The following is a 70,823-nucleotide window of genomic DNA, read 5'->3' as shown; positions in this document are numbered from 1 at the left end:
GGGCAGGGGGCCATGGATGAGCAGGCTGGGGCCAGACTAGGAGGAAGTTGGTGACTTGGACCTCACGCAGGTCCAGAGAGCCCTAAAAGCTTCTATTTTGTTGGAAGAACCCACTTTTGTTCCCACGATTTAGGTATCCCAGTTAGTCCTCATCCACCCTGGAAGTCTGCCAGGGCTTATGTCAAGCCCTCCGGTTTAGGCCCTCTGGTATCGTTTCCCCTCGTTTCATGTGAAACCACATTTGCCTGCCTTTAGCATCTGGCTTCAGTCCCATTCTCTTAAGTTTCCTCAAAGATGATGGCAGTGGTTCTGACACCCTGGCTCGCCAGCCACGGCTGGTCTGCAGAAATAGCATCAGCCTTCCTGGACTAGGGGAGGGGGGTGGGAAAGAGGGAGGTGATACCAGCTAAAGTCTTCTTTAAAATTAAACTTTTCATTTTCAGGTAATTGTAGATTCACACGCAGTTTTTAAGAAACAGTGCAGAGATCCCATGTGCCCTTTACCTAGTACCCCCCGATGAGAACATCTTGCAAAACTGTAGGACGACATCACAATCAGGATGTTAACATGCATACAGTCAAGATAATGAACATTTCCATCCCTACAGAGATCCCCCCTGTTGCCCTTTTACGGCCACACCCACTTCCCGCTAATCCCTATCCTTCCTTAAACCCTGGCAAGCATGCAATTTTGTAATTTCAAGAATGTTATATAAATGGAATCATACAGTATGTAACCTTTCGGGGTCGGCTTTTCTAACTTGGCGTGATTCTCCGGGGAGTCATCCAGGTTGTTGTGGACATGAACGGTTCCCTTATTGTCATCGAGTAGTTTTCCACAGTGTGGCTGTCCCCCAGCCTGTTTAACCATTCATTCACTGGAGGACATCTGGGTTGTTCCCAGTTTGGGCTATTATGAATAAAGTTGCCATAGACATCCCAGTACAGGTTTGTTTGTGAACATGTTTTCGTTTCTCTGGGGTAAATGCCCAGGAGTGCAATTACTGGATCATATAGAGTTGCATGTTTAATTTTTAAAGAAATTGCCACACTATTTTCTAGAGGGGCTATTTTACGTTCCCACCAGCAATATAAAGAGATGGGAACACCAGACCACCTAATCTGCCTCCTGAGAAATCTGTATGCAGGTCAAGAAGCAACAGTTAGAACTGGACATGGAACAACAGACTGGTTCCAAATTGGGAAAGGAGTACATCAAGGCTGTATAGTGTCACCCTGCTTATTTAACTTATATGCAGAGTACATCATGAGAAACGCTGGGCTGGATAAAGCACAAGCTGGAATCAAGATTGCTGGGAGAAATATCAATAACCTCAGATATGCAGATGACACCACCCTTATGGCAGGACGTGAAGAGCTAAAGTGCCTCTTTATGAAAGTAAGAGAGAAGAGTGAAAAAGTTGGCTTAAAACTCAACATTCAGAAGACAAAGATCATGGCATCTGGTCCCATCACTTCATGGCAAGTAGATGGGGAATCAATGGAAACAGTGACAGACTTCAATTTCTTGGGCTCCAAAGTCACTGCAGATGGTGACTGCAGCCATGAAATTAAAAGAAGCTTGCTCCTTGGAAGAAAAGCTATGACCAACCTAGATAGCATATTAAAAAGCAGAGACATTACTTTGTCAATAAAGGTCCGTCTAGTCAAAGCTATGGTTTCTCCAGTAGTCATGTATGGATGTAAGAGTTGGGCTATAAAGAAAGCTGATTGCCAAAGAATTGATGCTTCTGAAGTGTGGTGTTGGAGAAGACTCTTGAGAGTCCCTTGGACTGCAAGGAGGTCCAACCAGTCCATCCTGAAGGAAATCAGTCCTGAATATTCACTGGAAGGACTGATGCTGAAGCTAAAACTCTGAAACTTTGGCCACCTGATGCAAAGAATTGACTCATTGGAAAAGACCCTGATGTTGGGAAAGACTGAAGGCAGGAGGAAAAGGGGACAACAGAGGATGAGATGGTTGGATGGCATCACCGACTTGATGGACATGAATTTGAGTAAGCTCCAGGAGTTGGTGATGGACAGGGAAGCCTGGCATGCTGCAGTCCATGGGGTCTCAAATAGTCGGATATGACTCAGCAACTGAACTGAACTGAGTTTCTCTGCATCCTCACCAACACTTGATGCTGCCACTATTTTTTATTTTAGCCATTCTGAGAGGTATGTAATGATAGCTCAGTGTGGTTTAATTTGCATTTCACTCACAGTTAATGACGTTGAACATATTTTCACATACTTACCTGCCATTTGAATACCCTCTTTGGTGAAGTGTCTCTTTATGTGTTTTCTAATTAGATATTTCCTTCTTTTGCTGTTGACTTTTGAGAGTTCTTTATGTGTCCTAGATACGGGTGTTTTGTCAGATAGTGTTAGTTGCTTGGTTGTGTCCATTTCTTTGTGGCCCCATGGACTGTAGCCCTCCAGGCTTCTCTGTCCATGGAATTCTCCAGGCAAGAATACTGGAGTGGGTAGCCATTTCCTTCTCCAGGGAATCACCCAGGTCTCCTACATAGCAGGATCATTCTTCACAGTCTGAGCCACCTGGGAATCCCTTCTTTGTGAGATGAGTGGTTTACAAATTTTTTTTCAATTCTGTAGTTTGTCTTTTCATCTTCTTAACAGATTCTTTCACAAAGAAAAAGTTCTAAATTCTGATGGTGTCCAATTTATCAATCTTTCCTTTTATGGATTACGTTTTGGTGTCAAGTGTGAAAATTATTCACCTAGCCTTAGATCCCAAAGTTTTTCTCCTGCATTTTTAGAAAGTTTTATAGTTTTACGTTTTGCATTTAAGCCTATGGTCCATTTTGAATTAATTTTTTGTAAAAGATATGAGACTTAGGTTGAGGGGTTTTTGGTTTTATTTTGGGGGCTTTTTTTTCTCTATGGATATTCAGCTGCTCTGACTCCACTTATTAAGAGTCTGTCTTTCCTCCATTGAATTGCTTTTGTGTTCTTATAAAAAAAATCCATCAGGAATATTTGTGTGGTTTGTTCCACTGATCTGTGTGTTACTTGTGCAGCCAATACAACAGTCTTGATTGCAGTAGGTGTATAATAAATCCTTTATGCCTTATAAAAGTTTATACTAAATCAAGGAGACCAATTCCTCTCATTTTGTTCTTTTTTTTTCCCCAGAGTTGTTAAATGACTGAATCACTTTGCTATGCACCTGAAACATTGTAAGTCAACTATATTTCAATGAATTATATATATTAAGAAAAAAGCAAGTTGTTTAAATGATTCATGTGCCTTTACTTCTTCATATAAATTTTAGAATAATCTTGTCTATAGCTACAAAAAATCTTGCTGGAGTGTTTAAAGGAATTGTGTTAAATCTGCATGTCAACTGGGGAGAACTGACATCTTTACTGTGTTGAGTCTTTCAATTAATGAACATGATATATCACTCCATTTATTTATCTTTGCTTTATATGATCAGCATATAGTTTCAGCATGTGAATCCTGTATATATATTTTGTTAGATTTACATCTAAGCATTTTATTTATTTTGAGAGATTATAAATGGTATTTAAAATTTGGTGCCCGTATGCTTGTTTCTATGATATAGAAATACTATTGATTTTTGAACATACATCTTGTATCCTGCTACCTTGCTGAATTCACTTATTAATTCTAGGAGTTTTTTGGTAGATTCTTTGGGATTTTCTATATAAACAATGATATCATCTGTGAAGAGGGACAGTTTTATTTCTTCTTTTCTGATCTGTATGTTATTTATTTTTCTTGCCTTCTTACATAGGCCAGAACTTCCAGCACTTTGTTGAATAAAAGTGTGAGAGTAGATATACTTGTTTTGTTTCTGATCTTGGGGGAAAGGCATTTTTAAGTATAATGTTATCTGTAGGAGTTTTGTAGATACTTTATCAAAGTTAAGGACATTCCCCCTCTATGCCTATTTTTTCTGAGTGTTTTTATCATGAATTATCATGTCAAATGTTTTTTCTACATCAACTGACATGATCATGTGATTTTTTTTTCCCTTTAGCCTGTCAGTAGAGTGGATTGCATTGATAGCTTTTCAAATATCAAACTACTCTTGCATCCCTGGAATAAATCCCACTTGATCATGATGTATAAATATTTTTATATGCTGTTTAATTATATTTGCTGGTATTTTGCTAAGGTTCTTTGCACCTCCATTCATGAAGGAAATTGGTTCCTTGCTCTGTACTGTCTTTGTCTGGTTTTGCTATTGAGATAATACTAGCTTTATAAAATGAATTGGGTAGTGTTTTCTTCTCTTCCATTCCCTGGAAGAGGGGTCATGTAAAGTTGGCGTTAAAACATATGGTAGAATTCTCTGTGAAACTATCTGGGCCTGGAGACTTTTGGTAGGAGGGTGAGTTTTAAAAATTCCAAATTCAATTTCTTTGACAGTTACAGAATTTTTCAAATTATTGGTTTTATATTGAGTGAGTTGCGGTAGTTTGTATTTTTCTAGAAATGGGTATATTTCATCTAAGTTGTCAAATTTATGTGTGTAAAGTTGTTCATAGCATTTCCTTATAATCATTTTGGTGTCTGTGGTGTCTGTAGTAAAATCTCCTGTCTTGTTCCTAATATTGATAATTTGTATTCTTTCTTTTTCCCCTCTTTCTTTGTCAGTCTTGCTGGAGACTTCTCAGTTTTATTGATCTTTTCAAAGAACCAGCTCTCTTGTTTCATTGATTTTTCTCTATTATTTTTGTTTTCAATTTCACTGATTTCTACTTTTGTCTCTATTATTTCTTTCCTTTGCTTGTTTTGGGATTATTATGTTCTTCTTTTCCTAGATTCTCGAGATGAGATACTTTCCCTCTTTTCTAATATGTATGCTTAGTGCTATAATTTTCCTTTTCCGTAATACTTTAGGTGTGGCCCATATTTTGGTATGTTGTATTTTCATTTTCACTCAGTTCAGTATATTTTTGGAATTCCTTTGAGACTTCCTCTTTGTTCTGTGGATTATTTAGAAGTGTTTTATCTAATTTCTAAGTGTTTGGAGATTTTCCTATTATACTTCTGTTACTGATTTCTAGTTTGATTCCATTGTAGTCAGAGAACAATTTTGCATTATTTCATTTATTTTAAATTTACTGAGTTTAGAAAAAATGGTATATCTTGGTACATGTTCTAAAGTTGTTATTGTTGCTCAGTTGCTAAGTTGTGTCCAGCTCTTTGTGACCCCATGGACTGCAGCACATCAGGCTCCTCTGTCCCCCACTATATCCTGGAGTTTGCTCACATTCTTGTCCATTGAGTCAGTGATGCTAACCAACTCTCATCCTTTGTCGCCCCCTTCTCCTTTTGGCTTCAATCTTTCCCAGCATCAGGCTCTTTTCCAGTGAGTCGGCTCTCTGCATCAGGTGGCCAAAGTATTGGAACTTCAGCATGAATCCTTCCAGTGAAAATTCAGGGTTGATTTTCTTTACGATTGGCTGGCTTGATCTCCTTGCTGTCCAAGAGACTCCCAAGAACCTTTTCCAGCACCACAGGTCGAAAGCATCAAATCTTCTCCACTCAACCTTCTTTATGGTCCAGCTCTCATATTTGTACGTGTTCTGAAAGTACTTGAATGTGTATTCTGCCATTGTTGGGTGGTATGTTCTACAAATGTTGATCTGTTGGTTGATGGTGTTGTTGAGTTCTTCTGTATCTTTGCTGATTTTCTCTTTGTTCTATCACTTATGAGAAATGATGTTGAAATCTCCAACTGTAATTGGGAATTTGTCTATTTTCTCCTTTTAGTTCTATAAGGTTTTTCTTCACATACCTTGCAGTTTACTGTTTGGTGCATACATGCTTAGGTTTGCTGTGACTTCTGTGTAGATTGACACTTTTATCATCGCAAAATGTTTCTCTCTGCCTCTGGCAATTTTCTCTGCTTTGAAGTCTACTTAATCTGATGTTGATATAGTCACATCTACTTTCTTTTGATTAATGTTTGCATGATACGTCTTTTACAATCCTTTTACTTTCAACCTGCCTCTATCATTATATTTGAAGGGAATTTCTTGTAGATGTCATACAGCTGGATCATGTTTTCTTAATCCACTCTGCCAATCTCTGTCTTTAATAACTGTTCTTAGACCATTAGTTTTAATGTAATTATTAATGTGTTAGGGCTTAATTTTGTTATTGTTTTGTTTTGTCTTCTCTGTGTTCTGTTTTAGATTCTTCTGTTTTCTTTTCCTGCATTCCTGTGGGTTACTTGAATATTCTTAAGAACTCCATTTTGATTTATCTATGGTATTTTTAAGTGTATATCTTTTTAGTAGCTTCTCTGAGTATTATATGTACATAATATATCACAGTATATTGGTGTCATTATTTTACAACTTTCAGTGAAGTATAGAAATCATAAATCCCTTTGCTTTCTCCTATTTATAATATAATTGTCTTAAATATTTTCTCTAGATACATTTAGAGGCATGTCAAATAGTGTTAAAATTTTTTTTGCTTCAACTCTTGAATCCAAGAAGGAAATTCTCATGTGCTTACCCGTATTTTTTGTTTGCTATGTTCTTTTTCCTTCCGTATGTTCCAAGATTACTTTTTAAAAAATCATTTCCTCTGTTTCAAGAACTTTTTTTTAAAGCTATTCCTTTAGATTGGGGTTGATGGTGACAATTCTCTTGGTTTTCCTTCACCCAAGAATGGCTTGATTTCCCCTTGATTTCTAAGGTATATTTTCTCTGGATATAGGATTCTGGGTTGAAAATTCTTTTCTTTCAGCACTTGAAAAATTTTGTGCCACCACCTCCTGAACTCTGTAGTTTCTTGAAAGAAAATCCACTGTCTTTCAAGTTATTCTTTCTCCTATAAGTAACATGTCATTTCTCTCCCGCTGCTTAAAGACTTTTTCTTTGTTTCTAGTTTTCAGAATAAGTTTGACTGTGATATCTTCGTGTGGATTTCTTTGGGTTTTTCCTGTTTGGGATGTACTCAGCCTCTTGAATCTATAGGCCTACATCTGGGGGCAAATTGTCAGCCCTTATTTCTTTGCGTGCCCTTTTAGCCCTGACCTCTTTCTCTTCTCCTTCTGGGACTCCAGGGACATAAATGTTAGATCTTTAGTCCCATAGCTCCCTGAGACTTTGTTCCTTCTGTTCTACTTTCTCTCTCTTGTTCAAGTTAGGTAATTTCTATATTCTGTACATATAGTCTGTAACTTACAATGGTTCAATTTATGACTTTTTGACTTTATGATGGTGCTAAAATAATATTGGTAGAAACCATATTTTGAATTTTGTTGTTTCCCAGGGCTTACGATGTGCAGTACAATGTTCTCTCGTGATGCTGGGCAGTGGTAGCAAACCACAGGGTCCGGTCAGTCATAAGATCACAAGAGTAAACAACTGATATGCTTACAACCCTTCTCTGGATGCAGACCATTCAGTGTTTCACTCTCAGTTCAGTACATTACATGAGATATTCAACGCTTTATTATAAATAGGCTTTGTGTTAGATGGTTTTGCCCAACTGTAGGCTAATGTAAGTGTTCTGAGTACATTTAAGGTAGGCTAGGCTAAGTTATGATATTTGGTAGGTTGTTGCTGCTAAGTTGCTTCAGTCGTGTCCGACTCTGTGCGACCCCATAGACGGCAGCCCACCAGGCTCCCCCATCCCTGGGATTCTCCAGGCAAGAACACTGGAGTGGGTTGCCATTTCCTTCTCCAATGCATGAAAGTGAAAAGTGAATGTTAAGTCACTCAGTCGTGTCCGACTCTTAGCGACCCCATGGACTGCAGCCTACCAGGCTCCTCCGTCCATGGGATTTGCCAGGCAAGAGTACTGGAGTGGGGTGCCATTGCCTTCTCTTTGGTAGGCTAGATGTATTAAATACATTTTGGCTTTTGATATTTTCAACTTGCAATGGGTTTGTTGGGACATAACCCCGTCATAAGTCAAGGAAGATCTGGTTTTCACTAATTCTTTATCTCCTCCATTCTGTGGTTGACATTCTTCTTTAAAAAAAAAAAAAAATTTGACTGTGTGGGGTCTTAGTTGTGGCATGTGGGATCTTTCATTGCACGTGTGGGCTCTTCACTGTGACGTGTGGGCTTAGTTGCCTGGTGGCATGTGGGATCTTAGTTCCCTGACCAGGGATCAAACCCACAACCCTGCATTGGAAGATGGATTCTTAACCACTGGACCACCAGGAAAGTCCTAACATTTTTCCCTATACCTCCTATTTCTTTGCTGAGGTGTTCGACTTTTTCATTTGTTTCTAGCATGTTTGTAACACTTCTATCACCTCAGTCTCGGCGCTTGTTGATTGTCATTTTTTCAGGAAGTTTGAGATCTTCCTGGTTCTTGGCACAATGAGAAATATTCTATTAAAACCTGGACATTTTATGTTTTATGTTATAAGATCCTATCTTCTTAAACCTTCTGCTTTAGCTGGTTTCCTCTAATGCTGCTCCATCAGGGCAAGTGAGGAGGCTGCCGCCTCATTGCTGCTGGATAGGGTTACAAGTCCAAGTTCCCCACTTGACCTCTACTGATACCTGAGGCGATGAGGCTCCTTGTTACAGCCTGGGTGGGAGTGGAAGTCCCAGGTTTCCTACTTGGCCTTCACCCTGGTGGGAAAATTGGAGCACTCACTGTAACCTGTTGAGGGTGGAAGTATACTTTCCAAACTTGCTTTTTGCTGGCATGGTGGGGCTACAGATTTTTCTGAGGTGTTTGGCTGGAACAGAGTAATTAATTCATGTCTAAAATGTTTCCATTTTGCTAGGCTGCCTCTTTTCTGTTTTTCCTTTTTCTGAGTAGAGAGAATAGGCTTTTTTTTTTTTTTTTGAGGAGGGGTTGCTTTTATTGTCTAGGCTTCTTGGCAATTCCAGGTTGATAGCTTCTTCAGCTCTAAGTCTGGGATGCATGAGGCAAATAAATTAAAAGAAAGAAGGAAAACAACAACCAGAAAACTCATCAGTGTGTTTGTTTCTTGGGTTCTTTGATCCCGAGCTAATCTGCCTTCTTCTCTCCTTTTAGAGTCTCTTTGTGCTTGTTTTGTGTATTACGTCTAGGTTTCTGGCTGTACTTAGGGGGAGGAACAGGGAAAGAAGTAAGCCTCCTACATCTTTCCAGAAGATGTAAACATTTAAAATTTAAATTTTATGTTTATCTCAAGGGGGAATTATTGAATTAATTAAAATCCTTTGTTCTTAGTACACTTTCAATGTCCATGCAAGGCTCTCTCCTGTTTTATATAAAGTATGCACTTGTATTTGTATGTGTGTGTATTAAAAAAAATCTCCCCTCATCCATGAACCAACTCCTATTCCCCTCCCTCCAAAGGCTCCATACCTAGAATACTCAATGTATGTCCTTAAGTACGTATGCAGCCCCAGAGGATATAGTTTTGTGTGTCTTTGTATGTGTGTGTGTATGTGTTTACACAAATGGTAACATGTCAGATGATGCTTTCAAATTGTGGTGCTGGAGAAGACTCTTGAGAGTCCCTTGGACTGCAAGGGGATCAAACCAGTCAATCCTAAAAGAAATCAACCCTGACTATTCATTGGAAAGACTGAGGCTGAATCTGAAACTCCAATAATTTGGCCACCTGATGCAAAGAGCTGACTCACTGAAAAAGAGCCTGATGCTGGGAAAGATTGAAGGCAAAAGGAGAAGGTGGGGGGACAGAGGATGAGATGGTTGGTTAGCATCACTGACTCAGTAGACAAGAATTTGAACAAACTCCAGGATATAGTGGAGGACAGAGGAGCCTGATGTGCTGCAGTCCATGGGGTCGCAAAGAGTTGGACATGACGTAGCAACTGAACAACAACATGTCAGACATCCCATTTTATTTATTTCCCTTTTTCCCAAATAGGTCTTTTTGGTTTGACCCATGTTGTTCTACGGGTGAGCTACTTCTAACCACCACATGCATCCACCACCTTTTACTAGTGTGCTAAGTCGTTTCAGTCGTGTCCAACTCTGTGCCACCCTATGGACTGTGGCCCGCCAGGCTCCTCTGTCCATGGGCTTCTCCAGGCAAGAGTACTGGAGTGGGTTGCCATGCTCTCCTCCAGGGGATCTTCCCAACCCAGGGATCGAAACTGTGTCTCTTACATCTCTTGCATTGGCAGGTGGGTTCTTTACCACTAGTGCTGCCTGGGAAGCCCATAACATCTACTTACCTATTCCTTAGTTGGGGAAATCTGGGTTGCCTCTGCTTCACAGCTGCTGCAAGTGTTGCCAGGGATACACGGGGCGTGCCCCCTGTAGACCTGGGTGGAAGGTGCTCCAAGGTTTGCACAGAGGTGAGGGTGGCTAGGTTACAGGCGCATGCTGTCATAATCGCTCCAAGTCCTGGCATATGCTGGGAGGACAGTACCTGTTTATGCTCTGGTCAACAGTGTCTGAGAAGTCCTGTTGGGAAAACTAATTAAAATAGCCTTGAGAATTCTTTGGTGAAGCAGACATTATTTTGGCAAGGTGAGTGCTGCCTCCTAAATCATGTTTGGGCTTGTAAATAACTAGGTGGTGTAACGCAAGTTTCCCCTGGATTTCCCCTGGTGATCAGGGGAGAGTCCTGCCTGGGCAATGGAAGGGCACTGGGGTTTGAGGTGGGGAAACATTTTGAAACAGGGCAAGACTTGAAGCCTCAGAGATCCCAGAAGTTAAAATAACCTCTGGGGATTTGGCGTGAATGGGAGGCAAAGGGGACAGTCCCTATGTCGGGCCTGGCACAATAAATGAGTAAATGAAGGAGCAATTGGCCTGTGTTTCTGCACATTTGCTGGGAGAGGGGGTCTATGCTTCTGGGAACCTCAAATTTTATTTCTTACTTTGGCCATGCCGGCTGGAGGTGCACACTTGAAAAGAGACACCTGTATCCTTGGGGCCACCAAACCTTTATCTATGATCTCCCTGCCTATCTCTTCCAGCTTCCCATCATTCATTCATGAATACTCCCAGACACCTAACAGGCCAACGGTGCCAACCCCAGGACACTCAAAGGTTAACGTTCTTCATCAGTGTAGTGCCCTCAGCTGAGACTCCTCTCAAGTGATCTTGGCCTGGCTTCCCTTTGATATCTCAGCCTCTGCACTGGACACCCTCCCCTGATCATCCAGGGTGAACCAACCCCATCCCACTCTCCCATCCCCTGCATTTTTCTCCACTGCTTGTCTGAACTTCCCTTTGGGGGCATTTATTGCAATTTTTCCATGTCTATTTATTTCTGCATGTATTAAATTAAAAAAAAAATCTAACCTGCTAAATTAGGACTCTTAAATTCACAAGTGTAGGTGCCTGACAGGCTTTCCAGGTGGTGCCAGTGGTAAAGAACTTGCCTGCCGATGCAGGAGACATAAGGGACACGGGTTCAATCCCTGGGTTGGGAAGATCCCCTGGAGGAGGGCATGACACCCCACTCTGGCATTCTTGCCTGGAGAATCCCCATGGACAGAGGAGCCTGGAGGGCTACAGTCCATAGAGTCACATAGAGTTTAACACAACTGAATCGACTTGGCACTCATACACACATGTAGGTGCCTGGCACATTACGAGTGGTTAATAAATCCTTTGAAGTGACTGTCAGATGAGTAAGGAGTTACCTATGGCTTTTTAGAGAAGGGAGAAACCCTCTCTGTCTGGAGCCAGAAAGGAGGGCTTGCTGGTGGTGGTGGTGACCTCAGACAGAATGTTTACCAACTGGAGTCAGGAATTACAGGTGGAGAGAACTACATAGCATGTCCAGGGAACCCCGGCAAAGCTGGTGGGGACCAACACAGAGGAATTTGGGCAATGTAGGTGGAGGATTTTTATTTAAACTTTTTATTGAAGAGCAATATATGTAAAGAAAAGTACTTACATCGTAAGCATTCATCGGGATGAATTTTCACAAGCTAAACACACCTGTGTCACCAGTGCCTAAATCAAGAGACAAGACATTACCAGCACCCCAGAAATCCTCTTCATGTCTCCCCTCATTCCTTTTTCCCCAAAGATATCACTGTCCTGACTTTGGTGTTTTTGAAGCTCACATAAATGGAATCACACAGCATATACTTCTTTGTGACCAGCTTCTTCCCCTCAACACTGTGACATACGTTTAATCTCATTTTATTCTACTGATAATGGACATTCACATTATTTCTGGATTGTGGCTGCACTGAATAAACCCGAAGAAAAACATCTTGTGTGTGTCTTTCCACAAACATATGCATGCATTTCTGTTGGGCCTATGCCCAGGAGTGAAATTGCTGGATTCGGGGTGAGCATCTGTCCAGTTTCAGTGAGACAAGGCCAAACAGTGGTTATGCCAAATACGGTGCCTGCAGCAGCGTGTTCTGAGAGTTCCGGTTGCTCCACGTCCTCACCAACACTTGGTACTTTCTATGATTTTTATTTTAGCCATTTTGGCAGGTGTGTAGTGGTATCTCGTTGAGCTTTTATTTTGCAGTCTCCTGATGACTAATAATGTTTTCATGTGTTTACAAGCCCCTTGGAGAACCTCTTTTGCAACAGACCTGTTCAAAGTCTCTTGCCCATTCTCCACTGGTTGCCTCTCTTTTTCTGATCGATTTGTAGAAGTTCTTTGTATATTCTGGTTATGCATCCTTTGTTGAGTATGTGTTTTGTAAATACTCACTGAAGGACTCAACACCAGGGACTGATGTGGTTGAACTGTGTTTCTCAAAGCTCCCCCTGGCTGTGGATGCAGGGCAGGCTGACTGTGAGACCAGAGGAAGGGGTGCAGCGGTGGAGGTGACCAAGGGCAGCAGCTTGTGGCTTAGATGGCGGGGCCGGAGTCTAGAGCGACTTCAGTGGCAGCAGTAGCAAGCAACATCTGTCATGTCATGTCATGACAAAAACAAGATATGCGTGGTGACAAAGAGAGGGGATGTCAAGGCTGGCTTCCAGGTTTCTCTGGCTGGCCGACAAGCTGACGCATTCTGCCCACCCGCCCGCCGGCAGCCAAAGGCAGCTTTGTCCTCCCAGGCCCCACCCAGGCCTGCTGGTCAGAGATGCTCTGGGGTCACCGTCAGGACATTGGAGAGAGTGCCCAGTGTAGAATCTGGGTCTCCCATGGCAACTGGGGGATAAACACCCCTCAACACACACACACGGCTGGGCTGGTCCAACAAGACCCTGTGCCCTAGAGGGGTTGGCAGCTGCGAGATCTGGGCCCAGTCAGAGTGGACAATGACCCCCTGTCTGCAACCTTCTCACCCCTGGTGAGCCCAGGCTCAGGGGATGAGGGTCCTAGTGCAACCCCTGGGGAAAGAGGAGAAACAGATCCCGCAGTGTCTGGCTTCCGATGAGCAGCGGGGACAGCGCTCTGAATCCCTCCCAGAAAGCCAGGACCCCCACATCTCTTGTCCTAGTGAATTTCTTGACAACACCCCGGCCCCCACTCTGTTTCTCAGGGTTCACTCGGGAGAGCTCCTCCCCCGCCCTCTGCAGCTTGCTGCACTGGGTGCAGCAGATCACAGCATTTCTGCGGTGATATGGTAATTAAACCTGACAAACTCTCCTTCTGTTACATGAGGCATGGAACGTTCGCCATGTGCTGCACTGTGTCAGTGGCTTTGCATATGTGATGTCAATCACTCCTCCCAACGACCTCTCAGGAAAGTATTGGGTACATTTTATAAATGCGGACCCTGACTTGCCCAAGTTCACACAGCCAGAGTGGCAGAGGCTGGATTTGAACTTGGGCCTCTTGGACCCTGCAGCCCCCTTCCTCTCTCTGCCGGGCCTCTGGAATAGTAGGGGTGTAGGGGGATTTGGATGTCCTCCCACCCCGTGGCCTCACCATCACGTGACTCTGTGCGTGGGAATGGGCATGACTAATCTGTGCTATGGGAGGAGGGGAGTCCTGAGAGGGCTCAGGTTCATACTTGGGCTTTGCCCTACCTTGCAAGGTGAGTCACTTTTCTCGGGGCCTCCACCTCCCCATCTGAGCAACATGGTCATCCCTATGCAGCCTTGCTCCCCGGGTTCTTGTAAGGCAGCCCCCTGCAGAGCTGAGCTCAGGTGGAGGGGGCTGTCTGCTTCCGTCATGCACTCCTTGTTTGGCTTTTTCCCAGTGCCTAAGCTGACCTTTTCTGTTCCCTTTTTTGGTGTTAGGGAAGAGTCAGATGGCTTCCCCAACCCCGCATTTTCCAGCCTGCCTTTTTCTCAGCTTAATCAGTCTCCAGCTGCCCAAGTGTCCCAGGCAGACCCTGGGTTCCGGCCAATGGTGGCCGCCTCCATCCCAGGGCTCCAGGCCGGCCGGATGGGCAGCTGGTACTGGAAATGGCCTTGATAGGAGATTCCCCCCCTTTCCGGTGCTCAACCACTTCCTCTCTGACAGAGCACGCAGTCTCTAGAAGGTTCTGCTGCAGGGACCGAGGGACACGGGCTGAGCCCTCGTCTGTTGTTCTCCAGTGTCCTGTAGTAGCAGACACTGCCGGAGGGAGGGGGGCAGGGGGGTCCTCCTTGACACCCTTGAGGCTTCCCTGGTGGCTCAGATGATAAAGAATCTGCCTGCAATGCAGAAGACCCAGGTTCCATCCCTGGGTCAGGAAGATTCCCTGAAGAAGGGAATGGCTACCCACTCCAGTATTCTTGCCTGCTGAATTCCATGGAAAGAGGAGCCTGGCAGACTACAGTCCATGGAGTCGCAAAGAGTCAGAGACACCTGAATGATTAATACTTTCACTTTTCACTTTTTTCTCCTTAGCACCCAGTCCCTTGCCTCCACCCTGACAACACCCCCTGGTTCCCAGCCCATAGCTGGATGGGGTAGACCCCATCCCAGCTCCAAATAGGCCCTGATTGGTTTAAGCCAGTTACTACATCTCATCCTGTGGTTGTTGTGATTGGTTCAGGGATAGACACCTGCCTTAGGCAGGGCCAATCACAGCAACCGCCTCTCCCTGAGGTCTCCAGGAGGTGGACTTTCTCTCCATTGGACCTGAAGAGAAGCAAGTAGACCCAGGCCTGAGTGGAGGACAGCCTGAGATCCCCAGGGGAGAGCCACCCTGGGAAAGGAGCAAATGTGACCGTGTGGAGCCGAGAGATGGAGGCAGAGAAACCGAGTCCTGTCACCCTGTTTGGCTGACTGGATCAAGCTTTGCTTGAAACCTCAAAAACCCCTGTGCTTTGGGTTACTATATAGCCCATAGATTTTAGTCTTTAAAAGCCCCCATTGTTGTTCAGTTGCCAAGTTGTGTCTGCCTCTTTGAGACCCCATGGACTGCAGCACGCCAAGCTTCCCTGTCCCTCACCATCTCCCGGAGTTTGCCCAAGTTCATGTCCATTGAATCGGTGATGCCATCCAACCATTTCATCTTCTGTTTCCCTCTTCTCCTTCTGCCTTCAATCTTTCTCAACATCAGGGTCTTTTCCAATGAGTCAGTTCTTCGCATCAGGTGGCCAAAGTATTAAAGCTTCAGCTTAAATTGCCCCTATATGTTGGGTTTTCTCTTCCTTGGAACCCAGAAATCCTGAATAAGGCCTGTAGAATGATGAGGGTCAGGCCTCGAGTCCTTTCCCTGCATGTCCTACTCACAGGACGGAGCCCAGGATCCAGCCCAGCACCAAAAATGTCTCTGCCCCATCCTTAGTCTCAGAGCCAGAAGAACATTTACAGGCCTTAAGTCCAGGGCCCCCATTTTTCAGATGGAAGCACTGAGGCTCATCACTCCTCACCCCTTTTCCTTTCTACGGACTTCTTGCTGGAGGCCTCAGACAGATGGGAGGAACTGAGGATGCAGCCATGCTGAGTCCCCAGGCCTCGCTACCCCCAACTCCAGGTCCTCTGAGGAGGCGGGCTGTATTCTGTATTGCTACCACCACAGTGGGCCTGGCATGCGCACAGAACATAAACAGCTCTCACTGGGGTACTCTCAGTAGCCTACAGTGCCAGGGGTCAGCGCAAAGGTGTGATCAAGCCTCCTTCCTCATGACCTTTGCCATGGGCGGAGTTCTTCACGCTGGCCCCGGGCACTACAGGGTCAAGGCCAAGACTTTATCCTGACATCTGAGACCCAATCCCTTCTCTCTTTTCTTCTTCATCCTCTCTGCTCCTCCCTTGAGCCAAGGAGGGGAAACTTGTCGCCAATGTGCAGGCCTTGTCCCTGCAAAAATCTGTTGGATATCGCTGAGCCAATGGGTTGCATCACTTTAAAGTCATGATCATGAATCTCTAGGCTTTTGGTATTTCTTCCAACTATTTGCTGCATCATTAAATAAAAGCTTAAGACAACAACATTTTATTGTCTCACAAGGATTCTGTGGGTCATGGATTTGGGACGGTCTCATCTATGTTGCTCAGGGTCTCACTGAGTGGCTGAGGCTGGAACATCTGAGCCCTGACTGGGCATCTCTCTCCTTCCATGGACTTAGAGACTCTCCAGGTTGTCTCTTCATGGGCTAGCTTGGCCTTCCTTACAGTATGGCAGCTCAAGGCTCCAGCATGGGTATCCTACAAGACAGAAGCTCTTCTCATGTAGCTTCAGAAGGGTTGTACTGTTGTTCCACCCATTTCATCAGTAATGAGTAAGTCACAAGCGTGCCCAGGTTCAAGTGGAGGAGAATTAGACTCCATTTCTTAGCAGAGGCATGGAAGGTTCTAGAAGAGCTTGTGGGGTGGGAGATGTTCCCATCTTGGGAAAAATACGATCGGCCAGTGTGGATGGGTGACGCTGTCACATTTTTCTGGTCTGCTTGCTTCCCCTTCATGGGAGAGGGTTCTTTCTCACCTTCTCCTCCTTCTGCAAATATCCAGGGCCCTCTTCCCTTATTTATGACCCATGATCTTGCTACTTTTTCACTGAAATAACAGAAGGAATCATGGGAGAATGCCCACATGCTCCTACAACCTGGCCCCGCACCCGCTCACACTGACATCCCCCTGGTCTTGTGGATGGAGTATCTGAGAGTCTCCCTAAGGCCCACCTAAGACCTGGATTTTATCCCCTTCTTGCAGTTTGCATCCCCTTTTGCACCATCAATTTCCTCTCTTCCAGGAAGACTCTTCAGAAGAGAATGCTAATTCTTCTCTTGTCTTAAAAACAAAAAAGAAAATGAGTCAAACCCTAAAACAACCCTGTCTTCACCCCATCACTCAGGTTCGCTGCTCCCAAGCCTGCCCTCACTTTTGCAATGCCCGGGAGAAGAGCACAGGAGAGAGGCCCATATACCCTAAGCCGAAATATCAAAATGATGTGAACACATGGACTAGCTGTTAAACCTGTCCTCTTTCTACTTGAGAAGCTGATCTTCTTAACGAAGTGTCTGGATTCAGAACTCTCCCACTCCTTGAACATGGTCGCAGGGGACAACCAGCCTTGGCCTTGGCGCTTGCCCTGGTTCCCAGCCCAGCCCCCTTCTTTCTTATCCTGGCTCCACCCACACCTTGAATGGCCCTGAGCACCTGTGTGTGGACACCTAGCTCAGACCAAGCTCTGTCCAATGCCTCCTGCCTCCGCCCCCACCCCTGCAGCAAACAGCTGTCCCCTGGACACTCCTTGGGAAGAGGCCCGTGTAGGGCTCTCTGAGCCTCTTGTCTGGGTTTCAGGTGGCACAGTGGCCCCCCTCTTCAGCAACACACCCGAGAAGCGTTGGCTTCACTTGCCCTTTTGACTTTCTCTGCTCTGTTCTTTTTCAAACCCTCTCTTTCCTAAAAGGTTTGCTGCCATCGCTTGCAGGAACTGTATCTCTTGTGTCCCCATCCACTTGCATGCTGCTAAAGCCTGAGCACCTTGGCTGAGGACCACCCCGACCCCTCCGCCCTGCTTTCCTGGGCCCCCACCTCCCTGGCTATTCCTCTCAGGCTGCTCTGCTGGTCCGTCCTTCCTTCTCTGACTTCTAAATGTTGGGGGAAGCCCAGGGCTCAGTCAGTGGACCTCTTGCCTACACCCATTCTCTAGGCGATCCCATTGTCTCTCATAGGTTAATTACCACCCACAAGCCCATGACACCTAAATGTCATGCCAGCTCCACCGGGAGTGACGGATGACTTGCATTTATCGCTGGGCATCTCAGCCTCAACCTGTCCAACCTCAGCGCCTGCCTCCCTGCTGCCACCCATCCCGACACTGCCCCACCCAGCCAGCCAGCCTCCCACAGCTGGGGTACAAACCTTGGAATTAGCCTTCCCTTTCCTTTACCTGTCTCTGGCTGATGGGGCAAACTGTCAGCTCTGCCTTCAAACACATGTCAGATTCCTCATCTTCCTCACCTCCAGGCTGCCAGCCCAGTCCGGCCCCTGCCTCTCCCCAGTCCCTTGCTGACCCACCCAACCCCAGGCTGCTGCAGGTCCTCACCATGGGCCCCAAGTGGACCTCGCCTCCCCTGCTCTCCCCTCGGGCTCTGCATTTGCCATCCCTCTGCCTCTTCCCCAAGTCCTCCTCCTCCAGATCCCACACCTCATTTCCTTTAGTCTGGGATCAAAATACCATGCTCAGGTGAGACCTTCCCTGACCACCTCATAGCAAATGAACTGCCGCCTCCCATTCAGCCTCATCTTTTCTCAGAGCACGTCTTACCATCTGGCCTCTCATACATTTTACTCATTAATGGTTCTATTGCCTGATTTCCTCCACTTGAATAGAAGCTGCCCTTGGGGGTCCCCGAACAGTACGTGTGCGTGCTTGCTAAGTTGCTTCACTCATGTCCAACTCTGCGACCCCATGGACTGTAGCCCGCCAGGCTCCTCTGTCCATGGGGTTCTCCAGGCAAGGATACTGGAGTGGGTTGCCATTTCCTTCTCCAGGGGATCTTCCCGACCCAGGGATCGAACCCTAGTCTCCTATGTCATCTGCGCTGGCAGGTGGCACAACCTGGGAAGCCTAAACAGTGCCTGGCGTATAGTATATACTTAACAGGAGTGTTTCTTGAGTGAATAAATGAGTGAATTGCTGACCAATCCTTTGAACGCCCACTTAGCTTCAGCACGGCGGGCTTCTAGTGAATTGCAGCCTGCATGTCCCTCCTGCTCTGTAGTTAAATGATGCTCCAGACATAGGGCAGGTCTCCTAACACCACTCTGTTGCACTTCCCTATTACCCCTTGCCCTCCCTGAAGCCCTCTTGTGAGCAGTCACCTCCTCCCTGAAGCCCTCTTGTGAGCAGTCACCTCCTCCCTGAAGCCTTCTTGTGAGCAGTCACCTCCTCCCTGAAGCCCTCCTGATTCACCCATCTCTCTTTTTCTCTGGTGCCTTCCCGTGGGGTACACATTCCATCCATGTCAGGATTGTCTGTGCCTGGTGACTGTCCCACACTTCCAGTGGACAGTGCATTCGCCAGGGAGGGCTATATCTTGAGCATTTCTATAATCTCTCTCTCCACTGATCCCCAGCACCCAGTAGGTGCTCATTCAGTGTTGGCTGACTTTAAGCTGAACATATGGCTTAGTTTTAAGTTCAGTGTTTTCTACTAGGCCTTAGTTTAAGTCCTGTTTCTTTATTTTCTAGTTTATTTTTAATGTGTTTTTTAGTACCTTTATTCTCCTTTTTAAAACTTTTAAAACTGACACGTACTCATTGCAGAAAACATGTAAAATATGCAAGGGTATAACTAGGATCATGGCATCCGGTCCCATCACTTCATGGCAAATAGATGGGGAAACAGCGGAAACAGTGTCAGACTATTTTGGGGGGCTCCAAAATCCCTGCAGATGGTGTTTGCAGCCATGAAATTAAAAGACGCTTACTCCTTGGAAGGAAAGTTATGACCAACCTAGACAGCATATTAAAAAGCAGAGACATGGCCTTATCAACAAAGGTCTGTCTAGTCAAGGCTATGGTTTTTCCAGTGGTCATGTATAGATGTGAGAGTTGGACTGTGAAGAAAGCTGAGTGCCGAAGAATTGATGCTGTTGAACTGTGGTGTTGGAGAAGACTCTTGAGAGTCCCTTGGACTGCAAGGAGATCCAACCAGTCCATCCTAAAGGAGATCAGTCCTGGATGTTCATTGGAAGGACTGATACTGAAGCTAAAACTCCAATACTTTGGCCACCTGATGTTAACAGCTGACTCATTTGAAAAGACCCTGATGCTGGGAAAGATTGGGGGCAGGAGAAGGAGACGACAGAGGATGAGATGGTTGGATGGCATCACCGACTCAATGGACATGGGTTTGAGTGGACCCCATTAGTTGGTGATGGACAGGGAGGCCTGGCGTGTGGTTCATGGGGTCACAAAGAGTGGGACTCAACTGAGCGACTGAACTGAACTGATAAAAGACAAAATTACTCTTAATTTAACAATCCAAAGATAACCATTATTAGCATTTACTAGCTAAGTATCCAGATATAAGCATTATCAGCATTCAACTTTTTCTTCTGGGCACCCATTTTATTCTGTTATTAAATCTTATATTGTGACCATATCTTATGTCACCACTATTCTTCAAAGTCATCATATTGAATGGCTGCATAATATTTCACTGTGTCAGTTTATCATGGTTTATTTCACCGAGGGCTCACACACACTGCCCCCCTGACCTCTGCACACATACACAACCCCCACCCATCCACCCCCACACTCTGACAGCACGCTGTGTGGTAAACGCGCTGACACACACTCCGGCAGCTCCCCATCTTCACAATGGAGGTGATTTCCCAGCCCGGGGTGAACAGTGCACTGGTCATGTGGACCCAGCAGGGTGGGGTTCCAGCCTTTTCCTCTTACTGTCCCTCAGACAGACAGATGTCGGGACAGACAGCAGACAGCAGACAGACAGAGCAGACAGGAGACAGGCAGGGGTCAGGGGAAGTAGATGCAATGGCTTTGGGGTGTCTGGGCTTTTAAGGAGGTCCGGGATGGGGAAGGTGGGGCGGTGGGCAGCAGGGCTGCGCTCTGACAGGAAAGCCGCGGGCCAGAGCAGCTGACAGAATGGGGCTTCCTTTGCTTCTGTCGAGGAAGAGTGTGTACAGAGGGACATGCAGGGCGGAACACTCGACCCTCAGAATCCTGGGGCCCTGGAGGCTCTGCCCTCCAATGGCCAATGCAGGCGCGGAGGTCCAGTGCTGAGACCTCTCAGGGCTCCTGACTCCAGCAAAGAGCCTTTTCTGGCTCCCCATGTGGCCTGGACCAGAGTTCCCTGGTCTCTGTCCCAAGAGCAGCAAAGAGCTTTTGAACTGCATTAAGGGGGAAGGAGGGCAGACGGCTCGCAGGGTCTCTAGGACTGGGCAGAAGGGCTTGGGGTGGCTCTTGAACTGCACGAGAGGAGAGAAGGAGGGAGTCCAGACACTGGCGCCCCAGATTTGACCCCCAATGTGTCCATTCCAGCACATTCCTCCCACCCTTCCCCACCCAGCCTTGGGGGATCTCTCGGGTCCCCCAGTGCAGAGGACAGCTCAGAGCGGACAGGGGCCCATGTCTACAGTCACTTGTGCATGGGTGTGGTCTCCTGAGGACAGGAGTTTCTGAGGCCCACCCCTGGGAGCTGTCCTGTCCCTGCTCCTTCTGTTTGCAGGAGACTGCTCTGCTCTGTTTGCAGAAAAACACGGAAAAGAATGAACTCAGCTCTCGGCAGTCTGGGGAAGGAACAGTGAATGCATGGGGTCCAGGGTCAGCTCCACATGGCTGACTGTGGGGTCTTGGACAAGTCATTTCCCTCCCAGGACCCCCCGAGACACACCCATGCAGGAGACTGACCACCCTGGGACTGCACCATTTCTGGCTTTTCTCTGAGTCTCAGAAGTCTGCAGATCATTGCTGCAAATGGAGTTGGCCTAGATAAACAGTGGAAATCACCCTAATCTGCCCCAGCTCTTCAGTGCACAGAGGAGCTGGGTTTCTGCTCTTGATCAGGGGAAGAGGCTCTGCAGAGGCAGTTACCAGATCGTGACACCACAGGGTAGCAAGGCAGACTGCCCAAAGGAGGGAGACAACCCTCCCATTTTGCAGATGGAGAAACTGAGTCCCATAAAGGAAAAGTAAGTGTCCCAGGTACCAAAGACTAGAATTTCGGCGCCCTCTGCCTCTCCCTCTCCTTCCCTGACCCAGCCACCCCTGCTCCCCCCAACCATTCTCCAGGGCTTCCCTGGGTGGTAGTGGTAAAGAATCTGCCTGCCAATGCAGGAGACACAAAAGCCAAAGGTTCGATCCCAGTGTTGGGAAGATCCCCTGGAGAAGGAAATGGCAACCCACTCCAGTATTCTTGCCTGAAAAATCCCATAGACAGACAAAAATCCCATTCCCTGGGGATGGGGGACAACCTGGGGAGCCCCACAGGCAGAACTGAAAGCAGAATCCTCTTTCCTAGAGACAACGAAATGAACATTACCATATGTAAAATAGATGGCCAATGGGAATTTGCCATATGACTCAAGGAACTCCTACAGGGTCTAGGTAACAACCTAGAGGGTTGGGATGGGGAGAGAGGAGGGAGGAATGTGAAGTGGGCGGGGACATGAGTAAGCCTGTGACTGGTTAGTGTCGATGTTTGGTAGAAACCAACACAATACTGTAAAGCAATTATCCTTCAATTAAAAATAAATTAAAAAAAAAAGAAGCCAGTCAAATTCCAAAAATAAAAAGAACCCTCTCCCCTGTTGGCCCCCCAGGTCTCTCCTTCCTGGATTGGGGTTTGTCTGCTTCTGTGATAGCCTGGGGTGAGTGGGATGGTACAAGAGAGGGGTCCTCTGTCCCCTCAAGTCCAAGGGGCACCCCAAGTGGGATGCTGTTTTGCCAGGCCAGGCCAGCGTGGCACTGGGCCAGCGCCCCCGGCAGCGCCTGCTCCAGGCAGCTGGACAGGCTCCGGCCAAGAATGCCAGGAATGCGGAGCGGCTGTGTTCTTCCCGCTCCTCTTCCTCCCCCCACACAGAGAACAGGATATTCCCTGTCCAGGGAAGCCCGCGGCCATCCCCTTTATGGGAAAACCACAGGGCACAGGGCATTCGGTGGGCACCGCTCCTGCCCTGGGATGGGCACTCCTGCCCTGGGATGGGCACTCGGTACAGGAGAGCCTTGGGGGGCTGGCACCGCAGGGGAGCACACAGCGGGCCTGTGCAGGATGGATGTTTGTTGAGGACCTACTATGTACCTTGTGCTTCATTCACGGGTTGATAGTCAATCACACCAACCCTATCAGGTGCTCTCTCCCAGGTGAGGAAACGGAGACTAGGAGGGGCCAGGGAACATGCCTGAGGGTACCAGCTGGCAAGTGGCAAAGGCAGACTTGGTCCAAGCCAGTCTGATAGTTGAACCAACTTGCTCTTAGTTGAGGCCCTTGCTCTTAGCCACCAGGCCAATTGGCCTCATCTCCACTGTGGCCCCTAGAGGCTGTCTCCTGGGGCCCCCCATGACACCTGCAGAATATGGGGGCATGCTGCGGAGAGGCAGACCCTTCCCTCCATGGGCAGCTGGTCTGTTTGGCAATAGGCAAAGGATCAAGGTGGGAGGTTGTCTCTGAGATACAGGGGCTGATGCTCAGCTCTGACCCCCACCCCCACCCCTGTTCTTGCAGAAGCCCAGCATCAGGGAATCCAGGAGTTTGACCAGGGTTCAGGATCCAGGAGGGGCTCTTTCTGGACCCTCAGTGATGAGCAGGGGGGGTGTCACTTGTCAGAGGGGCAGGGATAGGAGGTAGCCTTCTGGGAAGGCTGAAGGGAGATTCAGGGGTGGAGGGGTGAGAAGTAAGGTGCACCAGGCTCCAGCTGTGAGATTCTAGAGGTGCCCCCACACCCCAGGCTGCAGACCCATGTCTCCCTGCTTGCTCTGGCCCTGGGTCTGGGCCGCCCCTCTCGGACATCACCCTGGCCGGCTCAGGTGCAGCCTTCCCATCCCTGACCTGGATCAGGCACTGTCGGTGGGTGGGGACAGACTACAGTGCCTCAAAGGGCTGTGCTGCAGAGGTTGCCTAGAGCCAGGCGCACCGGGACCCAGACCCAGGTGATGGGAGAACAAGGGGTCATCGACACAGGAGGACCGACCCGTTAGAAACAGAGGCACCAAGGCTCAGGGGGGAAGTGGCCTGCTTGAAGTTCACAGAGCTGCCACCTTGCAGCTGGGGCCCACCAGCCCTCACCAAGGGGGTCTGAGCTGGAGTCACCAGGCCCCCCACCTTCCCCTGGCCCCTGAGGTCTGTCTGGTTCTGTTCCAGTGTGTCATCCTGCACAGGCTCCTGGTCTCCCAGGGGGAGGGGGGCCAGGGTCAGGTAAACAGGATCCCCTGCCGCACTCCCTGACCTTGTTTACCTCCCGAAAGAATGTGAGGGCGTTCTTCCCCTTCCCAGGCTATGAGTCACCCCTCAACAACGCCGCCAGGCTCCCGCCACTGCCTGCCCGGCCTCCATTCACCGCTCCCCCCACCCCCACCGCCCCAGACCTCGGACCCTTGCCTCCTCACCCGATGATGTCAACCCTGTCTCCCCCTCTGCCCACCCCCCTCACCCTCTGGAGCCCACTGGGGGGCCTCGAGTCGCCATGGCAACCGCTCACAACAGGAAGCAAGGCCCCAGTGAAGGCCTGAGCTGGGGCAGAAACACAGGAAGCGGCGCTGAGCACCGCGCAGCATTGTCAGTCTCGGTAAAAAGCAAAACAGGACAAAAAGATTTAATGAGAACAATTAGCCCAAAGAAAAAGGAAAAAAAAAAAAAAGGGCCGAAAAAACAAACAAAGCCAAACAGCCTGAAGGCAGGAGGCTGGCTGAGCTCCAGGGACCCCGTGTTTCCCCTCCTGACACAATGTCGGTTAAATAATACTTCCTTCTCAGAAGGAGGCTCCTGGCCGGAGCGGGGGCGCGGGGGGGGGGGGGGGGGGATCCTTCCCAGTGGCCCCTCTGTTGAGCCCCCCAAATTCTGGGGAGCAGATGGGCTAGTTCCCCACCCCACGCCAGGTATTATTATTCCCCAAGTCCTACGAGGGGTACATTAATTCAGGGGAAAGAAAGGGCAGAGGCCTGGGGCACTGAGATGGAAACAAGTCCTGGCCGCCCCCCACCTCCCACCCCCGGCTGGAGATTCTGTGTGGTGACCTGTCTCTTTCCAGCCTCAGTTTCCTCCTTCATTTCCATCCTCGCCCTCATCGCCACATCAGCATCCTCCTCCCGCCTCACTGATTGGCGCATGCGCATAGATGCGCGACACGTGTTGCATGAACTCGTGAAGGAATGAATGAGTCAGCAGAGGTTCATGGAGGCAATTTTCAGTTCAGAATGAACTGACAGTCAGAGACGGACAGGCAGCCCCGTGAGGGGCAGCGCTGTCAATGGAGGTGGGCAAGCAGAGGTTGGGAAAACTTGGTAGGATCCTAGAGAGAAGAGTGAGCTGTAGGATCCGGGGGTGGGGGTAGGGGGTGAAGGTTCCTCTGGGCTCTCTCCCTCCCATGTGCTGAGGGCTGTGCCTGGATGATACAATCTGGCTCCTAGGCCCTGACAGTTCTGGAAGGTAGCTGGAGGCACTGTGCCCATTATCTGGAAGGGGACCAGGACCTCGGATGAAGCTAAGGCTCAGGGGCAGAAGGGCAGCATCCAAGGCCTTGGGAACATGATGAAGGTGAATAACACTGGCTGGATGGTGACAGAGCGCAGGTCACCCTCTGCAATGATCGCCCCAGTATGTGTGACAGGCCCAGCAGTTCCTGCCAAAGCTGGTGATGGAAGAAAGCAGTGTGTGTGAGGGGGGTGGGGGGGTGGTGGTTGGGGTGAGGTGGAGGCTTAGATGAAGAGGCTGACCGAGCTTCACAGCCACCTCCATGCAGGCAGTGGGGGACCCTGGAGGAAACAGACCAAAAACATTGATAGGAGTTTGTTGGCAATGATGAAGAGGATCGCTGTTCTACCCAGGGCCACTGGACACTCGGAGGTGTCACAAAATAAGGGGAGACCTCGTGGGAAAGAGAGGCGAGAGCCGGATCAGGAATGACCTTGAGGGCTATCAGAGGGCTATCCCAGGGCTATCAGGCCTGGGAGCTGGGGTCTGATACTCTAGGCACCAGAGGCCACTGGTGGCTTCCAAGTGTGGCAGGAATATCTGCAATTGGATAATTTAGGGAGACATCTTTGGACAGGGGCTTCTCCAATGGCTCAGTGGGTAAAGAATCTGTCTGCAATGCAGGAGACACAAGAGATGTGAGTTGGATCCCTGGTTTGGGAAGATCCCTTGGGGAAAGAAATGGAAACCTACTCCAGTATCCTTGCCTGAAAAATTCCCATGCGCAGAGGAGCCTGGCGGGCTACGGTTCAAAGGGTCGCAAAAGTTGAACATGGCTGAGCAACTAAGCTTGCTTGCCTGCTCTAGATAGATTAGGAATTGGGTTGGGGGGGGGGGGGGTACATATCAGGAAAGAAGAGGATGGGAGATCAGGGAACCTGGGCACTGCTGACTTGGTTTCTTTTCTTTGGAACTAACTGAGAATGACGCATAAGCGTTCAGTCAATATTTATTGAATGAACGAGTTATAGCCACCTTACACTGAGATATTTATCTTGCACACATTGTTTTGTTCATTCTTACTACAGCCCTGTGAAGTAAGTCTTATTCTTCCTAGTTTACAAATGAAAAAAAAAAAGGGGGGGCTCAGAGAGGTTGAGAATCTTGTCCCAGGCTGCACAGCACAACATGGTGGAACTGGATTCCAGCTCAGCTGACCCACCTGCCATCTCAGACGTGCCACACTGCACTACTTGCCCCTGTGCTGGCCCCATGCCAGCCCACAGAGACACTCAGATATCAAGCCCCTGCCATGCCTCTGAGGAGCCCCTGGGTTGGTGGCCTCAGCTTTCCCAGTCTGAGGGGCGGTGGAGGAAGGCCAACGCCCCTCCAAGTTCTCCCACCACCAGCCTCAAGGAAGCAGGAGCCAGATGGTCACCAGGGAGAGCAGGGAGGCTGCCCCAGGCCCAGGTCGGGGGAGGGAAGACTGAAATGGAGGAGGGGACGAGGGTTCCGAGAAGAGATCAGAGAACCGCGGGGTGTCCCCACAGGAAAAGGAACCGAGACCAGGGCTGAGGGTGAGGAAGGAGAAGCAGATGTGGTGAGGGGCGGGAGCAGGTGCGCTCAGGGCCCGGGAGGAAATGAATCTGAGTCCCAGAGCCTGGCCTTTGGGTCCTGGGCTCGCACAGCCGGAAGCCGGGCCCCAGACAGAGCAGCGTCTGGGCTTTGGGGCTGCACCTGAGGCCCTCAGGTGGGACTCAGAAAGGACTGGCCTGCCCACACCTGTCCTCCTGCCTCCTCATCCAGCGCCCCACATGCACCTGCCCCAGGAAATCCTCTTGGGGGCTGCTGAATGAGCCACAGGAAAAGGGATACAGGCTGTCTGTGGGCGGTTTGTGCCTGCAAGAGGGAGGGAGAAGGGCTGGGCGGTGCAGGGAGAGGCCCCGAGGGGAATGGGATGGGTCTCCCAGGACAGAAAGTAGCAGAGGGTCATCACAGGTGGCTAAGAGTCCTGTTCTACCCCAGGGGTGGGGTCTCTGTCGAGTTGTTCCCCTCTGGGCCTCAGTTTCCCCATCTGTGAAATGGGGGCTCTTTTTCTCTGGAGAGACAGGAGGCTGGGCCAGTACTTAAGAGTGTGTCGGCCTCTGGACCAGCAGGGCTCAGTCCTGCCTCCGCAGCCATACCAGATAGACCTGAGGGTGAGAAGCTTTAATAACACAGAATCCGAGGTGGTCTGCAGCGTGGAACGTTCTGGCTCCGTCGTTCATTCGCTGTGTGGCTTGGACAAGATGCTCAACATCTCTGTGCTGTTTCCCACCTTCAAGAAGGGGGTTGTAACAGGGTGGACCTCCTGGGGTGCTGGAGGACCAGAGAAGTAACACGCCTATGAAGACAGGATACGGTTATGGTTATAAGTGCCTAGAAACCATCCTAAGATGCTTTCTAAGTGGGGATCCCCAAGACAACTCCATTTCTGGGCTCTGTGCCCAGCCTGGCCCTGAGGACAGAGGGCAACAGGCCGAGGAGAAACAGGGAGAGACACTGGGAAACTGTCTGACCCAGAGGTTGGAACCGTGCCCTTCAGCCTCCGCCTCCTGGCCCTGATCATAGGCATCGTGGGTGGGTCGAGCCCGTGGGGTCCTGCTCCATGGCCTCTCTCCCTGGACTGGGTGGGGGCTTGAGTCCCCGGGAGGCACTGGGGCCTGGGAGGAGAGCGCACGGCCTGGGGTTCTCAGTGAGTCGCCGAAGGCCTCCGTGTGCTCCTTGTAGAGTGAGAGCTGGAAGCGTGAGGATCAGGGACTTTATCAATGTGGGCCGCTCACCCTGCAGCCAGGAGGTGCACCCGGTGCTGTTCCTCTCCCGACTTCCAGAACCATAAGCTCCACAGCTCCCATTGGTTCTTCCCCGGTCTGCCTCCTTCCCCTACAGCCCAGACACACCCTCAAGTGTCTGCCCTGAAAACAGACAAGCCTCTGGACCCCCAACTCCCACCTATGCCTCTCCGCTGTTCCTTTTGTCCACACCACCTCTCCACCTTCGCGGTCACTCTTTAGCCTGATACATCTCTCATCAGCCTTCAGCATCTTCCACATGTCTCTCCTGCTTGGTTCCAAGGTGCCCCCCCCCACCTCCCAAGCCATTCTCCTCTGACCCCTGGGCAGCTCCTCCTCAGTCTGGTTGGCCTCCCCTGATAGCCTGGATCCTCTGGCCTACTTCCTGTGCCTCCACGCCCACGCTCTTCTCTCCTCCCAGCCCTGGGCATTGCATCCACGCCTAATCCCTCCCTGGCAGGACCCACCTCCTGGCTGTGTAATCTTTAGCTACTTAGCTTCTCTGTGCCTCAGTTTCCTCATCTGTAAAATGGTGCTAATGGTGGTTCCTACACCATAGGGTGATGGAGGGATTAGTGGAGTAACACAAGTAAAGTGCTCAGAATGTGCCTGCTCATAGCAAGACCCAGCCTCAGTGCTGGGTACCTGTCACACGACCAGTAAGTGTCAGAGTGGAGATTTGAACCCAGGGACCCTGGATCCATGTCCCATTCTCTTCTGCTGTTCTGGTGACACACGCATCATCCAAGGCCCTCCTCCTTGGGCTGGGGGAGGAGCAGGGGGATTGCAGTGTAGCGGAGTCATCCCAACTCCAGTAGGTGGGATCTCAGGCACAGAAAAGCAGATGGGCAGGACCCCTTGAGAACCTGAGGTGACACCAAGGGCCGGCCTAGAAGAACCCTCTTGTGTGGCTACGGTGGGTCCTGCAGGTTCTGGCTCTGGCCTTCTTGGGCGTCTATCCTATGAAGGAAGTCGAGGAACATGTGTTGGGCAGTCAGACACCTGGGTGCCTGGCGCCACCTGGTGCTCAGAGCGCATCTTGCTATGTTCCCAGGCTTAAGAGGACACCTGACATCCTGTAGCCTTCCCTCTGCAATCGACAGGGCCTCTTCCCCTCACCTCCCCACCCTTTTTAAAAAAATGATTGTGCCAGTCTTTTTTTTTTTTTTAATTGTATTCATTTATTTGGCTGCATGGGGTATTAGTTGCAGCACACAGGATTTTTGATCTTCATTGAGGCCTCTGACTTTCAGTTATGGCGTGGGGATCTAGTTTCCTGACCAGGGATCAAACCAGGGCCCTCTACGTTGGGAGCACAGAGTCTTAGCCACAAGGTCACCAGGAAAGTCCCGAGGCTGACTCTTCAGCAGCCTTCCCGCCTCCTACTGCAAAGCCCCCATATAGTGCCCTCTTCCCCTGGCTTTGCGGAAGGCCAGTCTCTCACTGAGCATGTATTTATTCACTCAACAAATGCAAAGCCCCTCTTGTGAGCCTGTCCCTGGGCAGAGCACCTGGATGGTGAGCTGAATCGAACATGGTCCCTGTCCTCCAGGAGGAGCTCCCAGTCCAATGGAGGAGGCTCACATAGACGGGCAGCAGGGGCACAGCTGTCACGGAGCAAAGCCCAGGAAGGTTTGCTGGGGCGGGAAAGAGTAACCCAGGAGGCTTCATGAAGGAGGAAATGTTTGAGATTCATTTTGAAGGATGGAAACAACAGTGACTGGCTTAGGCCCTTAGCAATCGGAGGAGGGACAGGGGGAGAAAGTCACGAAGGGAACAGCGTATGTATAGAGGCCCTGAGCTGAGAGCCACTGAATGGTGATCCTGTGTGTCTTTCCAGCACCACCAGTGAACAGTTCTACCCTGAGACAGTGTCAAATCCCACAGGTCAAGGGCTCAGTCCCACAAGGCCAGCCGTCCCCACCCCGTCCCCCATTTCAGAAGCCAATAGTAAGTCCAGGTTGTCACCTATGCTTCTGTACCACCAGCCATAAGTCGGAGATTCCCATAGCCCCTTATTTCTGGATTGATTACTTTGCTAGAGCAGTTCACAGAATTAAGGAAAACAGCGTACCCACTGGATAGCCAGTTTATTATAAAAGCATACAGCTCAGGAACAGCTAGGTGGAAGAGATGCACAGGGCAAAGTATGGGCAAGAGGTGTGGAGCCTCCATGCTCTCTTTGGGTGGGCTATTCACCCAAGACCTCCATGTATTCACCAATCCAGAGATCTCTGAACCCCATGCTTTTGGGGTTTTATGAAGGCTTCATTACATAGGCACGATTGGTTAAATCAGTGGCCACTGGCTATTGATTCAGCCTTCAGCTCTTCTTTCCTTGGAGCTGAAAGCTCCAACCCTCTAAGCCTCTGGTTAATTTCCTTGGCAACCAGTCCCTACCTTTAGTCACTTTCGAGAAGTCACCTTATGAACATAAACTCAGATGTGGTTGAAAGAAGTTTGTTATAAATATCAGGATACCTTTATCACTCTTATCACTTAGGAAATTCCAAGGGTTTTAGGAGCTCTGTGTCAGAAATGGGGAAACCAAATTGATATTTCTTATTAGAATCATAATATCGCAAGTGGTCAGTAGGGAAGGATATGGTCACTCTGGCTACAGTGCCAGATGAAAGAGGTGTCAAGGACTGAAGTGCAAGGTTCTGGAGGCTTGGTCTGAGGGTGGAGGTAGTGGTGGTGACCACAAGGGTCGGGAGGAAAGGATGGAATTGAGAGATGAGTCGGAAGTGAGTCAGAAAGAGAGTCTGCGACACCCCTCAAGGCCTGAGAGTATCTATTTTAATACTAAAAAATAAAAATATATTTAACTTTATTATTGATTTAGAAGTCAAATGTTAATTCACCCTGTTAATGAACAAGGAAAGCCATAGGCGCATCCCAATAGATGTAGATAAAGGTATTGACAATATTCAACACCGTTATAATAAAAACTCTTGGCAAACTGGGAATAGAAGGAAGCTCTCCTAATCTAATAAAGGGTGTCTTTCAAAAAATCTGTAACTAATATAATAAAAACCTGAGTGCTTTCTCCCAAAGATCAAGAGAAATGCAAAGATGTCTGCCCTCTATGCTTCTAGTCAGCACTGCATTGGATGACTTAGCCAGCGCATCGAGGCAAGAAAAAGAAACCCTACCGACTGGATGTAAAGGATAACTCTTTATTCACAGACAAGATTACCTACATAGAAAACTGGATGGGATTTACAAAACAAGCTAATAGAACTAATAAATGAGCTTAGCAATGTTGTGTGATACAGGTCAATACAAAATATCAAATTTAGTTGTATATACTAGTCATGAACAATTGGAAAATAAATTTTAAAACACCACTTTATAACAGCATGAAACACTTAAGGATAGCTCTGACAAGCTGTGTAGCAACTGCACCCTTGAAGCTACAGAACATTGCTGACCATTTTGACATTTTTGAAAAAAATCAAATGAAAACTAAACGTTCAATGCTATTGAATGGACAGTCATAACATTTTCATGGATTGGAAAATTCAATAATAAGATGTCAGTCAGGGGCTTTCCTGGTGGCTCAGTGGTAAGGAATCTGCCTGCCAATGCAGGGGACACGGGCTCAATCCCCGATCCAGGAAGATTCCACATGCCATGGAGCAAGCAAGCTTGTGCACCGTAACTACTGAGCCTGTGCTCTCGAGCCCAGGTGCCGCAGCTGCCGAAGCCCACTCGCCCTAAAGCCTGAGCTCTGCAAGGAGAGAAGCTACCTCAAGGAGAGGCCCCCCAGCCATAAGCAGGTGTAGCCCCCACTCATTGCAACAAGAGAAAGGCCCGCGCAGCTACGAAGACCAAGGACAGCCAAAAATAAATAAATAAAACTACATATATAGAAATGTCGGTCATTTCCAAATCAAACTGCAGGTTCAAAATAATCTTCATAAAAATTCTATCAGTCTTTTTTGGTAGAAATTGACAAGATGGATAACCATGTGGAAAAAAATGAGCCTGATCCTCGCGTCATATCACATACAAAAAGTAACTCATAATGAATCACATATCTAAAGGTAAAAGGTTTTGTTCTTTGAAAGACACCACTAAGGAAATGAAAAGACAAGCTTTCTGGGAGGAAATATTTGCAAAACATATATCTCATGAAGGACTTGGGATATTAAAATAATTCTTATAAACGGAAAATAAGACAAAGAAGCTGATTTGCAAAATGGGCAAAATGTTTGAAGACACATTTTACCAAAGAGGATGTGAAAGTGAAAGTTACTCAGTCATGTCCAACTCTTTGCAAACCCATGGACTATATACAGGCCATGAAATTCTCCCTGTCAGAATACTGGAATGGGTAGCCTTTCCCTTCTCCAGAGGTTCTTCCCAACCCAGGAATCGAACCAGAGTCTCCTGCATTATAGGAAGATTCTTTACCAACTGAGCTATGCAAATCAACATATGAAAAGATGCTCAATATCGTCATTAGAGAAATGCAAATTCTATCAGTATACCTGCAACAAATAGCTAAAATGGAAAAGATTGATGATATTAAGTGTTGGCAAGGATGTGGAGCAATGGACCTCTGGGTGTTGAAGGGAATGTAAAATAGTCCAGCCATCGTAGACAACAGTTTGACAGGTTCTTAGAAAGTTGCCATTTACACTCCAATGATTCCACTCCTAGGTTTCTACCCATGAGACATGAAAATTGCTTTCTAGGCTTGCTGCAACAGGTATTTTCCTGAAAGTTCTTTCCACTGGTTGTTGTTCAGTTGCTCACTCATGTCCCACTCTTTGCGACTCTATGAACTGCAGCATGCCAGGCTTCCTATCCTTCACAATCTCCTGGAGCTCGCTCAAACTCATGTCCATGGAGTCGGTGATGCCATCCAGCCATCTCGTCCTCTGTCGCCCCCTTCTCCTCCTGTTCTCAACCTTTCCCAGCATCAGGGGATTTTCCAAAGAGTTAGCTCTTCACATCAGGTGGCCAAAGTATTGGAGCTTCAGCGCCAGTCCTTCCAATGAATATTCAGGGTTGATTTCCTTTAGGATTGACTGGTTGGATCTCTTTGCTGTCCAAGGAAGCTTTCCACTGGACTCCTAGACAAATCTCTTTGCTTCATCTCCTACAGCTTCCTCTCAGTATCCACCCTGTACAGAGACTGCAGCTACTCACCAAAGCCCACCAGCTCCTCTGCTTCCTTGGCACCTGGTGATGACCCACTTCCTTCCACCTGCACTGGGTCACATGCATAGTTAGTTCTTGCCGATGGAATGTGCTTGGGAGGTTTATTAGACTTCTGTGAAGATAATGTCTCTTATTTACTCTCTTCCCTTGTCATCTGGCTTGATGTCCCTGTGGAGAACACAGATGGGAGAAGTCTGGGTCATAAATGAATATGTAGAGCAGACTCCCCCAGCCCCTCCCTGGCCTCAGTAACCATCACTGGCTCCAAGGTGGTCAAGAAATGAATCCTTGGTGTATTTAACTACTGGGACTGTGTGTGTGTATGTGCATATGTGTTGGTCTGATAGCTAGCCTTACTTACCCTGAATAACACCTTGCCATTCTTGATGAAGTAGATGCTCAAATAATTTCCTAATGATGGATGCTCAGGAATTAAATTTTCAGAATTCTTGCAGGTCTGAAAATTGTCTTATTTAGCCATCACATTTGAGTTTGGCTAGTGAGGCTAACCTGTTAGTTCCCTACCTGGTATCCATTCCCTTACTTATTTCTTGCCCTTTTTCTGTGTATGAGGCAGCAATGTAATTTGGCTGAATACCCATTTTCTCAGACTCTCTGGCAACTGGGAGAAGCTCTGAAACACATTTCTGGCAACTGAACCATAAGCAGTTTCTCTGGGTAAGCTTTGTTTTCCTGCTAAAATCAGGATAAAAGGGAACATAGGCACATGGCACCACCCTCTACCCTCCTTCTTGAAAGGAACATGGGTGTGTTGTCTGGAGCTGAAGCTGTCATCTTATCACCAGATGGCAACAAATATAAGCTAAAGCCTGTGGAATCACAGAGATGCTGTCCCTGATGTCTCTGATCTACTGAACAAGCAAGCAATGCTTCCTCATCTGGTTAGATGAGAAGAGTAGCCTCTTATTTGTTTACAGCACTGTAAGTCATAATTTCCGTTGAATAGAACATTTTAACCTGGCCCAGAAGGCATATACTTTTAGATTCAAAGTAATTTTTGTTTAGAATTCAAAGACCTTTCTCTGCTGTCTTCTGGCCTCTGTTACTGGTAATGCCAGACTGATTCGTACTCTTTTCTTTGCAACCTTTTTTAAACAGAAAGCTTTTAAATTAATGTTCTTTTTATCCTGATGTTCAGACATTTGTTAGTGTGTGTCTACCCTGCTCATCACTTGATAAATCCTTTCAACGTGATGGCCGTGTCTCTACTCACTTCTGGGAAATTCTTTTCTATTTGGTCATTTCCTCCCCTTTGCTTTCCCTGCCTTTTCTTTCTGGAACTCCTGATACAGATGTCAGACCCCATAGATTCCTTTTAGCTTTTGTCTTTTCTTTCATATTCTCCTTTTTTTTTGTTGTTCTATATTCTAGAATCCGCTAACTCCTCTGTTCATTTTTTAAATTTCAGCAGTTTTTTATGTTCAAGAATGCTTTCTTATTTTCTGATTGCTACCTTCTCAAAGCAGCTTGTTTCTGCTTTTCACATGTGGGATCTCCTAAAATATCTCTGAAGAGGTTTCATCCCAAAGTTATCTTATACCCTGAATTATTTTGAGTCAGTTTTTCTATTATTCTTTGTATTGCTCTTTCAGCTGCAATTTTTCCTCAACAATCTAGTACTTTTTAAGATAAAGACAAAAATCCTTAACACAGTCTAAAATGCCCTGTAGAGTCTGGTCCCTAACTATAGTTTCAGAAAGATTTCTTTTAAATTTAATTTTTGGATTGTGACACATCACGCTTACAAGAGTGTATAAAACTTATGGACAGTCAAAGAATAATAGTAAAGCTGACGTCCACATAAACAGCTTTCAAATCAGAAAAGGGGACATCACCAGGACCGTGTGTTCCCTTGCATCCACTTTCATATCTCTCCCCCAAAGAAAACCACTATTCCACTCTCTGCAATCATAGTTTTCTTGTTCCCTCATTAGTTTTTACCATCCACACCTGCATCCCTGTACAAAGTAGTGTTTAGCTTTGCCTGGTTTTGAACTCTATGTAAGTGGCACCGTATGGTTTATATTCTTACTTCTTATGTTTAACATTATTTTGAAAGACTCATTCACCCTGATGTGTATCACTGTATGTAGTTTACTCAAGTTCAATGCTAGGTAATAATCCAGTGTGTGAATATTCCAGACTTGTCCAGCCTAGTGGATGTTGGGGCTGTTTCCAGATTCAAGTTGTTGCAAATGTCCTTCCTGCAAACATTTTAAAATGAGTTTTCTGTTGCACATGTGCAAAAATCGTCCTCACATGTGTCCCTGGGAGACAAACTGCTGGCTCCCGGGTGATATGCAAATTTCCATTTACTCAGTCGCACTAAACTGATTTCCAAAGTGGTTGAGTCCACTTTTATCTCACCAGAAAGTATCTGAGAGTTCTTGTCGGGACTTGCCATTATCAGCCTTCACAATCCTTGCTTAGCAAGTCGGAGTGAAGCTATATCTCACTGTGGCTTTGTATTTGCATCACTTGTGAGGGTGAATGCCTTTTCATTTGACTGATCACTTGTGTTTCCTCTTTACAAGCGCCTGTTCCAGCCTTTGCCCACCTTCCCCACTCCTGTATTTCTGTTCTAATTTGTTGTCTATCCTCCTACAGGTCCACAGGAATTCCTTACATATTCTCCTTTGTCCATTTACAGTGTTTTAAATACTGACTTCTCTTTTCACTCTCTACATAGTCTTTTGAAAAAGAACATTCATAATTTGAATGTAACTGCAGTTATCAACTGTTTCCGATGTGACTTACACTCTTGTTTCTCGTGTAAGAAATTAGCCTCTACCTTACGCTAATAAATATATTTTAAAATATTATTTTCTAAAAATTTCAGAGTTTTGCCTTTCACTTTGAGGCTTGGAGTTAATTTGGGGTAAGGAGGAGGTCTAATTTCACCCCACCCCAATATGGAGAATTGATAATCCCAGTTACCCTTTACTGAAAAGTTCATACCCACTGACCAGCAGTTTCAGCCTCTTGCTCCTTCTCTCTAGATAGATTGATCTGTCTGTGGTTATAGTCCTCTGGGCTTTCATTTTGGTTTCACTGTCCTATTTATCTGTTCTCGTGTCAATAGTTCACTGTCTTATTTGCTTTAGCTTTATAATGTCTTGGTATCTGCTAGGGGTGATCTCATCACCACCAGCCTCTCTCTGTTCAGCTCCTTCAAGGGCACCTTGACTTGTCCTAGCCCTTTGCACTTCCATACAAATTTTACATTCAGTTTATCCAGTTCCCCAAAAATTCCTCCAGTGAGTTTGATTAGGCTTGCCTTGACTCTTGACTTAGACCGATTTGGGGAGAATCATCGTGGTTCCAGGACTAGGTCTTTCAATCCATGAGCATGGTTTAACTCTCCATTTTTAGATAGTCTTTAATGTCTCACAATGAAAATTTATGATTTTATTCCAGAAGGACCTAGATGTATAAATCAGTATATTTATTTCTAGGTCCTTTACATATTTTTATTATACTAAAAGTGATATTTTCTAATTATTTACTGCTGCATAGGGGAATACAAAACACAACAGATTTTTGTATACTGACTTTTTTAATCCAACAATTTTGCTAACATGTCTTTTCAATTCTAATAATATTTTGAAGAAATTTTGGATTTTCTACACAAAACCAGAAAATAGTGACAGTTTTATTTCTAATCCTTTTCCCTTAGTTTCATTTATTATCTTACTGTCTAGTCAACACTGTTGAGAAATCCAATGTGAGTCATAAATGCAGACCGCAGGTATATTTTAAAATTAAAATTAATAGCCATGCTAAAAATGTTAAAAAGCAGGTGAAATGAATTTTTGTAAAATAGTTCATGTAACCCAATGTATTAAAATATTCAATATGTAGTCAACATACAATTATTAATGAGACCATTTTATGGCATTTTTTTTTGGTACTATTTAAAATTCAACATGTTTAATTTTACTCTTACACATCAATTCAAACTAGTCACATTTCAAGATCTCAGTAGTGATAGGGGGCTAGTGGCTACCATATTGGATAACACAGGTCTAGAATATATTCTGTGCCATGTTTAATGTAAATGGGGGTTGCAATCATCCTTGCCTTTTTACTAATCTCAACATTTCACTATTAATTAGAATATTTGCTGTAGGAGTTTTGTAGATACTTTTACCAGGATAAAGTCATTCCCTTGTATTCCTAATTTGCTACAGGTTTTAAAACATAAACAGATATTGAACGTTCCATATATCTTTTGTAATAACAATATGTCTTGCTTCCTTAACTAATGGTGAATTACGTTAACTGATTTTTTTTTCTTTTGCTTTGCAGTGTTTATTGCTAATGAATGGTAGCATTTTCCCCAGGATTTTCAAATTGAGGTATGCCTGCCTGCTGTTTCAGTTGTGTCCTACTCTTTGTGACCCTATGGACTGTAGCCCACCAGGCTCCTCTGTCCATGGAAAAATTCAATACAACTAGTGTTTTCATAGAAATAACTTTTGCTTTTGCTGATAAATTTCTGCCCTTAACTTTGCTGCTTTTGTGAATATCTCCTATGTCTTGAAAGGAGAATATTCTGCACTTGTAGCTACACTGCTCTGTAAAAGTCCCCTAGTCAAGTTTCTTAATATTATCATTAAATGTATTTCTGCTTGTTCTGTTGATTACAGAGGGATGTGTTTTTAAATCTCCCATTATAATTGTGGGTTTTTCTATTTCTCTGTAGAGTTCTCTTGGTTTTTTTTATATTTTAAGACTATGGTCTTTACATATGAGTTTGAAATTGTTCTTTCTTTCTGGTCAGTTGGACCATTTTCAGTGACCTTTTAATCTCTAGTGATTTTTTTCTGATACTAAAATAACTGCACCAGTCTTCTTTTCCTTAGCCTTTGTATTATAAGAATTTTTTTTTTTTTTCTACGCGTTTCCTTTCACCCTTTCAGTGTCTTTGTTTTGGAAATGTTTCTTGTGGATGTCTCTTGTAAATTACAGGTAGTTGGATTTTTATCCTGCCTGGTAATCTTCGTATTTTAACTACAACATTTAGTCCACTTGCATTGTTTTATAGTACATTTGAATTTATAACTTATTTGTCCCACCTATCTTGTATTTTTCTCTCCATTCTTGCTTGTTTTAGGATTGATTGGATTGATTTTCTCATTCTGTTTTTCCCCTCTAATAATCTGGCTAAATACTATATACTGCATTTCCATTCTTTCTGTTTACCCTGTTAATGACAACTTACAGTCTTAACTCATCAGAGTTTAAGTAAATTGCTATCTATTTTCGTTTTCCTTCTGAGGAATAGAAAGATAGAACACTTTAATCCATTCACCCAAGTTCTATGCCATTGTTGTGTATTTTAATTCTATTTTTATCCAGAAGACATTGTTATTGTATTATCAATGTTCTTCATTGTTCTTTATTCTCTGTTGCATCAGACCTCTGTCTGTGATCATCTTCCTCCAGCCTGAAGTTCTTCCGTTGGAATTTCCTTTAGGGAGGGTCTGCTACTGGCAAAGTCAGTTTTTGTATTTGTAAATGTTATTATTTCCCCTTGTTCTGGAAAGACATTTTCACTGGGTACATAAATCTTGAAATAAAATTTCACTCAGTTTCTAAGATGACGGTTATTTTCTTTCAGTGCTTTGAAGGTATCATTCTACCGCCTCCGGGCTTCCGTTGCTCCTGATAAAAAGTCCGTGCAAATCATTTCTTTTTCTTTTCTCTTTTTCTACCCCGGACGCCAGGCAGAGGCGTCTGGACTTTATTCTGAGGGGCACAGGGAGCTATGGAAGGTTTTAAAGCACTAAGGTGATCCAGTCAGATCTGCATGTTAGAAAGCGCACTCGGGCACTGTGGACTCGGAGGGCATTGAGAAGTGAGAAGGCAGTTGCTGCAGTCCAGAGAAAGGACGAGGGGTGTGGATGGGAGGAGGTCAGAGAGGCAGGACTTGGGGGGTCAACGCAGGCAGGCGGTTGGGAGCCCAAGGGGCACGGATGACTCGGGTTCCTAGTGAAGATGGAAAGCTGGTGCCGTAGGACAGACAGAACCGTGTTGGAGTGGATGGGGATAATGAATGGATTTGTGTGAGATCTCAAGATCCATCCATTCCACAGAGTCGAACACCTACTACGTGCAGAGAGTGTCAAGTGCGTGTGACTGGGGACTTGGGGCTGCGTGGCGTCAAAATCAGTCCCGCTGCTCACCTTAGATTCGCCCCGGCCATACCTGCCGCCAAGTATTGCCTAGCGGGGGCCCCTGAGGCAGCGGCCGCCTGGGGACCAGGCGTCTCAGCACAACCGCCCAGACGGACAGACGGACGTTAAGGATGGACGCGGAGGCGCCTGCTCAGGACTGGCAAGCCACACCGCTCCGGAGCCTGGATCCAGAGAGACCGTGGTACTGAGACACCCTGACAGGTTGGGAAACCTTGGCCGTCCCCGCCCTCCTGACGCCCGAGGGTCCGCGCCGCGATCTCGTCTATTCTTTGTGAGAGGCGAGGCAAATGGCCTCACCGCTCTCCCCCGGGCCCTCATATGCCCAGCCGGGGCCAGGCCGTTTCCAGACCCTCAGAGTCACCGGGAGGACTTAAGAAAACACTCCTGGGTGCTAATATCTCGTCCAACACACCCGCCTAGCGGAGCCCCCGCCAAATAAGTCCCGCGGGCCGCCGGCTTTGGAAAGAGACACGCCGCGCGCGAGGCCTGGGGGCGGACCTCCAGAGGGGCGGGCCCGAGCGGGAGGCGGAGCCAGGGGGCGTGGCCGGCTAGACGAGAGCCGAGCCCCCGCTCCGCCCCGCCCCGCCCCGCCCTCGCCCCCGCCCGGCGCGCTCGCCCGCGGGCTCGCTCGCGCAGAGGAAAACGTTGCGCAGGTTCAAAAATGGAACGTCGGCGGCGTGAGGGAGCGCGAGGGGGTGTGCGCGCGTGCGCGTGCGCGTGCGCGCCCGGGCGAGGGTGACGGGGACCCCGCCGGCCCGAGCATCGCGCGCCGCAGCCGCGGCCCCGCAGCTCCGCCCCCGGCCCGGCCCGGCCCCGGGCCCGCTCGCCCGCCGCCCCGCATGGAGCTGTCAGCCATCGGCGAGCAGGTGTTCGCCGTAGAGAGCATCCGGAAGAAGCGCGTGCGGAAGGTGAGGCTGCCCGGGGGGCGGCTCCCAGGACCCCTGTGGGGTCCCCTTCTGTCCCCAGTACTGTCCCCTCTACCCTGGAGGCGAGGGAGAAAGTGGGGGCGGGGGGACCCAGGCAGCCCCGCGCTGCCGGGCCCGTATCCCCAGCCCGTGCCTCAGTTTCCCCCGCCACCTTGTAGGGAGCGTAGAATTAAAAGTTGTCGCCCCAGGATGCTGAGGGCAGCTGAGCCAGCCAGAGCTGGAGATTAGGATCGGACTGGAGGGACCTCGAACGCTATCCGTTCTCACCATCCTCTCATTAAATATGGGGAGACTGAGGCCCAAGTTGAAGAAACGGCTTGCCTCGTGTGTTCGCATTGGAGCTGGGTCTCGAACTCAGGACTCTCTACTCTTGGTGCCAAGTCCTTTGAAGTTGGAGGCGGAGCTTTGGAAAAGCCTCCTCCCGCCTCTTAAGTTTAACTGCTGGACTTCGACCTTTTCCGATCCCCTCTACACCCCCACCTCCGCGTCTCTCCCAGACTTCCAGTGCACACCCCCTCAGTCTTCCCCTCCCCGACTCCCAGCTCCGCCCGGCGGCTCGGTGAAGCCGCCTACGGCGCTTCGGCATCCTCAAAGCTCCTCCCCCTTTGCCTTCGCCTCCCAAACACACACCCAGCGATTTAAGGAGGCATCTGTTCTGCTGTGTTTTGTCCCCGCGCCTCGGGCCTGGACTTTGGCCATGCCCATTTCCGGTGCACACGTTTGCAAAGTAGTCTGGCCCCAGGCTGGAAGTTGGGACTGGAAGGCTTTGGGGAAATTTCCTGTCCCAACACTTAGAAACACTATCCTTTTATCTCCTCCCTGCCGCCCCTTGAGAGGCTCTAGCGGCAGGGCAGGAGTTTACCTCCTCCCATTTGACGGAGGCACAAACTGAGGCACGGGCTGGGGAAGTGACCTGACCAAGGTCAAACAGTAAGTTAGAGATGAGTGCAGAGCCGGAGTTCAAGTTGGCTCATTGCCAACTCGTCTTTCAAGGGAGAAAACTCAGCCCTGTTATCTTGGGCTAAGGGTAACGGGGTCAAAGTAGGCCATGACCTTTTCTTTTCTTCCCCCGACTCCAATGGGGTTGAGTTTCGTCTTCATGTCGGGGCTGCCCCTTCTCCTTCTCCCTTCCCTCAGAGTTTCCTTAATTTGAATTTGTTCCTCAAAACCCAGTGCTTTCCATGCAGTGTAGCCTAAGCAGGTACATTAATTACCCCTTTCTACAGGGGGCCGTAGTGCCAGAGAGTGAGGAGCATTGTTCCTTTCACATTCATTCAAAATTTTGAGGACCTCTTATATACCAGGCACCAGTCTAAGTGCCAGGGGAGGGAGCTCCAGGCTTTGTGGAGCTGGCATTCTGGTAGAGGAGACAGGCAGCAAAAGAGGAAGTAAACAAATGCTTTCCACTGGGGTTCTGTGCCACACAGAAAGAGAACTGTAAGGTGGGAGGGAGGGTGGCCAGGGCAGGCTTCTTTGAGGAGATGACATTATCTTGGTCTTAAAGTTCTAGTGTGGAGGGGTATCACTTGTCAGATTGGGAAGGCCCCTGTCACCTGTGCAGAAGGGAGGAACCTGGCTCTTATTTTCTCACTCCTGGAGGGAGAGATGAGCACTCTTTCTCACGGTGAGGATTGTCCGCCTTCTCTGGGGTCCTGCCAGGGTCTTTTGACTTGAGAGTAAGTTGAGAGTCTTGGAGTCACTAGCCTGTCCACTCTGGGCCAGAGGCACTGCCTCACAGGGATGGGGCTGATGGGGCTAGAGGCCTGGGGGACTCCCCAATGAGGAGTTTTCTAGGACTTGGAGAGTCTTCTAATTTAAAAAAAGAGAATTATGGTCTTTGCACTGGCACACTGGACACTGGATCTTTGGCCATGCACATTCCCCACACGTGACATGGGCTCCAAGCTTGTACCACAGGTACCACTGAGGTGTGTAGGGAGGGCCCAGTGCACACCTGTGCTCTAGCAGGGAGGATGGTCTGGGATGGACATGGAGCAGCCAAAGACTGAGGATCTCTGGTTGATGGGGATCTTGTGTATATGTGTTGGGGGACTTCTGTCTGCAGAGGGGATTGGGCCTTCAGCTCTGCAAGTGGTCCTCGGGGCATCTGTGTATCTCACTGTGTCTCCTTCTCTCTTTCTCCCCAGGGTAAAGTTGAATACTTGGTGAAGTGGAAAGGATGGCCCCCAAAGTAAGGCTCCTTTGTGTGTGTGTCTGTCTGCCTACCTGTACCTCCTTCCATCTGCCTTTTCCCGGCTCTCCTGCCTCACTTTTCACTCCAGCTGCTCTAGTAATTGGCCAGCTGACCTTGATTAAATTGCCCTCTTTCTAGGCATTAGTTTCCCCTCTGCCAGCTGAGGTATTTGGAGCATATGAGGGTCAAGGTGGGTGCCAGCTTCCCTTCAGAGTTGTGTTCCATCTTCTGGTTGGAGCCTCTGCTCCCCTGCTTCTGGCCTCTCCTGGCATTCAGTGGTGAAGACCCAGCATCTTGGCTTCAGAAATGGCCCCCTGCAAGGTGGAGGGGCCCTCAAGCTGCCGCATGTACCAGTGGCAGGTGGAAGTTTGTGGCATCGAGCAAGACAAGTTTAGCCAGTGGGGCATGAGTCTTCAGTGCCATAGAGCTGGGGACAGAGCCACCTTTGGCTAGCACTCTCCAGTGTGCAGAGCAGGTTCCCCCACAGACTTGTGAGACAGCTGTGGGCCTCATCTCCAAAGATGAGGAAACAGGTTCAGAGAAGGTAAGCAGCTGGCCTTAGGTCACACAGCAAGGCGAAGGCAGAGTTGGGGCTTGAAGTGAGCCCCTCTTCCTTGCCTCCTCCATCTCCCAGTTGGGAGGCGGGCCAACTTGGGTCTAGCACCTCTCCCAGTTGCCCCGCCTCTCCCGCTGAGCCCAAATCAGGAACCTTCTCACCAACCAATCACCTCCCAGCAGGAGTTGTTGCGGGGAGGGGAGGGAATGAGCAGGTCGTGGGGCCTCCCCATTGGCCTGTGGGCACCCCACCTCCCTGCCTGGCTTCCTAGAGATAGACTCCTGGAGTCCCCCCTGGTTCCAGAGCCCCTGCTATCTGTGCCAGGGGCTTTCTGCTGTATTGCTGTTGAGGGTGACCTGATGTTTGGGCCCTGGGAGTGTCTTGGACACACAGTGGTGAGAGACGCAGCGGAGGGGAAAACAGCCATGCTGCCTCAGCTTCCCTCTCTGCAAATGGATTCAGTAGTCCAGGCCCAGCTCTCCTCTCACAGGCTTCTTCACTTTGTGGGGTGAAAGGTCTGGGGTGTGTCCCAGATGGCCTCCAGGCATCCTGTTGATTAGGGCTGGTGGCTGGCCAACCAGGTAATGCACTCATCCTTTCCTGCTGCCCTTTCCCAAACACCCTGAGACTGAAGGATAATCCCCTCCTCCACTAGGCAGAGGAGAGGTGGGCTTCCAGTCTGGGTGAAGGGGCAGTAAGAGGAGGTGGAAATCTAGAAAAGGAAGGTGCTCAGAGTGGGCATACTCCCTGGGTAGTCACTCCCCTCTTAGCTTCTGCACCAAAAGACATTGATTGGCCTTCAAAGCATTGTTGGCTATTCTTCCTGCTGTGTAGATTCCCTTCTCTAAACAGATGTATTTGTCTATTTCAAGTTCCTTCTGCCACTTTTCTTTATCCTGAATGAGTATGTCTGCCCATCAGAGCTTCAGTCACGGGAAGGACCTGGCATTCCAAGAGAGGTCCCTGTATAGTTCTGCTGGCCTATGCCCATGCCCCTGGGGCCCACTTGTTCCCTAACATGCTGAGATCACCAGATGGGCCCTCATGACTACCTTTTGTGACCCCCCCCCCCCCCACAGGAGTTCAGGGAGTCCTGTGTGGCCAGAAGACCTGAGGCATCTCCGACTTCCTCACACTTTGGTCCTTGTTCACAGCTAAACTGCTGGGATCCCTTGGACAGGTCCCCAGCAGAGCAGAATCTCTGCTTCCTCATCTCCAAATTGGAATGAATCCTCCAAGACAGCAGTGATGTGAGGATTAGATGACAGATACAGAGTACCTAGTGCATGCTTAATTCAGACAAGGCACTTAGTAAATGTTTGCTATTAATAGTAAGTTACACAGCTGGGCTCCTAGGTCTCTCACCAGCTGGAGAGGGGTCTGGGGGGGATTCTACTGCCATCTAAAGTAGCTTTAGCCCTCATTCAGATCAGTCCTCTCATGTTTCAAATGAGGAAACCGGGGCCCAGAGAGGAGAGGTCACTACAGTAATATAAATGCCAACACAGTGCAGCATGGTGCCCGCTTTATGCCAACCACTGCCACCTCACTTCACTTGGGGGACAATAGATTCAGTCACAGAAAGGAGGAGGAGAACCAGGGCTTCTTTATCACCCACTTTAGTCTCCCCTCCTCAGGGTGCCTTGCTTGAAGAAGAGGCTGAGAGAGAGGGTGGGGAGTGGAGTAGCGGGACTAGATGCTCCCTGCAGGCCTGGGAGCCTTGGCTAGCGCAGTGCCACCCTGGGTGGGAGGGCGAGTCAGACTCTCCTGCTCCCAGCACCCTCCCCATCCTGGGCAGGGAGCCTTCTATTAATATAGAAACCACGATGTAAACCAGCACTCACTCTGCCAGGCCCCTGTTGAGCTTTTGGGTGCTTTGCCTGTTTTCTCAAACAACAGGAGAGGAATAACTGCCCTTCCTCCCCAGCAGATGGGGTAGAGGAGCTATCCTGCTTGTTCTAGAAAGAACAGCAAATGGCACAGGGAGGGGCTGGGGGCACAGGGCGGAGGAGCTTAATAATCAGCTACATGCTCTCAGCCTGCTGGGGACCCTGCTGCCCCTCTTTGGGAACACTTTCTTTCCCTCTGTTCTTACCCACTTGTGAATGCTACCCTATTTGTGGGGAGGATGGCCTCCATGGAGCTTTAGAAATGATAGTATCAGTTTATCAAGGTACAGCAATAACCAGGCTGATATCGGTAAGCCCCTATTAAAATCAGGCATTGGCCCACATAAGTAATTTGCCTAATGTCAACCGAGTGGACAGATGAAGAGACAGAAACCCTCAGCAGAGGAGGCCCTCCCCCAGATCATACAGGTGGCACGATTTGAACTATGGGCACGTCCCTTTCCTCAGCTGTAAAATGGGGCTCTAGCCTCACGAAGCCCCATGGAAGGCAGCCTGACACAAGGAAGGGTTCATAGCAGTGCCAGACACAAGAGGAGGCGCTTCTTTCTTCTCCAAGACCCTGCTGAGTAGCGGCAGCAGAGTCCTGAGTTTGGTCTTGGCAAGTGTGTGTTTATGCTCTGGAGGCTTTTGATATTGACTTAATTACTGCTTGTTTGCTTTTATTATGTACCACATTTTATTATGTACCACAAGTGCTGTATGTGGCTTAACACATCTGATTGTCACATCCCCCCTAAAAGACATGGACTGTTGGTAGCTCTGCTTCACAGATGAAGAACTGGAGGCCGCAGCAAGTGAGTCACCTGCTCACTACCGCCCCCGCCAGTCTCTCTGGGAACCCCGCACACTGCTTCTCATTTGGGTGGCTCTAAATCGGATTTGGAGGGGGTTGCTGGGTGGCCTGGCTCTATGGGGCGCCCAGCCCCTGGCACTGCGGGAGCCTGCGCTGCAGGGCCCAGGCGGGGCGGCCTCGAGCCTGTTTACCTCGGCTCGGGGGCGGGGCGGCGGTCACGTGGCCGTGTTTACCTCGGAGCCAGCGCGCGCAGTCCCCGCCCCCGCCCTGCCCCTCATTGGTCAGCCCGGTAATCTGGCGGGCGCGCCCCCGCTGGCGTGCGTGTGCCCGCGCGGCTGCCGGGTCGCTGGGGGCGGGGCCCACGGCGCGGTGGAGTGGAGCCGCCTGTCGGCCTCTTTGCGTTCCGGCCCAACCGGCGGCGCGGAGACCGCGTCTCAACAGCCGCGCACTCCTGCCTTGTTTGAACCCGCGCGGTTCACAAAGCGTGACCTACGCTCGCCACGGCCTCTGGCTCCCCACACTGCGGAGGGCTGCTGATGACCGCCTCTTTCGGAGGGGCGAGGGTATCCGAGAGGGTGAGGCGGCCGTCCAGCGACCCCCTCCCGCCTTTCCTCAGCAGGGCCAGGCCTCCTGCTGCCGAGTCTCACCCTTTCTCTGCGCCCGCTGTGTGCCAGGCCCCGGGTCAGACACTGAAGACGTGGTCAATCAGACCGTGACCCTCTCCCAAACATGTCACAGCTCAGTGCGTAGCCAGATAGGTCGCCATGTGAGGACCCAAAGGGAGAGGATGGCCAAGATTCTGCTGAGTTCCAACCACAGACTGGCTACTTACTGGCACAGTGACCTTCGCAAGATGCTTCACCTCTCTGCCCCAGTTTCCTCTGTAGCGTCTGTAACCTACCTCATAAAGGTGTTACAAGGGATGGATGAATCCCTGCGGTTGTCTGCTCTGGCACCTAACCATTACGGTGGAGGCGGTGGTGATGGTGATTCTTAAGATGAGGAAATTGAAGTACAGAGGTGGTTAGGGACTTGCCAGAAACCACACAGCAGCTACATCACCAAAAAATGGGCAGGGCAGTGGGGAAATGGGCAGGGCAAAGGAGACTAGAGCACTGAAGAGACTTCTACAGCTAGAGGATATGGAGGGTGGAGGGCAGGCAGAGGACACAGAGGAACACAAAATTCCCCCTCTTTTCTTACTAGGTACAATTGAGGAAATTCAACCTTTGTGGGGAGGAAGGGTTGACGTCTCTGCCAGCTGCTGATTGCTTTCAGTTTGGGCTTTACCAAACTATATAAAAAAATAATCAGTTTCACTTTTGCAGTTCTTCAGAATGAGCAGAACTCTGCAGAGACTTCTATAGCCATTCCCAGAACACATGGGGACTGGGGCCGGGCTGGGCAAGCTGGGGAGAGGTCACAGCCTGCCAGCCAGGACACCAGCTTGATTCATCAATATGTATGGCAGGTGCCAAGGGCAGCAATAAGGCCGTGGAGAGCAGCTGAGGGGAGGCTTCGTTGTGCTTGGAGAGGATGTCAGGGGAAACTGCAGGACCCTGACTCAAAGGGTGAGGAGGTCCCGGGAGGAAGAGGGCCCCCAGGAGGAGAGCACAGCAAGTGCAAAGGACAGGAGCTGGGATGGTGCTGGGCATGTCACACTCCGGGCGCAGACCTGCACAGCTGAGTTCACAGGGCCTTACACAGAGTAAGTGTGCAGAAGTGTCAGTGAAAGAAAGGAGGAAAAGTCTGTTGTCGGGCAGCTTGTCACTCAGATATAGGCAGGACTACTATTAGGTTTCACAGTAACTAGGACAGTTAAGGATGAAGGTTTTAGCTTGTTTGGTTAGAAGATGGCAGGGGCAGGGCCCGGCCTCTCTCTGCCTTCTAATACCTCCCTAATACCTACTCACCTCCCTTCTTGTCCAGCAGTCCTGGGGGCAGCCTTAGCCAGAATCACAGCCTGTTGCTCTGGGTTCCTTTTTTTTTTTTTTAACATGCCCATACACATTTGTATGCATATCTGTATACATACATAAATGTTTTCAAGTTATATTTTTTATGTACTAGCATCTATTTTGGAGAATGCAATGGCACCCCACTCCAGTACTCCTTCCTGGAAAATCCCATGGACAGAGGAGCCTGGTAGGCTGCAGCCCATGGGGTCGCGAAGAGTCGGACACGACTGAGCAACTTCACTTTGACTTTTCACTTTCATGCATTGGAGAAGGAAATGGCAACCCACTGCAGTATTCTTGCCTAGAGAATCCCAGGGATGGGGGAGCCTAGTGGGCTGCCGTCTATGGGGTCGCGCAGAGTCGGACACGACTGAAGTGACTTAGCAGCAGCATCTATTTATGATGAATCATCCTCCCCCCACACACACTTTTGGAAGTTATTTAAAGTTTGCTTTTAAAATTATTCAAATAGCAAGCTAAGTTAAAGGCAGATACTAGGTAAATAATCATGCAGCTGGAAGAAGGATGGCTGAGCTCTGCAATTACTCAGGTCTGTCCTGGCTGTCTAGAATGCTGCTGTCTAGCCTGGGAGTGGTGGAAGGTCCCTTGTGGAAAGACCTAGGGGTCTGCTGTAGGATCACTGCACCAGACAGTCTCTGAGCATTTACCAGATTTCCTTCTATGTGACAAGGGACCTTCAGAGCTGGCCTTTATGATGCAGGTGTGTGCTGAGGAGGGAGGGAATGGCTGGGCCAGGCAGAGCCCACACGGGCGGGGGCATCAGGGGGGCTAGGGACAGCAACACTAAGAACCACAGAGCACTTCCCGTGCACCGGCTGCATTAAACGCGTGAACGCACTTAGTCAGCACAAGAGACCTTTCAGTTCAGCTCAGTGGCTCGGTTGTGTCCTGTGGACTGCAGCACGCCAGGCCTCCCTGTCCATTACCAACTCCCAGAGTTTACTCAAACTCATGTCCATGGAGTCGGTGATACCATCCAGCCATCTCATCCTCTGTCGTCTCCTTCTCATCCTGCCTTCAATCTTTCCCAGTATCAGGGTCTTTTCTGATGAGTCAGTTCTTCGCATCAGGTGGCCAAAGTATTGGAGTTTCAGCTTCAGTATCAGTCCTTGCAATAAATATTCGGGACCAATTTCCTTTAGGATGGACTGGTTGGATCTCCTTGCAGTCCAAGGGACTCTCAAGAGTCTTCTCCAGCATCACAGTTCAAAAGCATCTATGGATGGGGAAATCAGCACAGAGATATTGAGCCACTTGTTCACAGTTGTGCTGCCAGCCAGGGCAGAGCTGGGGTTTGAACTTGGGCAGTCTGGCTCCAGAGTCCGTTTTTCACCACATGCTCTTGCCTCTTATGGGAAGGGAATCCAGGGATGTATGGGGCCTGCCCTCTTTCAGTTCAGTCGCTCAGTCGTGTCCGACTCTTGTGACCCTGAGGTGAACATGGGGATCTAGTCAGGAGCTGGACGAAGTCATTTTTAGGGTGATGTGATCAGGATGAGGGAAGTTCTGGTGTTGAAGTCCCCAGAAGGCCCCCAACCTAGTCTGGTGGGCTAGGGACAATTTATGGGATTAGGAGACAATTTCAGGCTGGATCAGGAAGGGGCAAGTCCTGCCCACAGCAGCTGTGGCCTTTGAATGCGAGGCAGGGTTGGAGGCGGGGCAGCTCTGACCGCTTGTTTGTCTCCCCAGGTACAGCACGTGGGAGCCGGAGGAACACATCCTGGACCCCCGCCTGGTCATGGCCTACGAGGAGAAGTAAGGGGCTCAGCCGGCCCCGGGGCTGGGGCGGGGACGGCAGGCTCTGAGGTTTCATGGGAAACTGTGGCCGGCTTGACTCTGAACAAGAGTCATGGGCCCGGGGGGACAGGGTTCTGGCAGGGACAGCTGCAGCCGGGGAAAGGTACTGGATACTGGGTCCCAGGGCAGCCGAGGGTCCTGTCCATTTCCTGCTGCTGGGTGATGTCAGGCACTCTGCTAACCACCCCAAGCCTCAGTTTCTTGGCCATTGTTTAGCCACCCCTAACCATACCTGCCCCGGTTTTCCCAGAAGGTAGGGGTTTCAGTTGCCATGGAGAAGGTGAAAATGAGCATAGAGATGCCTTGCATGTGAGGGGTGGCTGTGTCAGTATTGCTCTGTCAAGCCCAGCGATGGGCCAGAGAGAGCTTTCCCCTAGAGACCCTCTCACTGAGTCTGATGAAGCTCAAGAAGGTCTGGGTGGGGGGAGTGTGACTTTAGAGCTAGGACAGCTGGGTTGCAGTCCCTCCTGCTTGGCCCCCCTCTAGCTGGGTGGCCGTGAACAAAGCTGCCCCCAAGTCTCAATCTCCCGTGTCTGCCAGGGCTCTGCTGCAGTTCTGAGGGTGGCTTAGCGATTGCCAGCTCCTCCAATGGGCCGTGAGGGCACACCTTTAATGGAGAGCTTTTGCCAAAAATGTCGTTTCTCCTGGGTGGAGGGCTTTTTGAGCATGATCTAACCATTCCCTTCTGATGAGCCTTGGTGTTACCAGCCTCCCTGCCAGCAGACTGCCCAATCTTTCTGCCTCTCCCCGACCCATCAACCCTGTAGAGTACAGGGCCGTTTTATAAAGTCATTTTTGTTTGGTTCCTTTTAGTAACCTCTTGAGACAGGGATGAGGGTCTCGTTTGACAGATGAGGAGACCGAGGCTCTGAAGAGCTAAGGGACTTGTCCAGGAGCCTCACGGCTGGGAGACAGTCCAACTAGGGCTTATTGGGTGGGCCTCCTGACTCCCAGTGATGCTGTTCCTCTGCCCTCCCCACCCCCTTCTGATCGCTTCTCCCCCAGGAGGCCTCCTGCTGCTGGTTCAAAGGAAATGTTCCCACTGGTCTTTCCTTTAAAAATCACAGTGTTCCTGTCCCACAGCTTCTTTCTGTTTCCCGAGTGCTGGTGGGACCTTGATCCAAAAGGGTTGTGACACTGGGAGAACCCTGTGGAATGTCCTGGATTGTGGTAAGACCATTGGGCAGGCATCAAGGGCCTGGATCAGCATCCTGGCTCGGCTGCTCCCCAGCCGTGAGGTGCTGGGCAGGGCCTTTTCCCTCTCTGAGCCTCAGCTTCCCTGTCTGTAAAATGGGGAGAACAGTGCTGACCTCGTGGGCTCTCGTGGGGAGCAAAGGTGTGTGAAAGCACGTCACGAGCCATGAAGTGTGGACACTTGCACGCGAATGTTTTCCTCATGGTAACTGGGGGTCACCTAGCTCGCACTGTCATTTGTTCAGCCAGTCTTTATGGAGATCATCCTGTGTGCTGGGCACTGTTCCAGGGACTGGGGCACAGCAAGGCACAAAAACAACAAGCGTCCCTGCCCTCGTGGGGCTCGCAGTCCAGTGTGGCGGCCCGCAGTGACAAGTAGGCCCGTGGTCATATAGATGCAGACGTGTGGCTGCTGTTTGGACGGGCGGGGTGGGGCGGCGGTGCTGCTTTCAGCCCGGTGGTTGGGTGCTGGCGTTTGACCAGACCTGAGCTGAGGGAGGGAGGGAAGGAGCCCAGTAGGCATGTTACGGAAGACCATCCAGGGAGAGAGCACACTGAAGCAGAGACCCTGGGCTGAGGAGCGGCACGGAGGCGAGTGGGGCTCTGAGCGTGGCTGGCTGGACTGGTGTGAGCTGGGCAGGGCTGGGGCATTGAGGAGTGGGCATGGGCAGCTGAAGGCGTGGGGTGCAGCTCAGACTCTACCTGTGAGTCCTGGTAGAGAGGGTTTGGATGTTCCTTTGAGTCAGAAAAGTCAGTAGTTAAGGGACAAATGAGACCCACTGTCCGAGACCTGCAGACCCACAGTGTGGTTTGCCTTCCTCCTCCTCTCTGGGTCTTGGTGAGAAAGAAGCGGAAGGGGGGTGATGAGCATTCTAACACCTGCTTTGCAGTGTTTTTAAGGGACTCGGAAGGAGTCTGGTCAGGGAGTCCCTACATCCTGGGAGGGGCCGAGGGGAGACTGAGGCCTGGCTGGGGCCACGATCCCCACAGCCCTGGACACTGAAGGGCCAAGGGTTCCGGGGTTGACAGAAACTGGTCCCTGGGTAGGTCAGGACTGACAGAGTGGAAGCCCCCACCTCACCCTCCTGCTCCCCCCACACCCACAGTTACAGGGCAGAAACTTGGCCACTACAGGTGGGAAGCCAGGTCATGTGGCCTAGGCTGCAGGCCTGCCCCCACTGGCCCTGACTGGGCTCCCAGGCTCGACCTCACCAGGCCCGGTGCCCAGAGCTCAGCATCTTCACCAGTAGCGAAGGTTGTTGGAATTGTGGCATCGGTTAAGTGACTTAATCTCTCTGTGCCTCAGCTATAAGATGAGGATAGAAACTGTGCCTCCCTCATAGGGTGAAGGTCACAGCATTGAGAACAGTGCCTTGTACAGAGTGCCCAGGACATGGTAATAAATATAAAAATGAACAACACTTACACAAATATAATAGACGTCATCATCTTCTTTTCTCTCAAGGCCCTTTCCTCCCCCCACCCCCACCACACTGCCTTCTCCTCTTGCTCTTTTTTCTTTCTCTTCCTTCCTCTCTATGATCTTAGTCTTGCTACCTCCGCCCCCCAGCCCTGCTTTGAGAAATGTCAGGGACCTCTCGCTCCCCGCAGGAGCCCCAGGGCCCAGCTGAGAAGGGAAGCTCGTGCTCCAGACCAGGAAACTGAGGCCCAGAGAGGGAGGGTGGCCAGCCAGGGTGTCCCCTGGGTCAGGTAGGGGTGACCTGGGCTCCCAGCACCGGGCTCTGAGATTAAATTCTCACTCTCCAGTATCGGAGAGGCCTGATTGGTCTGGGTATCGCATGCTCTTGGTGCTTCTCTCAAACACTGGTTCTGGGACCCCAGGGCAGACCTGCTGAAGCCAGCTCCACAGGGTGGGAGGGACAGCTCTGCCCCCAGCGCTCCTGGAGGCTGATGCCTGGAAGCGGGCAGCAGCCACTCCCTCGAGGAGGGAGACAGGAGCCATGGACCCACTGGCTTAACTGGGCTCAGACTGAGAGACTGGCCTAAGGCCTCAGAAAGCGTGAGTGGAATGAAGTCAAGCACAATGACTTTGCGTCATCCCACCACTTCTGGCACATGGTTGGGGGATCTGGCGTGTTGCATTGTGTGTGTCTGGATACGTCCTCAGTTTGTGCCTTGCATGTGTGTGAAGTGAGGAGGGCATCCGGCAGAGAGTCTGACATCTGCTGGGGACTTAATGCAAGTTAGTTTTTCTCCGCTTCCCCAGCCAGACGATACAGGCAACAGGAGCCTGTCTCCTCTACCAGGTTCGTGCAGATGCCAAATTGGTGGGGAGTTCTGAGCAGAGCCTCACGTGCAGAAGGACTAATCCGCCATTCTCCTCAGCTCCTCTGGGCCCATTCAAGGCAAATTTGATTGAGAGGTTTCTATACAAGTCTCCTAAGAGTGGAAACTGGAAATTGTTCTGGGGGTTGTTCCCCGTGCATGGAGAGCAGAGGTCTGGCCTGACCTTGGGGCCATGAAGACCCACATGTTTTTGGAGATGTCCGCTGAGTCCCACCTCAGCAGATGGGACCAGTGGCTGTGCCCTCGCCTTTAGTCAGTTGAGAAGAGGGAGCTCTGGGAGTTGAACACTGCCCCCCACTGTCATGGCCTAGAGAGCAACGGGAGGGTCCCGACCCCAGGGTGGGTGGTAGCCTGTGGTGGTTGCCCCCCTCCCCCGTAGACAGCAGAGGGCCAGGTGGAGCGGACGCCTTACTTACCCTTAAATGTCACCAGTGTTTCCTTTTCTTCTGCCATCTGCTTTGCATCCCAGGGAGGAGAGAGACCGAGCGTCGGGGTATAGGAAGAGAGGTCCGAAACCCAAGCGGCTTCTGCTGCAGGTAACCCCGCCAGCTCTGGTGCCACCCCTTAGGGCCCCTTGCTCCTACCCACCCACCCCACCCCACCCCACCCCCAGCCCTACCATCTGTGCGTTTGTACCAGCTAGTTAATGCTAAACCACTAACCCTCCTCTGGCTCCATCCAGGGCACTGTGGAGGGAGGGGTGGGTGGGGCACTTAGTGGGTAAGTTTCAATGGGAGGAGTTGGGAAAAGTCAGAATTCGGGCTGGTACCCAGGGGAAGACAGCATGGGTGGGAGATCCAGTGGAGGGAGGGAGGGTGGATGTATGGCTCATGGGATCCTAGAATTTTGAAAGCTTAGAATCTTGTAAATAAATTGATGCTCAGAGTCCCCAAAATACAAAGTTGTAGTATTTGAGAACCTTAGGAGCATAAACTTGAGAGCTGAGGAAACAAGGGGAGTCTGGAATGTTAGAATCTAAGGAGATTCATAGAATTTTAGAATCATAGCCTTGGAATGTCCTAGAAACGTGTCATTTTGAGTGAGAAGAAGCCCTCTGTTTGAGGTCTTGAGGGCACTCTGCTACCCTCCGCTGGTTTGCACTGAAAAAAGGATGCAGGCGAGAGTGATGTGGTTCCGTGACTCAAGGCATGTCTCTGGGCTCGAGTTTTCCCTTCTACAAAATGCGGATGATAGCAATACCTGCTGTCCTTAATTTAATAAGGCCCACCTGGGACTTTAAAGCCAAAACATAAGGCTGCTTGGTCCCTGTGCAGTGTGAGCCATGGCCAGCCTCCTGTCGACTCTAAATTGTAGATCACATGAGGCTTTTGCCAGATTAGATGGGTCTCCCTTCCTGCAGTGGGTGTGATCCCTGGGGTTTGGTGTTGATTGGGTCCTGAGAAAGAGATAGCATGTCAGACATCTCCATGCTGAGCTCTGTGCTCCATGCTCTTCACAAATGAAGTTTATCTGCACACCAAACCCACAGGGAGGGTGCATCAGTCATCTATTGCTGTGTAACAGATTAACCCTTAACTGAGCAACTTGAGGCAGTAAACACTTAACACCACAGTCGCAGTGAGTCAGGAATCAGGGAGTACCTTAGCTGGTTCCTTAGTGATTCTGGCTCAGATTACAGTCATGATGTCAGCTGGAAGTCCACTCATCTGAAGGCTTGATTGGGGCTGGAGGATCTGCTCCTAACATGGCTCCCCATATGCCTGGTGCATCAGTGCTGGATGTTGACAGGAGGCCTGGTTCCTCAGTGCTGGGCCTCTCCATAGGGCTGCTGGCTGGCCTCATAGTAGGGCCACTAGCCTCCCCCAGGGTGGGTGAACAGAGAGAGCAAGGACAAAGCATCGTGTCCTTAGTGACTTAGCCTCGGAAGTCCCACACTGCAGTATTCAGTATAGAGGGGACTCCACACAGGTGTGAATTCCCAGAGGCAGCTATTTGGGATCATCTTGGAGGCTGGCTGCTATAATTTCTTCATTTCATTGATGGAAGAAACTGAGGCTCAGGGAGGCCAGTACCAAGTCACGCAGCTGGACTAAAACCCAGATCTGACTCCTGGTGCTCGCAGACCCATTAGTAACTGTAATTCTCTCATGGTGAGGTAGAGAAGAACAGAACTGCATGAGAGTTTCCCCGGCCTGCGAGCCAGGTTGAAGGAGTGGTCTCTGATAAAGCTGCACATGGGGTAAGCCCTGCAGTGCTGAGGCAGTGCCGTAGCTTCACAGTCTCCTCCCAGTTCGGCCCTCTTCACATCGTCATGACAAGCCGCGCCCGTGCCAAGTGATGGGGATTAGCAGGTGGGACTGGAGCATGGAGCCTGCACCTGTGATGACCTCTGTCCCCAGCTTGAGATGTTTGACATGCAGGTCCCATCTGTGGGCCTCACTCTCTTCTGGGAACTCTTGGCCTCTGGTGACAGCAGAAGAGCTCCTGTCCCAGAATGGCCCAGGCCCTCAACATCTTAGCACCAAGGATCTTTCTTGGATTTGTATAAATTTCCACTAGGAGTCAGTAAGACAAGTGCACAGATTTTAAAACTTCAGCCTTTGAATGATGGAAGCACGTGCCCTCCAGCCCCTTTTAACATGAATGAGGCAGGACATCGACAGGGGTCTGGAGCCCCCCCCCCCCCAACCCCCGCTGCGGCTCAGAGCTGAGGAGGGCCCTGGGGGAACCAAGGGGCGTCTGCGGCCTGCCAGCAGTGCACTGTCCCTGTGGCTGGGTGACACGGTGCACCCCGGTGCTGTGTTAACTTTCTCCAAGAAAGTTCAGAGCCCTGTGCCTCCCGTCATCTCCCTGGCAGCTGACCGTTTCAGCTTTGGGGGCCTGTTAGAAGCAAAGATTCTTTCCTATGATGAATAGCTCCTTAATTTATCGGCCGCAGAAATCCTGGTGTTTTTTCTGTCCGTCAGTTTTCCATCTGTACCTCTTGTCTGCTCCTCTGCTGTGGAGCGAAGGAAAGCGCCCTGCAGCCCTGGCCCCTAAGATGAGGCCGCGCCTCTGGGGCCAAGATGAAAGCCGAGCTGGGCCTGGCCCAGGGGCTGGGGTGTCGGGTGGGGTGCGGGCTGTTTGTGAGCCCTGAAACTTGGGGAAGGGACCCCGGGCGGGAGGGAGGCGTGAGCCAAGGCGCGGCAGCAGGCGGGAGGGCGGGGCTGACCCGCCCTGCCCTGGCTTGCCCCCGCAGCGGCTGTACAGCATGGACCTGCGGAGCTCCCACAAGGCCAAGGGCAAGGAGAAGCTCTGCTTCTCCCTGACGCGCCCACTCGGCAGCGGGAGCCCCGAGGGGGTGGTCAAGGCGGGGGCGCCCGAGCTGGCGGACAAGGGCCCCTTGGTGCCCACCCTGCCCTTCCCGCTCCGCAAGCCCCGCAAGGCCCACAAGTACCTGCGGCTCTCGCGCAAGAAGTTCCCGCCCCGCGGGCCCAACCTGGAGAGTCACAGCCATCGACGGGAGCTCTTCCTGCAGGAGTCACCGGCCCAGGACGTCCTGCAGGCGGCCAGCGAGTGGGAGCCTGCCGAGCAGCCCCCCGAAGAGGAGGGTAAGGCAGCCCGGCCCCCGGCGCAGACCCAGGGACCCTCAGAGCTGGCAAGGCCCCTCGAGTTGTCAGGGCCCAGAGAGGGTCTCCTCAGCCTGCGGGGGACCCTGGCACCTAGCCCAGAGCTCTTTCCGTGGTCCCACTCGGAAGGAGCGCGTGTCCAGCCAGGGAAGATAAATGTGACCTCTACCCGTGTGGCCAGCCTCGAACTAGGCTCTGACCTGGCTGGAGACTCAGAGGAAGATCTGGTGTAGGGGGTGGGGGGGCTGGAAGGGGGTTCACTTGGCCCCCCATGCCCACCTTCCCCACCTTGTTGTCAACGCTGCCCCCCCCCCCCCCCCTCGTCTGTCTGTCTGTCTATCCGTCTGTTCCACAACTGCAGCAGAAGCAGACCTGGGCGAGGGGCCCCCTTCCTGGACACCCACGCTCCCCTCAAGTGAAGTGACAGTGACCGACATCACCGCCAACTCCATCACCGTCACCTTCCGCGAGGCCCAGGCCGCCGAGGGCTTCTTCCGAGACCGCAGCGGGAAGTTCTGATCCGCCATTTTTAACTCTTCTTAAACTGTTTTCTGGGGCTCGGGGTGGGGACATCCGGAAATGAGGAGGGGGTTAGGGCGGGATAATTATTTTATTTAAAAAACAACAACAACAAAAACATTGGCCAGGAGAAGGGGTGATGCTCCCAACATTGTCCCCCCACCCGCCCCTTTCTCTGCGCGGATGGACAGACGGACATTTACAGAGCTGGGGCGGGGCGAGGCCTGGGGAGGCCTGGCACTGCTCTGTCGCTTGGGGCGCTGTCTCCAGGGCAGGACGGGGACAGGGCCAGCCTCCCCCAGACCCCTCTGGCCCCCTTCTTCGGAGAGAGAGCAACTGGTCCCGGGACTAAAGGAGGTCGGGAAGACCTGAACCCTCCCCCGAGCATCCTGCCTCCTCCTTTCTGGTTGGTCACCCCTCTTACCTCCTGTGTGTGTGTTTGGGGAGGGGTCTTTCCTTTTAACTTTGCACTCCAGCTCTTTGGGGGAGATGGAGACTGGCTTTGAGCAAAAGCGACGGGGTCTGAGAGGTTAGGGGTGCCAGGAAGGGTTGGAGATGGCTGGGCACAACCCAGAAAGGTTTCTCCCTTCCCCAGGTCGGGTGGTTGCCAGCTAATAAGCCCCTTCGGCTGAGAGCTACTCCCCAGCCCACCCCACCCCACCTGGCCTGTGAAAGCCAGTCACACACACACCTGGCTTCACAGGCGTGTGCACTGTCCCTCATGCCCTCGTGACTGCGCGCACAGGTCTTGCAAACTTCTGTATAGAAACCCTGACCAGGTGAATGGGGGGGTGAATGACAGCACAAAAGAGCTTGCCTTAGGCAACCCCCGCTCAGCCCCCTCTCCCAGCGCTTCACCTGACAGGGTCTGTCCATCAGCGTGCTGGCGCCCTCAGTGGAGGGCGGGGGTCCAGCTGGGGCGGGGCGGCCAGATGGCCTCCAGTGCTCCAGGGGTGAGATGCCCTCTTGTGGTTTCACCTGGCCAGTCACGGGTGTGCAGGTGTGTGCGTGTGTGCCCTGCACCAGCGCAGTCATGGGTGTGCAAGTGTGTGTGTGTGTGCCCTGACCAGTGCAGTCACAGGCGTGCAAGTGTGCATGTGTGCCCTGCATCAGGCTCGGAGGCACTTGGGTTCCATTCCTCTCCTGCGTACCCCCTCCCCGCCGGGGCCCCTGTTCTCTCTGACTCAGGTGACTTTCCAGCCCTTCCCCTCCCCTCTTTTTCTGCGCCCCCCGCCCCAACTCAGCCAACCAGACGTGGGTGTGGGTGGTCAGGGAGGGAGAGAGCGTCCCACCACCTTCTCAGGGCAGCCCTTGACTCCTGACACCCTTCCTCCTCCTGTTCTGGGTCTCCTCCGCATCCACCCTCAATGCTGCAGCTGGGACTAACCTTGTTTCCCCTTGGGGGCACCTCTGTCATGTCTTCCTGTGATCGGGCTGTAGCGGAGGGTGGGTCGGGCTGTGTCCAAGTCCCGCCCCCTGCCCCCGCCCTGGCAGGGCCTGTGTCTGCCAGAAGAGGGGGCGCTCTGTTTCTAGTTTGCATAGAGGCGTCCTGTGGACTAGTGGCTTCTCCCTGTAGTGAGGAGTGACCTCTTCCTTCCCTGGCCCTGTAGGGGGGAAGCCAGGTTGGGGGTAAGCACCAGGGGAGCAAGCGCAAGACTGGCTCCCTCCCCTGTCCCCATCTCAGGCCAGGCACTGGGTCCCGACCCCCCCTCCCCACCCCAGGGCCAGCTCCGCGCTCTGCTTTGTCCTCAGGAAGTAGGCAGAATCCTGCTGAGGCTCCTCCAGTAGGACAGTTCTTCCCCAGACCCCTTCTTCCCAAGTTCCCAAACCAAAGACACCCTGCAACCCCATTTTTCTGCGGGGTTCCTTGCTGCCCAGATCCCAGATCCCTGTGTGTGGGTCCCCTCTTCCCCCTCAGTCCTTTGTTGTCCAGGGTCAATTCAGTGCTTCCATTGGGGGATGGCACCACCCCCCACCCCATGATTTGATTCACCCCCAGCCTAGGGGTTTGTGTCTAGAGGAGTATGTGGGGGTGGACTGGGGAACCGAGGGGCTGTGGGGAACCCTCCTGCCTGGAGCCCTGGGGAGGGGATGGGCAGCCAGAGTGGGCCACTGTCCCAGATCAGGGGCTCCTGGCAGAGGGGAGGGTGGTGGCAGGGGCCTCACTGTGACAGAAAGATGCTGGCCCTGGCTTTGGACTTGGCTGGCAGCTTCCGATAGAAGTCACACCCACGCCGTCCCTGGGGACAGGTGGCCTCCTCCGGCCTCACTTCGACGAGCTGTTTGTATCGTGTGCTGGTTTGGGGTGGGGGGCTCTTTTGTGGGACGGGGTGGCTGCTGCGGTGGAACACTGCCTGCCTCTCCACCCTTCACGGCCCGTAGGGTGCCCTGCTGTCTGGAGGGCTGAACCCTGGGAGCCAAAGCTCTTAGGACCTACCCACCCAGGACACAGGACGGAGACCTTTGCGAGGGGTTGGAAGTGGCCTTCAGGCCTCCTCCAGCCCTGAGCATCCCAGTGGGGCTTGGGGTGAGGGGACAAGCTGGGCACGACCTCCCTCCCCACGCCATAGCCACCCCAGAAGGCCAGTACTCACTTGGGGAGGGGCATTGAAAAAGTTGGACCACCTACCTTTCCTTCCCCCAGGCCCACCTGTTTTGAATGTAGAGACCGGTTGGTACTTTTGTTTTGCTGTGGGGTGGGGCAAAGGGCATGTTCTCTGCCCCTGACACAGCTACTCCCCTGCTGATGCCGCAGGCCACTCAAGGACCACCTCTGCTCTCAGGATGGTGGTCCCATCGCCGGCTTCCTCCTTGACTCCTGCCCCAGGAGAGGGCGCTTCGCTGGTCCGGTGGTTTTCGCCTGTGCGTTATAACTGGCCCGCCGAGCCTCCAGGGCTCAGCACAAGAACGCTTCCTTTGCACAGAATGAGCGTCGAGCTTTGTTCAGACTAAGTGAATGTATTTGGGAGGGGTTGGGGGGCACGAGTCGATTCTAAGCACATGCCTTTTCTGACTGAGCGTGTGCCGGGAGAGCTGGAGCAGATGCAGAGCGTGGTTTTATTTTTCTACTGATGTTGGTAAGAGACTGTATAGCATCTATTTATTTAGATGATTTATCTGGTAAATGAGGCAAAAAAATTATTAAAACATTAAAGATGATTTTAGAAAAAAAGCTGTTGGACACCTGATCATTGCTTGTGATGGCGTCACAGCCAAGCCGAGGGAAGAGCTGCAGCCCTGGGGTGAGCCCTCCAGACCTCTCAGACCCATCCCCGCCCCAGATCCATCTTGGGCCGGCACCAGGCGTCCGCATCAGCTTGTTAATCTTGAGATCTGGAGGTGCTCTCGTATCTACATTCTCCCTGTCTGGTTAATTTTCCCCTCTAAGTCTCAGACCCTCCCATGCAGCCCCACACGTGGTCTCAGCACGCCTCTCCTGTGTGTCAGCGGGCCTTGCCGTTCTCCAGGAGGGTAGGGCATTTCCTCCTGGGAAGGAGTGAGCTGTCTCTGGTCAATGCTGGGATGAGGAGGGGAGATGAAGGGGAATGGAGAAGGAGAGGAGTGACCTTGAGGGGTATCTGCCTCAGGTGTGGCCCTCACATGGGCACCAGCTGGCCCATAGGCTAACAGTGCCAGCCAGAGGGGTCAGGGGATTCTGGTGGGCAAGGTTCCTAGATCCTTTATCCCTGATGTTTTCATCCCAGGGCTTCGGGTTCTGATTCCTTCCTGTTGGCCCTCAGCATAAGAGGCCCGTGAGGCTGTTCAGTCTCCTTTGCAGCTCTGCCTGTCTTACGACTAAATACTGGGCCCCACGGCCCACAGGATATGTCCCATGGCTGCCGGATGTCAGGGGCCTTTTAAACACTGTAGTAAATAAAATGCAAAAAATAGGACCATTTACATACACGAGGAGCTTCCCACGTGGTGCCAGGGGTAAATGCAGGAGTCCTAAGAGATGTGGGTTCAGTCCCTGGGTCGGGAAGATCCCGTGGAGAAAGAAATGGCAACCCACTCCAGTATTCTTGCCTGGAGAATCCCATGGACAGAGGAGCCTGGTGGGCTACAGTTCATGGGTTGCAAAGTCAGACACTACTGAAGGGACTTGGCACACACACCACGCACATACATCTATGAAACATTACTTTCTAAAACAACATCTAGAAGAGGGACTTCCCTGGCAGTCCAGTGGTTAAGAATCTACCTTCCAGTGCTGGGGACGAGGGTTCAATACCTGATCTTGGAACTAAGAATCCCATATGCTGCGGGGCAACTACTGAGGCCAAGAACCACAGCTAGAGAAGTCCAGGTTCCGAACAAAGCCCATGGGCCGCAACTAAGACCTGATGCAGCCAAATAAATATTTAAGATAGAAAAAACCTGCAAGGCCCAAGTTGAGAGTGGGCTGACCTGGGTCTGCCAATTCTTTGTTCGAGCTTTCACACTGAGCCAAGCCCACATTCAGGGCCACCGTCTTGTATCCAGGGTTTCATCTCTGCCGCCCGTCCCAGGGCACAGCACAGTCAGGGATTATCACAGAGGTCTGACTGTGGGGGACCCGTTTCCACGTCCCACCCTACGGATCTGCTTCTGAGACCCATGTCCACGACCCTGTCTTAGCTTCAGTTTCTGTTACGGGTGGAATTGTGTTTCCAGAAACAGTGCCCCCCACCCTTCACCTCTCTGAATCCACAGGTTGAAGTCTCAACCTCCAGGGCTTCAGAGTATGACTTTATTTGGAGATTGAGTCTTTACAAAGATAATCAAATGTAAACGATATCATCACCCTGGACCCTAATCCAATTGACTGGTGGGAAATTTGGGCCCGAGACAGAGAGGGGAGGTGATAAGAACAGACACAGGGAGAAGGTAGCCATCTGCCAACCGAGGAGAGAGGCCTGGAACACATCCTTCCCTCGGCCTCAGAAGGAACCAGCCCTGCCAACACCTTGATCTCAGACTTCCAGCCTCCAAACTGTGGCAGAATAAATTCCTGTTATTTAAGCCTTCCAGTCTTACTTCCTTAGAGCAGCTAGCTCCTGAAAACTGCTACTCTATCTATGAGAACAGAGTCTGAGACTAGGCTTGGGTATAGGTCTGAGACTTTATTTTGGAGGTAGTCCCTGGGAGCAGGGTAAGGACTAGGGAGAGATGGACGGGGAAGGAGGAAAAGCATGTCACTGAGGTTGATGCCGTGGGCAAGAGGGGTTGATTCCACGTGGACTTTGTGAGAAGCATTCCAGTGCCCTGCTCCAAATGGTCCCCCACCACCCGGAGGACTGGAGATGGGAATGTTTATCTGAAGCCTCCTGTCTGTCATTGGCAAGGGTGCCGGGGTGCTGACTCCCTTGTACCTAGAGGCCAAGGGTATCAGGAGAGTCCATGGGGCAGGACGTGAAGATGGCCCATCCATCCTCCCATGGCTAAAATCATTGATAAGGACGAGAGGACAGGAGGCAAGCAGCCAGAAAGATGATCCAGCCAGCTCTGCGTTCTGAGTTTCAGGTGGCAGTGGGCACTTAAGTGGTAGATGTTGAGGCCCTGCCCCCAGGCCGCCGGTGCCAGGCCTTGCACCAAGGCCACAGAAGCGGGGCCCAGGACCAAGGACACCTCTGAAGCTGACTGAGCCCCTTTGTAACTGTTGCCCCCAAGCCCCCATCATCACCAACAAGCTTCCTGACTCCCAGTTAGGCAAAGATGCCCAACCCAGTAAATACCCTATAGCGCACCAACCGGTCATCTAACGCCAGCCTTCCAGCGGGAATTTTCTTTGTCTTGAGGCTATAAAAATTGGCTACTGACCGACGAACACAGCCAACTCTCCCTGGCCTGTCAGGAGTTGTCGGCCCCGCACGCTCGCAGTGCCCACTTTATCTCTGCTCTTTGTTCTTAATAAACTCACTCTTTTCTGCTGTACTCTGTGTCTGGAAATTCTTTCCCAACCCACGCTCAGATTGACTCAACAGTAGATAAAGCCACAGGGGTGACGGAGACGGGGCCAAGGTCAAGGTTGGTTTGGAGGAGGCGAGAAGGCAGCATGTGGGTGAGTTCCAGCTGCTTCTTAGTTCCTGACCCGGGGGAGTCTGGCCTCTGCCCTGGCAGCTCCTTGAAAACTCCAGTTAGAGCGTAGGGGACTCAGCAGGCTCTGCCCTCAGCTCCAAGCCTGGACTCTGATTATGGGTCCCCAAGAAAAGTCGCATAGGACTCTGGTGTGAATTCGCAGCCTGACACTCAGGTGTGTTACCTGAATACAACCTGCTGCGGTGGTATCATTACTGTGCTCATTTTCATGGGTGGGACAAACAGAGAGGGCGTGGTTAGCTATTCAGGTGCACCTAGCCAGCTCGTAGAGAGCTGTGTCTCACTACAATGGGCTTCCCAGGTGGCGCTAGTGATTAAGAACCTGCCTGCCAATGCAGGAGATAGATGCTGGTTCTATACCTGGGTCAGGAAGATCCCCTAGAGGAGGGCATGGAAACCCACTCCAGTATTCTTGCCTGGAGAATGCCATGGACGGAGGAGCCTGGTGGACTACTGTCCATGGGGTCACAAAGAGTCAGACATGAGTGAGTGATTTAGCACGCTGCAGGGGGCATGGGTTAAATCCCTGGTTGGGGAAGTAGGATCCTGTATGCCTCAGCCAAAAAGGAAAAAGAACAAGTTAAAAAGGAAAAGCTGAAGAACAAGAAAGAAAGCAAGTCAAGAAGGAAGACAAAACCTGGACAAGAGAGGAAGGGTTTAAAGCAAGTGGGATTAAAGGCAAGGGTCCGATGGAACCCAGGAACAGGAGGGGAGAAGACAGCAGAGGAAAGGAGGCCACTGACCTTGAGAAGCCTTGTGGAGACCCACAAGGCCAGCTACCACAAGAAGGAGAGAAGAGGTCCCGCAGAAGGTGAGGAGGGAGAGGGCCTTGGCCTGGGAACAGGCAACCAGCAGCCTTCCTGACTTTCTGAAGCTGTCCTTGAAAGGGGAAGAAACATCGGCTCCCAGCATTAGGGGACTCAGTGTAGCCATATACGGACATGAGAGTTGGACCATAAAGAAAGCTGCTGGTTGAAGAATCACGTCGATGCTTTGGAACTGTGGTGCTGGAGAAGACTCTTGAGAGTCCCTTGGACAGCAAGGAGATCAAACCAGTCCATCCTAAAGGAAATCAAGCATGAATATTCATTGGAAGGACTGATACTGAAGCTGAAGCGCCAATCTTATTCCCTCTCCAATACTTTGGCCACCTAAGGCAAAGAGCCGACTCATTGGAAAAGACCCTGATGCTGGGAAAGATTGAAGGCAGAAGGAGAAGAGGGTGACACAGGAAGAGATGGTTGGGTGGCATCACCGATTCAATGGACATGAACTTGGGCAAACTCCGGGAGATAGTGAGCGACAGGGAGGCCTGGCATGTTGCAGTCTGTGGGGTCGAAAAGAGTTGGACACAACCTAGCTACTGAACACCAACGGCCTTAAAGCCCCCCAACCCTCTGGAGCTTCTGGAGCTTCTACCCTCTTCTTTTTTGTTTTAGTTAATTAATGGATTTATTTATTAGCTGTGCTGGGTCCTATGTGGCTGTGCGGGCTCCTGTCTAGTTTCGGTGCCTGAGTTTCTCACTGCGGTGGCTTCCCTTGCTGCGGAGCGGGGCGGGGGGCTGTATCTAGGGTGCAAGGCCTGCAGTAGTTGAAGTTCCTGGGCTCTACAGCACAGGCTCAAGAGTTGTGGCCCATGGGTTTAGTTACTCTTCGATACGTGGGATCTTCCCGAATCAAGGCTCGAACCTGTGTCTCCTGCATTGGCAGGCACATTCTTTACCACTGAGCCACCAGGGAAGCCCTGTACCCACTTCTTGCTGAAGACAGGCCTGGCTGGGCTGAGTCTCTCAAGACCCTGCCCTCCACAGCCTCACACCACACTGAAGCTGACACTCCTAGTCTCCGTATCAGTGTCCCAAGGCCACCAGAACAAGGACCACAGGCAGGGGTGAGGCAGGGACTTATGTCCCCACGCTTCTAGAGGCTAGGAGCTTGAGGTCTTGGAGTTGGAAGAGCTGTTTCTCCTGAGGCTTCTCTCTTTGGCTTGTAGACGGCCGTCTTCTCCCCGTGTTTTCATGCGGCCTTCCTTCTGTGTGGGTCTGTCCCCTCTATAAAGGACTCCTACTGAAGCAGGGTTTACCCCTATGACCTCATTTAACTTAATCCCACCTTTAAAGGTTCTTACTCCAAATGCAGCCACATTCTGAGATCCTGGGGGTTAGATCGCCAACATGATTTTTTTTAAGTTGTATTTTATAATTTTTTTAAAAAAACTTTTTATTTTGTATTGGAGCATAACTGATTGACAGTTGTGATAGTTTCAGGTGAACAATGAAGGGACTCACCCATTCATATCAGTTCAGTTCAGTCGCTCAGTCGTGTCCGACTCTTTGCGACCCCCATGGACTGCAGCATGCCAGACTTCCCTGTCCATCACCAACTCCCTGTCCATCAAAATTCACTCAAACTCACGTCCATCAAGTTGATGATGCCATCCAACCATCTCATCCTCTGTCGTCCCCTTCTCCTCCTGCCTTCAATCTTTCCCAGCATCAGGGTCTTTTCCAGTGAGTCAGTTCTTTGCATCAGGTGGCCAAAGTATTGGAGTTTCAGCTTCAACATCAGTTCTTCCAATGAATATTAGGGACTGATTTCCTTTAGAATGGACTGGTTGGATCTCCTTGTAGTCCAAGGGACTCTCAACAGTCTTCTCCAACACCACAGTTCAAAAGCATCAATTCTTCGGTACTCAGCTTTCTTTATAATCGCTCACACCTGTACATGACTACTGAAAAAACCATAGCTTTGACTAGACGGACCTTTGTTGACAAAGTAATGTCTCTGCTTTGTAATATGCTATCTAGGTTGGTCATAGCTTTTCTTCCAAGGAGCAAGCTTCTTTTAATTTCATGGCTGCAGTCACCATCTGCAGCGATTTTGGAGCCCCCCAAAATAAAGTCTCTCATTGTTTCCAGTTTGCCCATCTATTTCCCATGAAGTGATGGGACCAGATACCATGATCTTAATTTTCTGAATGTTGAGCTTTAAGCCAACTTTTTCACTCTCCTCTTTCACTTTCATCAAGAGGCTCTTTAGTTCTTCACTTTCTGCCGTAAGAGTGGTGTCATCTGCATATTTGAGGTTGATATTTCTCCCAGCAATCTTGATTCCAGTTTGTGCTTCCTCCAGCCCAGTATTTCACATGATGTACTCTGCATATAAGTTAAATAAGCAGGGTGACAATATACAACCTGGACATACACTCCTTTCCTGATTTGGAACCAGTCTGCTGTTCCATGCCCAGTTCTAACTGTTGCTTCCTGGCCTGCATACAGATTTCTCAGGAGGCAGGTCAGGTGGTCTACTATTCCCATCTCTTTAACAGTTTCCCACAGTTTGTTGTGATGCACACAGTCAAAGACTTTGGCATAGTCAATAAAGCAGAAGTAGATGTTTTTCTGGAACTCTCTTGCTTTTTCGATGATCCAGTGGATGTTGGTAATTTGATCTCTAATCCATACATATACACGTTTCCATTCTCTCCCAAACTCCCCTCCCATCCAGACTGCCATATAACATTGAGCAGAGTTCCACATGGTATACAACAGGTCCTTGTTGGTTATCCATTTTAAATATAGCAGTTCCAACGTGAATATTAAGGGGGGACATAAATCAGTTCATAACAGTTGCCTATGGACATCCAATTCATCATTCTGCTAATAGAACCTTCATCATTTTGGATGAGAGGAAATGGCAGTTATCCAGCAAAAGGTTCATTTCCTCAGTTCCCCTCCCTGGCTGCCCACAGCAAGGGGTGCTGTATGACCTATGGCAGGTAAGTGAGCGCTCTGAAGTGTCACCCTGAATTTGCCTCCTCTGATGTTTCCTTGGAGCTTCCCTGGTGGCTCAGCTGGTAAAGAATCCGCCTGCAATGCGGGAAACCTGGGCTGGATCCCTGGGTTGGAAAGATCTCCTGGAGAAGGAAAAGGCTACCCACTCCAGTATTCTGGCCTGGAGAATCCCATGGACTGTATAATCCATGGGGTTGCAAAGAGTCAGACATGACTGAGCTACTTTCACACATGTCTACAAAAATTCAGTTAACCCTCAAGTTAAGAAGAAAAGGGGGGGGCCAAACTGAGGATTTTAACCCGGGGAAGAGAGTCTCAGAAAGCTCTTAGAATTGTTCTGCCTGTTAATTAGAAGTCAAGGGCAGAATTATTTACATTTTTAAGACAAAGGATCCTACGTCAAAGTGACACTGCTATTTCACATAAAGTTCACCGGGGATACATAGTCCAGGTAAGCCTGGACAAAGTGAGCAGTGAGTCACCATGAGTCCCTGCAGAGCCAGGAAAGAGTGCTGCTGTTTAAGAAGTTACGTTGCCAGCGTCTGAAGAAAGGGAAAAAGTTGATCTTTATGGTTGAGCATGCACTCCTTTCTTTGAGAAACTCAGGTTAGTGTGTAGCGTAGATGCATATTGCAAGTTAGGGCGGGAAGGCGGAGGCCCAAACAAACACACACACACACAGAAAATTTTATGATTAATTTTTCTTGTCCCGCCCTATCATATAAATTTTATTCATCACTTGTGATCAGGTTCAGGTCTTGCATCTCCAGCAGGAACATCACAAAAGTGACCTGTGTTGTCATGGTGCCCCATCCGAGAGCCATTGCTCACGTTCTCCAGTTTATTTGATTAAGACGGCGCCTGCCAGGCTTCTCCACCGTGAAGTTACTTCTTTTGCTTTGTTAATAACCATTTCTAGAAAAGGTTCATGCATGCCTTGGAGATATTACAGATTTGGTTTTAGACTACCACGATAGAATGAATACTGAAATAAAGCAAGTCGCAAGAATATTTTGGTTTCCTAGCCCATATAAGGGTTTTGTTTACACGATCCTGTAGGCTACTAAGTGTGCGATAACATTACGTTTTTTAAGAATGTACATACCTTTGGAATTTCCTGGCGGTCAAGTGACTAAGACTGCACTTCCTCTTGCAGGGGGCTCGGACCTAAGATCCTGCATGCCGCATGGTGCTGCCAAAAAAATTTTTTTTAAGTACACACTTTAGCTTAAAAATACAAAACAATAAAAGCAAATTAAAATGGTAATGTCAAAGATCTCTGATCAGAAACCAACACAACGTGGTAAAGCAATTATCCTCCAGTTAAAAATAGATTTTAAGTAATTAGCATCCAATTAAAATAAATTTATATTAAAAATAGATTTTAAAAATAATAAGAAAAAATCACAGATCGCCATAACAAACAAAATAATAATGAAAACCTTTGAAATATTGGAAGTATTGCTAACACATGACACAGAGACACGACGTGAGCAAATATTGTAAGAAAAACTGCTAGTGGGCTTGCTCCGTGCAGACCTTCAGTTTGTAAAAAATGCAGCGCCTGTGAAATGCAAAAAAGGGCAACACGATTAAATGAAGTCGGCCTGTAATTTGAAACTATGGAAAATCCTCATCACACATTCAATGTAGTTATTAATATTTATTTATATTAGTATGGATTCATAGTTCCCTATTTTATTCAATGACTGTCCTCCATTATTATCACAACTTGCTCGAAAGCTCAACATTTATCAGTTTGGGCCAGTATTAACCTAGTTGGCTACTATAGCTTTAAGGGTATGTTTGACATTTAATATGTTCAAAGTTTTCAAATATCTGACAAGGCAATTCCCCTTTCCACAACATTGTTGTTCTTTTTCAGAATTATTTTGGCTATTCCGGCAGATTTTTTCTCTTTCCATATTGAGTTTAGAATTGGATTTGTCAAATTATGTGAGAATTTCAAATGAAATCTTTGTTAATACTCTTTCGAATTTATAGACGAGAAGGAAAAGTAAAATGTTTTCCCTGGGAACAGTAAATGTTTCTTCACTTTATGTAGCTCTATTTTATGTCCTTTATTATATTGTTGCAATTCTGTTCATAAAGTGTACATATTTCTTCTTGCATTTCCCTGGTCGCTCAGGAGTAAAGAATCCAGTTGCAATGCAGAAGACGAGGGTTCCATCCCTGGGTCGGGAAGATCCGCTGGAGTAGGAAATGGCAACCCACTCCAGTCTTCTTGCCTGGGAAATCTCATGGACAGAGGAGCCTGGTGGATTACAGTCCATGGGGTCACAAGAGTCAGACCCTACTTAGCAACTAAACCACCACATATTTCATCTTCAGACTCATCCTAGCCATTTCGTAAATTTTATCACAGTTATGAATAGCATCCCCCATACCAGACACACACAAATATTTCTAAATTCGTTATCACTAATTTGTGCCCACACCTTGATTCCAGACTTCCGCTCTCCAGAAGTGTAAAAGGATACATTTCTGTTGCTCAAAGTCACCCCACTGGAGGTACTTTATTATGGCAGCCTTGGAAACCAGTCCAATGTAAGTATCTACAAATAGTGGTCTGATAAGCTAGTGATTGGGCTTCCCAGGTGGCGCAGGGGTAAAGAATCCGACGAAGACACTAGGGAAGACTCCTGCCCACGTCTTCTCCAGGTGGGGCCTTTTTCTCGTGCTTGGCATTCCTGGGCTTGTAGATCATTACTCCAGCCTCCACCTCTGTCCCCACATGAAATTCTCCATGCAAGTCTGTGTCTTTCCTCTTCTTAAAGGATTACCAGTCTTACCAGTCGTGTTAGAGGAAGGGTCCGCCCTGCTTTGGTGCGATCTGACCACACATAATTATCTCTGCAATGACTCTATTTCCATAAGGACAACATTCTGAGGTCCTGGGAAGGGTATTAATTTGGGCGGATACTGCTCAACTTGGTGCATACATATTTCACATTTATTAGTAAAAGCTCTCTGTCTCTCTCTGTCTCTTTTCTCTGAATTTTGGCTGTGCTGGGTTTTTGTGGTGGCACCCAGGCATCTCTTGTTGCAGGGCAAGGCCTTCTCTAGTCGTGGAGCACAGGCGGCAGTGAATGCTGTGCTGGCTTAGTTGCCCCAAGGCATGTAGGATCTTAGTTCCCAAGGATTGATCCCTGCATTGGAAGGCAGACTCTTGTTTGGGCTATTCAAAGTCTTTTGTATTTCCACACAATTATTCATTGTACTTCTGTAAAAAAAAAAAAAAAAAAAAAGCCCATGGTATTTTGATAGTGATTGTATTGAATCTGTAGACTGCCTTGAGTAGCGTGCTCATTTTAACAGTATTGCCAAGAACACCGTCTATCTTTCCATCTGTGTCATCTTCAGTTTCTTTCATCAATGTCTTCAGCTCAGTTCAGTCGCTCAGTCGTCTCCGACTATTTGCGACCCCATGGACGGCAGCACATCAGGCCTCCCTGTCCATCACCAACTCCCGGGGTTTACCCAAACTCATGTCCATTGAGTTGGTGTTGCCATCCAACCATCTCACCCTCTGTCACCCCCTTCTCCTCCTGCCCTCAATCTTTGCCAGCATCAGGGTCTTTTCAAATGAGTCAGCTCTTCGCATCAGGTGGCC

The 70,823-nt window shown here is 49.8% G+C and overlaps 1 protein-coding gene across 1 annotated transcript; it reads left to right on the top strand.

Annotated features, from left to right (window-relative positions):
- Positions 1-40,357: 40,357 nt before the first annotated feature.
- Positions 40,358-60,474, top strand: CBX7 (chromobox 7). Its single transcript, XM_052639991.1, has 6 exons — positions 40,358-40,481; positions 42,647-42,690; positions 49,621-49,686; positions 53,699-53,765; positions 56,429-56,780; positions 57,160-60,474. Exons 1-6 carry the CDS (start codon positions 40,413-40,415, stop codon positions 57,315-57,317), a joined length of 756 nt encoding a protein of 251 aa, XP_052495951.1. The 5' UTR covers positions 40,358-40,412; the 3' UTR covers positions 57,318-60,474.
- The last annotated feature ends 10,349 nt before the right edge of the window (positions 60,475-70,823 follow it).

The sequence above is a fragment of the Budorcas taxicolor genome, chromosome 5 (assembly GCF_023091745.1).
Source record: "Budorcas taxicolor isolate Tak-1 chromosome 5, Takin1.1, whole genome shotgun sequence".
NCBI classification, from domain to species: Eukaryota; Metazoa; Chordata; class Mammalia; order Artiodactyla; family Bovidae; genus Budorcas; species Budorcas taxicolor.
This window is presented reverse-complemented; position numbering and strand designations above follow the sequence as displayed.

Bases quoted from the DNA above. Each gene is read 5' to 3' on its own strand.
- CBX7 (XM_052639991.1), top strand. From the start codon at position 40,413: ATGGAGCTGTCAGCCATCGGCGAGCAGGTGTTCGCCGTAGAGAGCATC. The intron at 49,687-53,698 runs GTAAGGGGCTCA...TTTGCATCCCAG, and splicing joins GTCATGGCCTACGAGGAGAA to GGAGGAGAGAGACCGAGCGT. The intron at 56,781-57,159 runs GTAAGGCAGCCC...CCACAACTGCAG, and splicing joins GCAGCCCCCCGAAGAGGAGG to CAGAAGCAGACCTGGGCGAG.